Raw genomic sequence first — 72089 nt, forward strand, 5'->3', positions numbered from 1 at the left:
ATCCATGGGGATAGCGCCTTTCTGGGAGCAGCTCCTCTACATTCTTTTAGGCAATTAGGAGGAAGGTCAAAGTTTCTGTCTGAATCCTTTGGGACTTGATTGTTTTCAGCTCAAAATAATCTGCAGACCAAAGAGACACTCTGGGGAGGCAAGTTTTGCTCTCCTACAGTGTCAAGAGTAACATTACCTTTCTTCTGTGGTTTACCTTGGGCAACTCATTCAGTAGAAACCATCATCATGGCAAATGCTGTGGACACCACTTCATAGAACGATCACGTTTCTACAGCAATGAGATTTTAAAACTAGGTGACTGGCTGACTTAAATCTCACCAACACACAAGATGGCTTAGAAGAGAGAAGTAATAGAAAACAAATTTCTTGTAATTGCATCAATTACATCAAATCTTACAGAATGCTTTCCCCTGGGCTGTGGGAAGCACTGTTCAGAATGAAGCAAACTCTAACTTTGTTAACAGATAGAGGTCAAGTCTTAATTCCAGCCCCTCCACTTACCAGTTGAGTGACCTTAAAATAATGTCTTAACTGTTTTGATCGTCAGTGTCCTTATTAAAATGAGATGTTCATACTGCCTGCCCCATGACTGGTTTGGAGGAAATGCTCAACCCCAAACAAGCAGTGTGTGTAGTCATCTGATTTATTCTCACACCACTCTAGAGAGTAGGCAAGATCAGGTGTTATATTCAATCGATAGAGACATAGTACGTTGCAGAGGTGCCCACAGCTGAAGAGCATAGTAGCAAACCTCATACTCAATACCCTGCTCCAGTGCTGCTCTTCCCTAAAACATAATTCTATATGACCCTTTCCTTTTTTTTTTTTATTTGTTTGCATATGCATGTGAGCAAGTGTTTTTTTTTTTTTGTTTTTTTTTTGTTTTTTTTTTTTGCAGTACGCGGGCCTCTCACTGTTGTGGCCTCTCCTGTTGCGGAGCACAGCCTCCTGATGCACAGGCTCAGCAGCCATGGCTCACGGGCCTAGCTGCTCTACGGCATGTGGGATCTTCCCGGACCGGGGCACGAACCCGTGTCCCCTGCATCGGCAGGCGGACTCCCAACCACTGCGCCACCAGGGAAGCCCGCAAGTGTGTGTTTTTTGTAATATTTTTCACATAAAAGGAATTGTGTAAATGTACCCATGAGGTCCAGAGAATAATGACAAAGAGAACAAATAAGTGTGTACCCATTAAAGAGATTGTAACCGTTACCAACTGTTCCCCACAATCCCCCTCCCTAACTATGATCCACCTCTCTCCCTCCATTCTCCCAAGAAGAACCACCACTCTGAAATTTGTGTTTATAATGAACTGGATTTTGAATATAGTTTTCTTACATATGTATTTAACTTCAAAGTTGTATCATTTCATTATGTCATTTTTTTTTTACTTTAAATAAATGGTAGTATACTTTATACATTTTTCCTTGAGTTGCTTTATCCCACTCAGTACTGGATTCCTGAGATCCTAGCATGTTATTGAAAATGGTAGTTCATTCTTTTTTTTTATTCTTTTGTTATTTTATTGTGAGAAAATAACACAGTAGATTTATCCATTCTACAAATGATAGATTTTGTAGTTGTTTTCAGTTCTTGTATGTATTTCCTTGTATAGCTGTGCAAAAGTTTCTTTGGGATATAAAACTTGTAGGCCAAAGGACATTTGTTCAATTTTCACTCAACTATTTTGTTTTAAAAATTGTTTCTAAGACTAAAGTTAGGGCAGTGAAGAAAACATACAAAAATTCCTTCCCTTATGGTGATTATATACCTGTGGGAAAGGCAAAGAGTAAACAAGACAAAAAAATAAAACATTATATTTGTCAGGATAGTCCTGGTTATGCTACTGTAGAAAATAATCCTCAAATCTTAGAGGTTTAAAAAATTAAAAATATTATTTCTTGATTTGTTACATGTTCTTCAAGGGGTAGCAGGGACCTCTCTCTACCTTGTCATCTTTCTCATTTGGGGACCCAGGGTGGCCAAAGTGCCACACTCTGGGTACATGTCAGGCACAGAGGAGGAGGGTGAAGAGAATGTGGCAAAAGCCACTGATGCACATCAAGCTTCTTCCCAGAACAGACACCTGTCCTTGTACCTGTGCCTCAAGCCTCAGGAAAGGCTCCTGGCCCTGCACTGAGTGCGGCTGTGAACTCCAAACACCCTGCACCTGGGAGAAAGGAGGTGATCAAACATTTGCAAGAAGTCCCAGTGACTAGCACAAATAGGGTTTATTAGATAGTTATAATCATAAGGGGAAAATGCAACAGGAATAGGACTAGCACAAAAGTACAGGACTGGAAACCTTGTTGGGGAGAGTAATTAGTTAATTACTCTCCCCTTGTTGGGGAGAGTAATCCTGATTAGAGAAGGTCTCACCAGGAAGATGACCTTGGGATAAACGACCAAAGCAGACAAGAGATTGACTCATTGTGGGGGCATTTCCAGGGACGACCCCACTAAGGGAATCAGGGAAAGGCCTGGGCAGAAGCTAAGTGGAGTGTGCTAGGAGAGGCACAAGAAGGAGCCAGAAGTAGAAGCTGAGTGAAGCTGGGGGCAGATTGGGAAAAGACATGTGGAATTTGGCATTTACTCTAAGTTACAAAAGATTTAAATAGAGGTATTTGAGCAGAAGAGTGACACCATCTGACATATTTTAGTAGGATGGTTGCTATGGTAAAAATAAGCTGAATAAATATTAGGGTGCATGTGTCTTTTTGAATTACGGTTTTCTCTGGATAAATGCCCAGAGTAGGATTGCAAGATCATATGTAGCTCTATTTTTAATTTTTTAAGGAACCTCCATATTGTTCTCCACAGTGGCTGTATCAATTTACATTCCCACCAACAGTGCATGAGGGTTCCCTTTTCTCCACATCCTCTCCAGTATTTATTGTTTGTAGATTTTTTGATGATGGCCATTCTGAGTGGTGTGAGGTGATACCTCGTTGTAGTTTTGATTTGCATTTCTCTAATAATTAATGCTGTTGAGCATCTTTTCATGTGCTTTTTGGCCATCTTATGTCTTCTTTGGAGAAAGGTCTATTTAGATCTTTGGCCCATTTTCTGATTGGGTTGTCATTGCAGCACTATCTACAATAGCCAAGACATGGAAGCAACCTAAATGTCCATCGACAGAGGAATGGATAAAGAAGATGTAGTACATATATATAACTGAATATTTCTCAGCCATAAAAAAGAATTAAATAATGCTATTTGCAGCAACATGTATGGACCTAGAGATTGTCAAACCAAGTGAAGTAAGTCAGACAGAGAAAGACAAATATCATATGATATCACTTATACGTGGAATCTAAAAAAAATGGTACAAATAAACTTATTTACAAAACAGAAATAGAGTCACAGATGTAGAAAACAAACTTATGGTTATTGGGGGGGGGTAGGGAGGGCAGGGATAAACTGGGAGATTGGGGTTGACATATACACATTACTATATATAAAATAGATAATTAATAAGGACGAAATGTAGAGCACAGGGAACTCTACTCAATACTCTGTAATGACCTATATGGGAAAAGAATCTAAAAAAGAGTAGATATATGTGTATGTATAAATGATTCACTTTGCTGTACACCTGAAACTAACAACACTGGAAATCAACTCTACTCCAATAAATTTTTAGAAAAGAAGGTACTGAATGTTAGGGGGAGAGGTGACAAAGCCAGAAACAGGGGACTAGTTAGGAGGATATTTTAATAATTTAGACAAGAGATGAGGGTAACATGAACTGTGATGGTGGAAGTTAGTGTTGTGAAAAGTGGTCAGAATTAGAGGTCTGAGAGAAAGAGAGCAGTCAAGGTGCTTCAAGACATAGGCATGAGCAAGGGAGGGACGGAAGGACCTCACCAGGATGGACCTCTACTTTCAACTCTGCAAGGACAGTGATGCAGTGCTGCCCAGCAGTTATTATACATCTATCCCCTAACACCTGAAGGGTGTAATTATCTCTTTTTCTCCTTATCTTAGCTAACAATGTTGTTTGACTTTTTAACTTATTTTCTAAATTGGTGGGTATGAAATGTTACCATGTTTTTTTTTGTTTGTTTTTTTTTTTAACATCTTTATTGGAGTATAATTGCTTTACAATGGTGTCTTAGTTTCTGCTGTATAACAAAGTGAATCAGCTATACATATACATATATCCCGATATCCCCTCCCTCTTGTGTCTCCCTCCCACCCTCCCTATCCCACCCCTCTAGGTGGTCAAAAAGCACTGAGCTCATCTCCCTGTGCTATGCGGCTGCTTCCCACTAGCTATCTATTTTACATTTGGTAATGTATATATGTCCATGCCACTCTCTCACTTCGTCCCAGCTTACCCTTCCCCGTCCCTATGTCCTCAAGTCCATTCTCTACGTCTGCATCTTTATTCCTATCCTGCCCCTAGGTTCTTCAGAACTATTTTTATTATTTAGATTCCATGTTTTATTTTTAATTCATAATTCCTTGATTTTTCATGAGCTTGAGTATTTTTCATATATTCATTTGATGATTGTGATTCTTTTCATCCAAAACACTGATTACTGATTCAATGCTTTTCCCTATTTTTTTCTGATTGGGTTGTCCATTTTTATTCTTCTTCTTCTTTTTTTTTTGTCAAAATTGTTTATATATTCAAGTGGAATTGAAAACATCTTCTAGTTTATAGCTTATGTATTCTAATTTTTCTTTTAAATTATCTAACTCTTTGTTACTGGTATATAGAAATCAATTGATTTTTTTAAAATAGTTATATCTGGTCTACCAGCAAAGCAATAGTACTAATTTAATGTTCTTTTATAAATTTTAGGAGTTTCCTATATGTATTAATCAGAGTTCTCTAGATAAAGAGAAGCAATTGCAGGTAGTTCAATTGATTGATCTATTGACTGTCAATAGATAAGTATAAGAGGAGATTTCTTATTGGGATTGGAGCATCTGGTTATGGAGTCTGAGAAGTCCCATAATCTGCCTTCTGCAAGCTGGAAACCAGGAAATCTGGTGATGTAATTTAGTCCAAGTCTAAAGGCCAGAAAATTGGGAGGCTGATAGTGTAAGCCCTGAGTTAAAAACTCTGAGAAGAAGGAGCACTGATGTCCAAGGGCAGGAGAAGATGGATGTCTCAGCTCAAGTAGAGAGAATATGTTAGCCTTTTCTTTGTCTTTTTGATTTATACAGGCCCTCAATGGATCAGATGATGCTCATTCACAATGGTGAGGATCATCTTCTTTACTCAATCCACCAATTTAAATGCTAATCTCTCTGGAGATACCATCACAGACACACTGAGAAATAATGCTTTACCAGCTATCTAGGCATCCCTTAGACCAGTCAAGTTGACACATAAAATTAACCCTCACATTATATTTATAAAATGTCATGTTAACATCAGAGTTTGCTTCCTTTTTCCAATTCTCACAACTTTTATTTATATATTTTTTACTTTTAATACATTGCATAGACTTCAAGTTTGGCAATACTGCTTGCTCAAGAATACTTAGTAACATCAACTGTACCATCATTTCTGCTTTACTCCATCCCCAGAAAGATGTCATAAGATTTGAAAATAAAGAATTACAGTTAAACCTAATTTAGCTACAAAAGGTGAGATTACAGTCTACACCCAATTGTTTTCATAAGAATATAAAAAGTTACATTCAGTGGTCAGGATACTATAGAGGTACAGACATCATGCTTTACACCTTGATAATGCCCTTCATTGGCACACACAGGAATAGCCCCAATCTGAGAATGGAACAAACAAAAAGAACGCTTCCATGAGGTGGAAAGATAAAATGTTGAATACTTGTTTCAATCTGAGCACACATTTTTTAGTTGATTTATTAATCTCTCCAATCCCCAATCATTTGTTTAAACCTCTATTCCAATTTTATAAAACCATGAAAAGACAATGAAAGGATAATAACTAATGTGGTATGTCCATTATGCTTCCTTGCCCACTATTATACACCAGTAGCAGTGAAGTATTGGGTTGGCCAAAAAGTTCATTTTGTTTTTAAGTAAAAATAAAGACACATTTCTCATTTTCACCAAGAACTTTATTGAACAACGTATTCATCAACCGAGCCAACTTTTTGGCCAAACTAATACTACGTTGATCATAGAAATATAATCAGGTGGGTCCAAGGTAACTTCCGCAAATACTATTTATTATATTTTCTTATTCTCATATTTTCTATGGTTGCTTCTGTTTCTGATAAGCACAGTCTAGATTAGAATAGTGTCAATTACTGCCAACATACATTTGTAGTATCCTCACCTTATGTACACACACACACTCACAAACACACACACATACACCCCTCTGTTCAGTTTAATTCTCTGGCCAGCTCTGCACAGTCTTTTGCCCTTGGGGAGTTCTATCTACCTAAAGTCAGGCTCAGGTAATTCATTTTCTATTGATGCGGAGTTCAGTTTCTCACTACCTTGGTTGTTTCAGTACATGCAAGAGGACTGTGCCATCATTTATTCCATCTTCATACTATTTGATCACATACATGCATAGTCTTTTAATAAACCTAGTTGTAAGATTTGATCAAGATGTCTGCTGTATTCTCCCAATCCCCGTTTGAATAGATATATTTATGACTTATCTTAATTTTTCTTCTAAATCCCTGTAGAAATTTACTTAGGACATATTTTATCAGACAGTCTTCTAGTAGTATATAGACCACTGGCTTTAGCATCCATCCATAAACACCCAAACACTCCCCGGAGGATGTAAATCCCTTATCCTCTATCACTAAATACATGGCTCTCAGCCCCACTCAATGTGCAGAGTTACCATCACCTTCCTCCACTAGCATGTTAATGCATGTGAAGCATATCTACGTTGGCTGATTTCCAAAGAGCAGCACTATCGTCAATCCGGAAACTTTCATGTGTGAAACAAGCAAGATGTTTTGTCTCAGCTGGAAAAAATTATAGTTCAGACCATATGTTAGTAGGGGCAGGGAGATCTTGGAAGACCCCACCATTACTTCCACAAGCAATACTCCACGTTAATGAAAGAAGTGGTCTCTTCACAAAATTTCCCTTGTCTTGAGCTTTGTAATAAACCATTTATCTTTTTTCAGTGAGTTCCACTCTCTCTATGCAAATGTTTATCTGACCTAATGGGTATTTCTGGTCTCATGTTTATCTGATGTCTTCTCCTGGCACCTAGGACCAAGATGTAGACTGTCTTCCACCAAGGCTGTATAAAGTAAATGCATCAGGCTACACCAGTAGATTTGCTGAATAACAGTACTGAATCTCTGCCAGAGCCCCCATCCACGTGCATTCTTGTTGAACACACTTCACAAGGCATTTGAGTCATTGAATATTTGCATTCCAGCTACACTGCCTCCCCACAGCCTTTGTAAACACTGACTGTTATTTCTGCTTAGGGTACAACGTAAATTTAGATTTCTTCCTCATGACTTTCTGAGTAGGGTTCAGTAGGATTCCTAGGGTGGGATGTGTTTTCGTCCAAAGCCAAACAAGCCTCAACCTCTATTCTTGCTCTTCAGAGGCAGGTCAATGAGAGAGAATAATTTATTTCTTAAAATTTGAAAGATGTCCCTAGTTGCTTTGTCCCAAATCCTCTCCAAAATTTCTCAGACTAGACCAGGCACTGAGTTTTGGCTGGGTTTATCCTCCAGCCTGTGTTTGTCATGTAGTTGACTAGAGTCTTTAAATTCCCCTGCTCTTATTTTTCTAAAAAGACAATTATAATAGCAAATCAGGGGGTTTTAAACATCTTTATTGGAGTATAATTGCTCTACATTGTTGTGTTAGTTTCTGCTTTATAACAAAGTGAATCAGCTATATATATATATATATATATATATATATATATATATGGTCAGTTTTTTGAACACCTACTTCTACACATTATAAGTTAGTTGCCACAGCATTTGGAAGAGTCTGTACCTTCTTGGGACTATGTTATGAATTCCAGTTTTTCCTTTCACTCACTAGTTTGTACAATTGGTCATAAGCTCCCTCCCCCTGTTATTATTCTGAGAATCCATGATGGCATAAATGTACCTACTTTTTGCTGATATTTCTCAAAAAATGCTCCAACTCCTTAAAGGAATGACCTCTGCATCTTGTGGTAATCTGGCCATGGCTCCAGGTATTTCCATGGTCTTGTGTGGGATACCAGCCTGTAAGCTATTTTGTGAGTGAATATGTTCTGTCTGCTGGGATGACCAAGCAAGGTCATGCCTTCCAAAACCAGAAGAACTGGTCTTTTTAAAAAATTTTCTAAGAGCATTTCTCACCCACTTTATTATTATTTTTTAAATTTTTATTGGAGTATACTTAATTTACAATATTGTATTAGTTTCAGGTGTACAGCAAAGTGAATCAGTTATACATATACATATACCCACTCTTTTTTGGATTGTTTTCTCATATAGCCCATTACAGTATATTGAGTAGAGTTCCCTGTGCTATACAGTAGGTCCTTATTAGTTATCTACTTTATATATAGTAGTGTGTCTATGTCAACCCCAATCTCCCAATTTATCCCTCTCCCCCTACCCACCCTTGTAACCATAAGCTTGTTTTCTACATCTGGGACTCTATTTTGTAAACAAGTTCATTTCTACTATATTTTTAGATTCCACATATAAGTGATATCATATGATATTTGTCTTTCTCTGTGTGACTTAATTTGAATCTTTTTCATCTAATTTTCTCCCGTAGATTTAGTTTTTGGCAATGTCAATAACATTTAGCAAATAGTATTTACTAACTCATCCACTCCTTGAAATTCTTTCTATGTTCACTTAGCCAGACCTCTCGGTCTCCATTTCTCCCAAATTTCCTTGGTAAGGGATTGTCCCCCATAATCAGTCACAAATCTTTCAACACTTCATATCAAGGATGTGTAGGGAATATTCGTAGCCTTGGATTCGCCTCATGCTTTTCTCTCCTTCCCATATTTTTAACCAGAAAGTGCCTTCACTGTTATGATTTGTGGACTAGAATTACAATTCCCACTGCAGACAACAGTCTGTGCTACTACAGATAGCCGACATGTCCAAGGAAACTCGCAGGCCTTATAGATCAACCTCCAATTTCATTAATGATTCAAAGAGCACAAGGAAAAATGCAGTTAGAGCATTCTGCTTTGGGCAAACAAAAAATAGGCAGAAACAGCTCCCAAGGTGCTCCCTTTCCTGCACGGGGACGCGTTCTGGGTTCAGAAAAATGGAAAAGAGCTAAGAGTCTGCAGTGCTGTCAGTGTGGTTGAAGTATTTTATAAATGACTAGTCAGACAGGGTTAAAGAGATTATATGACTAATATTTATCCATAAAAACTATGTTTACTGTATATGCCCCAAATTTATGTTCCAGGTTTACTTAAAAATCAGCAATCTTGACTTACCAGGTATATGCTAATAAAAGTATTTGAAAAGATCTTGGTCTGTAATATTTCTGTTAACCAAATGCCACTATCATATGCACAAGGAAATTTGTCTTAAGTCATCATGTCCTTAGTTGATCCAAGAAGAAAGTAGGTGAATTATAGACCTGCTGTGAACTCTTCTATATGAAGATATGTACCATAACTACTGGTGCCTTAGCTACATTGTGTGGTACATGTATGTTCTCTTTGGTACATAATTCCCAATTTTTCCAAATTGGTTAGTACTAACACCAGCAAATTATGACATCTCCTTTTTTTCCATACCCTCAGCAACAAATTGGTGTTCATTCATTCTAATACTCACCATATTCTGATGATGTGTCATAGTATCTTATTCTTGTTTTACTTTAATTTCCCCAATGATTAAAGAGATGCTGATTTTTATTTGCTCTTTTGGTATTCCCCAAAATACCAAAAGTAAAGATACTTTTGGTATCTTTATTTGGTATTCCCTCACCACTCTTTTTTGAAATTCTTGTTTAAGTCTCTTGCTTATTTTTCTATTAGATGTATGTCATTTAATTATTGCCATGAGGTATTTCATTTTATATTCTTGATAAAGCTCTTTGCCATTATATATATGGAAAGATCATCCGATAATCAATGGCTTTTCTGTTAATTTCAGTGGTGAGGATTGATGAACAGAAATCCCTGATTTTAATAATTTTAATATTAATTTATCAATAATTTCCTGTACAGTAATGAGTTTTGGTATTTTTCCTGTTGTAAAAAGATTTTTCTATCCCAGAATCAGAATAATATTCTGCTGAGTTACATTCTAAAAACTTTATTGTTGAGAAAATAAACATTTAGATGTACTGTCCATACGTAATTGATTTGTGCATATCCTATAATGTGGGATCAAAGCTAAATAACTATTTCGTATTGTTTTCCACTTGATCCACCACCATATGTTAAACAGACTCTCCCCACTTCTGCTCTGATGCCTCAAGTTTGTCATTAATACAGATATCATTTGACAGTTGTGTTTCTGGAATCTTATGGATCTACTGGTCTATTTGCTATCTGCCGTCTCTTTGCTTTAATTAATATCACTTTGAAAAATGCGTTAACATTAGGGAATGTAGGCACCCTAGTATTATTTTTCTTCAATATGGATTTAGCTATTTTTGGTTTTTTGCATTTTCATATGATTTTAAGGATCAGCTTCTCAATTTCCACACAAAAAAATCTGCTTGGTTTTTCATTGGGATTTGATTTAATCATATATTGATAGAAGAATATTAATAACTTTATGATTTTCAATTTATGAAGATGATATATCCTTCACTTTATTTAGACCTTTAAATGTTTCTTAATGATATTCTATATATTTCTGTGTAAAGATCTTGCATCTTTTCTTTAGATTTATTCTTAGGAATGTGATGTTTCTTGATGCAATTACAAGTGGTAGCATGTAAAAAGTTAATTTGTAATTGCTGATATCTAATAACATTGCTGAATCTAGTGACACTGCTGATTTCATATATTGATCCACATTTTTTATCCATAACCATTTAAGAGGGTTGCTTCATGTTGTTTGGCTATAAATACAGTAACATTTTCATTTTTTCATCTAAAATCTTTATAAAGCTAATTTCTGTTTCTTATCATATAACACTGACTAGGATCTCTAATAAAATCCTTAAATTAGGTGGCTATTCTTATTCTATGGGCATTCTTGGTTTATTCCTGATTTCAAGGCACAAGATGTGCATATTTTACCATTAAGTATGGGTACTCTAAATTTTATAGGTAGTTATCCTTGGGCAGGCAGATTTCTGAGATGACCCTCAAATTTCCACCCCCGGGATACACACCTGTACAGTCTCTTTCCCTTGAGTGTAGTCGGGACCTGTGATATGACGGATTTTCTGTACCTCTTGTGTACTAACCCTCACATGCACACTTGTCTATGGTCACTCCAATTACTATCTCTTTCTATACCTTCACACTAATTCTTTTGATTCCAACCCCACACCACAGGGTTAATTTGACCCTTCTGTCTTGCCTATTCTCAATTTCTTTTTCTGAAAGTAAAAAACCTGACCCTCATCATCTCCAATATATTTACTTATTTGTTCAATCCTTACATGCACATGGTTTCAGGATTACTAACCTAAGCCCTTTTAAGAAATAAAGTTACTAACTAGAGTACAGTATTTCTATACAGTTCTTTTTGTCTTTAGACTCAAAATATCCAAGTCAAAATCCTGATTTGCAAAGTTATGTAGGCTGGTTCCTCTTTCCCCAGTCCCTTCAGTTTAGTTATACATTCATTTTTAATACAGTTATGTTAATTTATTTGACTGTCCTTTTTAGTTTTATTTGACATGTATGATTCATCATGACTTGAGGTGTTTTTTTTTGTTTTTTTTTTTTGCGGTATGCGGGACTCTCACTGTTGTGGCCTCTCCCATTGCGGAGCACAGCCTCCGGACGTGCAGACTCAGCGATCATGGCTCACGGGCCTAGCCGCTCCGCGGCATGTGGGATCTTCCCGGACCGGGGCACAAACCCGTGTCCCCTGCATCAGCAGGCAGACTCTCAACCACTGCACCACCAGGGAAGCCCTGAGTTTTGTTTTGAAACCATAATTGAGGGTCAAGTGTTAAAGCCAGCAAGTGTTATTTTTGGAGATACACTCTCTAAGGAAGCAATGAACCATCAACTGTGAGCAACATTTACAAGAAGAGCATAAAAAAATAGCTTCAAAACTAATGATTTAGTTGAAAGAAAGAGCATTACATTAAAGAGTTAACAGAGCAGTTGTTCATATTTCCCAGATAACATTGGTGCTTTAAAGGGTCTTATACATAGGCATGATTTTTTTTCTGTCGTGTGGTTGCTAAGAATTGTACAGTTGCCAAAATATTAGTGAAAGACTACATCAAAGATGCTTCCTTGGGAAAGCTGTGGTAGGGGGTGGGGGCGTCTGCTCATTGAGTGCAGCACAGATACATTTAACATGGTAGTTCTTTTTGTATATGTGCTATTTGAACATGATGGTAAAATAAAGGAAATTTTTATTTAACTTTTACCATTAATTCTGACAAACCCAGAACTACATAAAACTATAAAGGATTACATTTTCATCAACAGTGGTTTGAAGGGAAAAGTATTGTGCATGTATTCAAATGACTTGGCTATATTGACAAGAAACAATCTGGATGGTCACCAGATTATTGCAGCTGGTTGGTGTCAAAATGTAAATCAACATAATAATACCTTCACTGAGAAAGTCTTGCCTCTCCACCCCAAAGTAAGATGAGCTAAAGTGTGCAATAGTAAAAACTGTGAATGGCACAACATCTAATGCTTTGAATTTTAGATTATTCTCATCAGCATCTGATGATACAGAAGCTGATTGTGAACAATTGTTAAGAATGCTGAGGCATGATAGTTAAAATTGGGAAAATTTCTCTCAAGCGTATTTGAACTACAGAAAAGACCATTAGCGTTCCTCATTCCTCAAGATAAGAAACAAGAGTAACCATACATTGGTCAGCAGCACATGCATATTGAGTGATATTCTCAGCAATTTTAATCATGTGAATATATCCAGGCCAGGAAGAATTTAAATAGATTTGTCAGTGGCAGATACAATCAAAGAGCAAAATTTAAAACCTTTAAGAATAGAATTTCTGCAGATTGTTCTGTAATTAAACAATTTTATTTATTTTTTAATTAAAAATTAAATATTTATTGAAGTATAATTGCTTTACATCGTTGTGTTAGTTTATGCTGTATAACAAAGTGAATCAGCTATAAGTATACATGTATCCCCATAACCCCTCCCTCTTGCATCTCCCTCCCGTTCTCCCTATCCCACTCCTCTAGGTGGTGACAAAGCACCAAGCTGATCTCCCTGTGCTACGTGGCTGCTTCTCACTAGCTATCTATTTTAAATTTGGTAGTGTATATATGTCAATGCTACTCTCTCACTTCTTCCCAGCTTACCCTTTGGCCTCCCTGTGTCCTCAGGTCCATTCCTAACATCTGCGTCTTTACTCCTGTCCTGCCTCCTGCCCCTAGTTTCTTCAGGACCTTTTTTTTTTTTTATTCCCTATATATGTGTTAGCATATGGTATTTGTTTTTCTTTTTCTGACTTATTCACTCTGTATGAGACTCTAGGTCCATCCACCTCACTACAAGTAACTCAATTTCGTTTCTTTTTTGTGGCTGAGTGATATTCCATTGTATATATGTGCCACAACTTTTTTATCCATTCTTCTGTCGATGGACACTTAGGTTGCTTCCATGTCCTGGCTATTGTAAATAGTGCTGCAATGAACATTGTAGTACATGACTCTTATTGAATTATGGTGTTCTTGGGGTATATGCCCAGTAGTGGGATTGCTGAGTCATATGGTACTTCTATTTTTAGTTTTTTAAGGAACCTCCATACTGTACTCTATAGGGGCTATATAAATCTACCTCACCAAGAGAGCAAGAGGGTTCCCTTTAATCCACACCCTCTCCAGCATTTATTGTTTGTAGATTTTTTGATGATGGCCATTCAGATTACTGTGAGGTTATACCTCATTGTAGTTTTAATTTGCATTTCTCTAATGATTAGCTATTTGGAGCATACTTTCATGTGTTTGTTGACAATCAGTACATTTTCTTTGGAGAAATGTCTATTTAGGTCTCCTGACTATTTTTGAATTGGGTTATTTGTTTTCTTTTGATATTGAGCTGCATGAGCTGCTTCTATATATTGGAGATTAATCTTTTGTCAGTTGCTACATTTGCAAATATTTTCTCCCATTCTGAGAGTTGTTTTTTGGTCTTGTTTATGGCTTCTTTGCTGTGCAAAAGCTTTTCAGTTTCATTAGGTTCCATTTGTTTATTTTTGTTTTTATTTCCATTTCTCTAGGAGGTGGGTCAAAAAGGATCTTGCTGTGATTTATGAGTGTTCTGCCTATGTTTTCCTCTAAGAGTTTTCTAGAGTCTGGCCTTACATTTAAGTCTTTAATCCATTTTGAGTTTATTTTTGTGTATGGTGTTAGGGAGTGTTCTAATTTCATTCTTTTACATGTAGCTGTCCCATTTTCCCAACACCACTTATTGAAGAGGCTGTCTTTTCTCCATTGTATACTCTTTTCTCCTTTATCAAAGATAAGGTAACCATATGTGCATGGGTTTATCTCTGGGTTTTCTATCCTGTTCCATTGATCTAGAGTTCTGTTTCTGTGCCAATACCATACTGTCTTGATTACTGTAGCTTTGTAGTATAGTCTGAAGTCAGGGAACCAGATTCCTCCAGCTCAGTTTTTCTTTCACAAGATTGCTTTGGCTATTCATGGTCTTTTGCATTTCTATACAAATTGTGAAATTCTTTGTTCTAGTTCTGTGAAAAATGCCATTGGTAGTTTGATAGGGATTGTGTTGAATCTATAGATTGCTTTGGGTAGTATAGTCATTTTCACAGTGTTGATTCTTCCAAGCCAAGAACATGGTATATCTCTCCATCTGTTTGAATCATCTTTAATTACTTTCATCAGTGTCTTATAGTTTTCTGTATACAGGTCTCTTGTCTCCCTAGTTAGGCTTATTCCTAGGTATTTTATTCTTTTCTTGCAATGGTAAATGGGAGTGTTTTCTTAATTTCTATTTCAAATTTTTCATCATTAGTGTATTGAAATGCAGGAGATTTCTGTGCATTAATTTTGTATCCTGGTACTTTACCAAATTCATTGATTAGCTCCACTAGCTATCGGTAGTATTTTTAGGATTCTCTATGTGTGGTATCATGTCATCTGCAAACAGTGACAGTTTTAATCTTCTGGTATGATTTGGATTGCTTTTATTTCTTTTTCTTCTCTGATTGCTGTGACTAAAACTTCCAAAACTATGTTGAGTAATAGTGGAGAAAGAGGGCTACTTTGTGTTGTTCTTGATCTTAGTGGAAATGGTTTCAATTTTTCACCATTGAGAATGATATTGGCTGTGGAGTTGTCATATATGGTCTTTATTATATTGAGGTAAGTTCTCCCTATGCCTACTTTTTGGAGGGTTTTTATCATAAATGGATATTAAATTTTGTCTAAAGCGTTTTCTGCATCTCTTGAGTTGATCGTATGATTTTTAACCTTCAGTTTGTTAATATGGTGTATCACATTGATTTATTGTTTATATTGAAGAATCCTTGCATTCCTGGGATAAACCCGACTTGATCATGGTGTATCATCCTTTTAATTTGCTGTTCGATTCTCTTTGGTACTATTTTGTTGAGGATTTTTGCATCTATTTTCATCAGTGCTATTGGCCTGTAGTTTTCTTTCTTTGTGACATCTTTGCTGGGTTTTGGTATCAGGGTGATGGTGGCCTCGTAGAATGCATTTGGGAGTGTTCCTCCCTCTGCCATATTTTGGAAGAGTTTGAGAAGAATAGGTGTTAGCTCTTCTATAAATGTTTGATAGAATTCGCTAGTGAAGCCCTCTGGTCCTGGGCTTCTGTTTGTGGGAAGATTTTTAATCACAGTTTTAATTTCAGTGCTTGTGATTGGTCTGTTCATATTTTCTATTTCTTCCTGCTTCAGTCTCAGAAAATTGTGAATTTCTAAGAATTTGTTCATTTCTTCCAGGTTGTCCATTTTATTGGCGTATAGTTGCTTGCAGTAATCTCTCATCCTTTGTATTTCTGCAGTGTCAGTTGTTACTTCTCCTTTTTCATTTCTAATTTTATTGATTTGAGTCTTGTTCCTTTTTTTCTTGATGAGTCTGGCTAATGGTTTATCAATTTTGTTTATCTTCTCAAAGAACCACTTTTTAGTTTTATTGATCTCTGCTATTGTTTCCTTCATTTCTTTTTCATTTATTTCTGATGTGATCTTTATGATTTCTTTCCTTCTGCTAACTTTGGTGTTTTTTTGTTCTTCTCTCTCTAATTGTTTTACCTGTAAGGTTAGGTTGTTTCTTTGAGATTTTTTCTGTTTCTTAAGGTAGGATTGTATTGCTATAAAATTCCCTCTTAGAACTCTTTTTACTGCATCCCATATGTTTTAGGTCATCGTGTTTTCATTGTCATTGGTTTCTAGGTATTTTTTGATTTCATCACTGATCTCTTGGTTATTAATTAGTATATTGTTTATCCTCCATGTGTTTTAATTTTTTATACATTGTCTTATAGTGTTGTGGTCAGAAAAGATACTTGATAGAATTTCAATTTTCTTAAATTTACCAAGGCTTGAATTGTGACCCAAGATATGATCTATCCTGGAGAATACTCCATGAGCTCTTGAGAAGAAAGTGTACTCTGTTGTTTCTGGATGGAATGTCCTATAAATATCAGTTAAGTCCATCTTGTTTAATGTATAATTTAAGGCTTGTGTTTCCTTATTTATTTTCATTTTGGATGATCTGCCCATTGGTGAAAGTGGGGTGTTAAAAAAGTCCCCTATTATGTTTGTGCTACTGTCAATTTCCCCTTTTTTGGCTGTTAGTATTTGCCTTATGTATTGGGGTGCTCCTATGTTGGGTGCATAAATATTTACAATTGTTATATTTTCTTCTTGGACTGATCCCTTGATCACTATGTAGTGTCCTTCTTTGTCTCTTGTAATAGTCTTTGTTTTAAAGCTTTTTTTGTCTGATATGAGAATTGCCACTCCAGCATTCTTTTGATTTCCATTTGAATGGAATATCTTTTTCCATCCCCTCACTTACAGTCTGTATGTGTTCCTAGGTCTGAAGTGAATCTCTTATAGACAGCAGATATACGGGTCTTGTTTTCATATCCATTCAGCCAGTCTATGTCTTTGGTTGGAGCATTTAATCCATTTACATTTAAGGTAATTATCGATATGTATGTTCCTATTACCATTTTCTTAATTGTTTTGTGTTTGTTATTGTAGGTCTTTTCCTTCTCTTGTGTTTCCTGGCTAGAGAAGTTCCTTTAGCATTTGTTGTAAAGCTGGTTTAGTGGTGCTCAATTCTCTTAGCTTTTGTTTGTCTGTAAAGGTTTTAATTTCTCCATCAAAACTGAATGAGAACCTTGTTGGGTAGAGTAAATCTTGTTTGTAGGTTTTCCCCTTCATCACTTTAAATGTGTCCTCCCACTCCCTTCTTGCTTGCAGATTTTCTGCTGAAAGTTCAGCTGTTAATGTTATGGGGATTCCCTTTTATGTTATTTATTGTTTTTCCCTTGTTGCTTTAATATTTTTTCTGTGTATTTAATTTTTGATAGTTTGATTAATATGTGTCTTGGCATGTTTCTCCTTAGATTTATCCTGTATGGAACTCTCTGTGCTTCCTGAATTTGACTAACTATTTCCTTTCCCATATTAGGGAAGTTTTCAACTATAATCTCTTAAAATATTTTCTCAGTTCCTTTCTTTTTCTCTTCTTCTTCTTGGATCCCTATAATTCAAATGTTGGTGCATTTAATGTTGTCCCTGACATCTCTGAGACTGTCCTCAATTCTTTTCCTTCTTATTTTTTCTTTATTCTTCTCTGCGGTAGTTATTTCCACTACTTTATCTTCCAGGTCACTTATCCGTTCTTCTGCCTCTGTTATTCTGCTATTGATGCCTTCTAGAGTATTTTTAATTTCATTTATTGTGTTGTTCATCACTGTTAGTTTGCCGTTTAGTTCTTCTAGATCCTTGTTTAATGTTTCTTGTATTTTCTCCATTCTATTTCCAAGATTTTAGATCACGTTTACTATCATTATTCTGAATTCTTTTTCAGGTAAACTGCCGATTTCCTCTTCATTTTTTAGATCTGCTGGGTTTTTACCTTGCTCCTTCATCTGCTTTGTGTTTCTCTGTCTTCTCATTTTGCTTAATTTACTGTATTTGGGGTCTCCTTTTCACAGGCTGCAGGTTCATGGTTCCCATTGTTTTTGATGTCTGCCCCCAGTGGCTAAGGTTGTTTCAGTGAGTTTTGTAGATTTCCTGGTGGAGTGGACTAGTGCTTTTGTTCTGGTGGATGAGGCTAGATCTTGTCTTTCTGGTAGGCGTGTCCACATCTGGCTGTTTATTTTGGGTTGCCTGTGGCCTTATTATGGTTTTAGGCAGCCTCTCTGCTAATGGATGGGGTTGTGTTCCTGTCTTGCTAGTTGTGTGGCATAGGGTGTCCAGCACTGTAGCTTGCTGGTCGTTGAGTGGAGGTGGGTGTTGGTCTTGAGATTCAGATCTCTGGGAGATTTTTGCCATTTGATATTAGGTGGATCTGGGAGGTCTCTGTGGACCAGTGTCCTGAACTTGGCTCTCCCATTTCAGAGGTGCAGCCATGACGCCTGGCTGGAGAACCAAGAGGCTCTTATCCACACAGCTCAGAGTAAAAGCGAGTAAAAAAAGAAAGAAAGAAAGAAAGAAGAAGATAAATTTTTTTAAAAGTTATTAAAATAAAATGTAAGTATTAAAAAATGTTTTAAAGTAATAAAAAAAGAAAGAAAGAAAGAAGAGAGCAACCAAACCAAAAAACAAATCCACCGATGATATCAAGCGCTAAAAACTATACTAAAAAAAAATAAAATAAATTAAAAAAAATAAACAGGCAGACAGAACCCTAGGACAAATGGTAAAAAACAAGCTATACAGACAAAATCACACAGAGAAGCATACACATACACACTCACAAAAAGAGAAAAAGGAAAAAAAAATATATATATATATATTTATATATATTATTACTCCCAAAGTCCACCTCCTCAATTTGGAGTGATTCATTGTCTATTCAGTTATTCCACAGATGCAGCATACATCAAGTTGATTGTGGAGGTTTAATCCACTAGTCCTGAAGTTGCTGGGAGGAATTTCCCTTTCTCTTCTTTGTTCGCACAGCTCCTGTGGTTCAGCTTTGGATTTCGCCCCACCTCTGTGTGTAGGTCACTTGAGGGCGTCTGTTCTTTGCTCAGACAGGACGGCATTAAAGGATCAGCAGATTCGGGGGCTCTGGTGTACTCAGGCCAGCGGGAGGGAGGGGTACAGAATGTGGGGCAAGCCTGCAGTGGCAGAGCCCAGTGTGACATTGCACCAGCCTGAGCTGCACAGTGTGTTCTCCCTGAGACCCTGTCCCTGGATCACGGGACCCTGTCAATGGCAGGTTGCACAGTCTCCTGGGAGTGGAGGTGTGGATAGTGACCTGTGCTTGCACACAGGCTTCTTGGTGGCTGCAGCAGAAGCCTTAGCATCTCATGCCCATCTCTGGGGTCTGTGCTGTTAGCTACAGCTTCCTCACCTCTTGAGCTCATTTAAGTGGCGCTCTTGATTCCCTCTCCACATGCACCAGAAAACAGAAAGGCAAGAAAATGTCTCTTGCCCCTTTCTCAGCTCCATACTTTTTCCCAGACTCCGTCCTGGCTACCTGTGGCACACTAACCCTTTCAGGCTGTGTTCACGCCACCAACCCCAGTCCTCTCCCTGAGATCTAAGCACTGAAGCCTGAGCCTCAGCTCCTAGCACCCTCCCGTCCCGGCGGGTGAGCAAACAAACGTCTCGGGCTGGTGAGTGCTGGTCTGTACAGATCCTCTGAGAGGGAATCTCTCCACTTTGCCCTCCTCACCCCTGTTGCTGCGCTCTCCTCCGTGGCTCCGAAGCTCCCCCTCCTCCGCCACCCACAGTCTCTGCCCATGAAGGGGCTTCTTAGTGTATGGAAACCTTTCCTCCTTCACAGCTCTCCCACACTGGTACAGATCCTGTCCCTATTCTTTTGTCTCTGTTTTTTCTTCTTTCTTTTGCCCTACCCAGGTACATGGGGAGTTTCTTGCCTTTTGGGAGGTCTGAGGTCTTTTGTCAGCATTCTGTAGGTGTTCTGTAGGAGTTGTTCCACATGTAGATGTATTTCTGATGTATTTGTTGGGAGGAAGGTTAGCTCCACATCTTACTCTTCAACGATTTTGAAGCTCCCTCCCTTGGTGCTTTTAATATTTTTTCTTTATATTTAATTTTTTATAGTTTGACTAATATGTGTCTTGGCATGTTTCCCCTTGGATTTATCCTATATGGGACTTTCTGTGCTTCCTGGACTTGATTATTTCCTTTGCCATGTTAGGGAATTTTTCAACTATAATCTCTTCAAATATATTTTCAGACCCTTTCTTTTTCTCTTCTTCTGGGGCCCCTATAACTTGAATATTGGTGCATTTAATGTTGTCCCAGAGGTCTCTGAGACTGTCCTCAATTCTTTTCATTCTCTTTTCTTTATTCTGCTCTGTGGTAGTTATTTCTATTATTTTATCTTCCAGGTCACTTAACTGTTCTTATGCCTCAGTTATTCTGCTATTGATTCCTTCTAGAGAATTTTAAATTTCATTTATTGTGTTGTTCATCATTGTTTGTTTGCTCTTTTGTTCTTCTAGGTCCTTGTTAAACCATTTTTGTATTTTCTCCATTCTATTTCCAGGATTTTGGATCTTCTTTACTATCATTACTCTGAATTCTTTTCAGGTAGACTGCCTATTTCTTCTTCATTTGTTTGGTGTGGTGGGTTTTTATCTTGCTCCTTCATCTGCTGTGTGTTTTTCTGTCTTCTCATTTTGCTTAACTTACAGTGTTTGGGGTCTCCTTTCTGCAGGCTACAGGTTCATAGTTCCCATTGTTTTTGGTGTCTGCCCCTAGTGGGTAAGGTTGGTTCAGTGAGTTGTGTAGGGTTTCTGGTGGAGGGGACTGGTGCCTGTGTTCTGGTGAATGAGGCTGGATCTTGTCTTTCTGGTGGGCAGGAACACATCTGGTGCTGTGATTTGGCTTGTCTGTGACCTTATTATGATTTTTGGCAGCCTCTTTGCTAATAGCTGTGGTTGTGTTACTGTCTTACTAGTTGTTTGGCATGAGGTGTCCAACACTGGAGCTTGTTGGTCCTTGAGTGGAGCTAGGTCTTAGCATTGAGACAGAGATCTCTAGGAGAGCACTCACCAATAGATATTATGTGGGGCTGGGAGGTCTCTGGTGGTCTAATGTCCTGAACTCTGCTGTCCCACCTCAGAGGCTCAGGCCTGACACCCGGCCAGAGCACCAAGACCCTGCCAGTCACAGTTTTGGGAAGTCTGAGGTCTTCTGCTAGCGTTCAGGTGGTGTTCTGTAGGTTTTGTTCCACATATAGATGTATTTCCAATGTATTTGTGGGGAGGAAGGTGATCTCCACGTCTGAGTCCTCTGCCCTCTTGAAGATCCTCCTGGTAATTAAACAATTTTAGATCAACTAAATGATGACCTTGATGGTGCATATCTATGAAAAATTATCAATAGACACTTTATGAAGTTGATAAAATATTTTGAAAATTGTTTTCCATCAAAAGAAGATCTATCAAAAGGATATTATAATTTTATAGTTAATTTATAAATTAAAAATTATAGTTGAATTTAAATGATCTTTCCATGATACAGAATCCACCTCTTTTGTTGAAAAATCATTTTAATTTAACTGCAATTTACATGATAATTTGCTTGAACTAGCTACTAATGTGTTTAAAATAATTATGGAAATATTTTTGTTTCCTTTTGAAGCATCCCATGCTTCATTTTTATAAAAGTTAAAGTCCTGGGCTTGCAGAAATATCTTTAAATTTCATTTCTTTTAATATTCTTATCAACATACTTCTGAAAGACTAGTTTCTGTACTAAAATTTTTGTTCAAATAAAACATAAACAACTTAGGGATTTATTACCTGTGTTAATAGTTGTCAATTCCTTAACAATAAAGAAGTTCATTGGTCACATTAAAATACTTCAAATATTGATATTTTAGTGTTTATTAAAACTTCATGTACATACATTAATATGGGAGGTCAAATTTTTAACTGTATATTTTGTTTAGGTACAATTGAACAGTGATAGGAAGCTAGTGATTACTTTTAAGCATATTTTCAAGGAATCAGATGTGTACTTTTTGTAATTCTTTTATTTCCCTATATCATATTTGGTTGAATTATATTTAATAAAAGGTAAATTTGTTTTTGTTGAATGAAGTCATAAAACTATTGAGACATTTTCTGCATGTATGTCTTTCGGTTGTTAAAAAAATGCTCATTATATTATACTAGTAATTCATTTTTTGTTTGTTTTTATTTAAATTTTTAAAAATTGAGGTACAATTGATGTATAACATTATATTAGTTTCAGATGTACAACATAATGATTCAACTGTTTGTATATATTGTGAAATTATCATCATAGTAAATCTAGTCACCACCCATCACCACACGTATTTACAATTTTTTTCTTGTAATGACAACTTTTAAGATCTACTTTCTTAGCAACTTTGCAATATGTCATTTCCAAAAACATGAATAATAATTCATTTTTATTGTATTTCACAAAATATCAGTCCAGTATAGTGTGATATAGAAACAGGCAGACAAAATTGAAAACAACAACAAAAAGACAGAAAAAAGAAAAGAAGAGAAAAGATAACCTGTCCTTCAACACAGATAGTCTGAGAATATAAGGAAGGCCTTTCCTGCATGGCCTGGTATTTAATTTGGGGGCTAACATCAGGTTTCATCACTGGACTTTCCACACAGTAGGTAAAGGTCCTGAGCAGCCCCTCACCAATAGGCCTCATGAGAGGCCTATATGACCTGCTCCTAGCAACCACAATGGCCTAGTGTCTACATACAAGTTCTGCCTTGGTCCCTGGTCTTGCACGGTCATCACTGAACGGCCCAGGAAAGAGAAAGAGAATGATCTGCAAGGGGGTGGTCATCCCCCAGGACATCTGGACTCTGGCCAGGGTCCTTAGCCCACTATAGTCATTGATTATCCCCAGGGTCCATGGTGCATCAGCACCCTCTGTGCTCTGTGTCTGTCAGCATGGATGGTTCCACTTTCTGTCTGCTGAACTAGTTAGTGCTCAGAGCTTATCAAGGACAGGGTTTGTTCTGAAAATGGAGGGGGTGGAAGTGAGTGACAGAATCCAGCCAAGTAGGACATAAGGATTTACTATCAGGAATTGAGAGTCAGATTATATCCCTGCCTTAAAAAAACAAACAAACAAACAAAAAACTTAGCTTCTTTGGAAATAAACTGATTAAAGGAGTCTTGTACCCTCTCATTCTATAACATTGGCTTCATCTTCCAAATAGTAATACCAGAGTCAGTGGCATAGGGAAGTTACGTAACAAATATCTTAGAGAGAAGAGACTGGCCTTTAACACTGTTTTTCCCCCTTTGCTCAATTCACTAGTTTATTCAGTCATTTGACAATGTTGTATTGTTGTTTTGATATTAATGACAGAGATGAGCAGACCATGTCACACATAATATGTGAAGTTAATTTAGTTAAAAACCATAGAATGCACATATCCCTATACTATTATCTGCTTCTGGTGAGGGAGCTACACTTCATTTTAATTTCTGTCTTCAAAAATGCTTTTAAGCTTGGTGGTGATTCACTTTATTGTGCCCTTTATATACTTCCAGGAATTGCTTCTTTCATCTACTACTTGAAATGGTGACTGATAGAGGAAATCATTCACAATAATATGCTCCAGAAGGAAAATATAACCATCCAGCTATTGTTCCAGATCCTTAAATCATGTTTTACCTCATCTAATAAAAAGCTTAATTTACGTTGGAAAGAGCAAATGTGTTTGCTACAAAGTGGGTTTCCTGTTGCCAAGTAAGATAAATGCCAGGGCAAGGAACAGAGGTATAGCTTTCTTATGTATTAATATCTAAATAGGGAGATTTGAAACATTATAAAATGGCATTCCTCTAGGAAGAGGGGGAAGGATTGTCATTGACTCATCAAATATTTATTGAAAACCTAGTATATGTCAGAAACTGATCTTGGACTTGGGGCTACAAGTATGAACAAACAAAAATTCCCACCCCTGGCTCACATTGAACCTAAATAACCATGTCTTTGTCATAAAGAGCTGAGTGGTCATTTCCACTGTCTACCTCAGTCATTGTAGACGCACCACAAAGTAGAGTGAATGTCGCTCACGCTCTTGAATTCAACACCATCTGGAAATGTGACTATGAGATACTGAGCATCAAATATGAGTCAGATGATTTACTTACATTGCTTCTCAGTCTCATAAATAAAAGCTCCAGGTAGGAGCTGCTGTTTCCTTATGATACATCCTTCTAACCCACGATGGATAAAATAATTTCATCAAATCAAATGCTGTGCAGAGTTGAGTTTTCATTTGGTTGTTGGGCCTATTTGGGAAAAGTCTATCAGGGAAACATCACTGTTTAAAGTTTGGGATGGAATAAGTGTTGTTGGTTTGTACCAGTAGCTCTGGAAAGTTCAAGGGCTTCTGGGAATCTTTTGTAAATTGGTGGCTTAAGACCTTCTGAGACACCATCTGATGCAGTTCGCTGTCTGAAGCTGATTCTCTTCTAGGTTGGAGAGAGTATGTCTGACCCTGGAGAGTATTTTGACAGAAATCTTGTTTCTGTTTTTTCCTTGTTGAGTTTCCCTCTGGGTCTTTTCTTTAAGGATACAGATGCTTGTTGTTTTTCATGACTTACTAAATAAATAGAACACAAGAGGAGGTTTGATTTCTTAATTAAGGAAAGCTTCATTAAAGTTTGTGTGTTTCAACATTTTCTTATGTTAAGAAGTCTTTCAATTCAATTCCTCATCTTTTGGTAGAGTTTAAATATATAAGATTAAACATTTGATTGACTAAATCAATAAAAATTCATGCATTTTTGTACTGAAAAATAGATTCCAAATGTAGATTCTTTTCCAAATTCCATGTTTCTTCTAAAGGTTGTAAGACTAAGAAAGTGGAAGCCAAGGTTTTTTGTCTTAATTCTCTTATCATCTACTTGTGAGATCTTTGCCAAGACACTTGTCATCCTGAGAAAATTAACATTCTAAAATGTCATCCTGTTGAAGGACTATATAATAACTAATTGTGGCTATCAATTAGTGTAATAGAAAGTTTTACTAAAAATAACCATAGTAAAACCAATGTTTTAATATTATAGTGATTTCATAATTAGCCACTGAACAAAATCTTTTACATTAATATACAGCAATATGTGATTGAACCAGTAGTAATAGTAATGCTGATTACAATCACAATACAGAGAAAAACTAGATAAAAAAGAATGGAAAAGGAAGGTGTGAAATATGTCATTTTTTGTCTATGCATTGGAAATGGAAGTGTATGGAAAGAAATTAAATAATTATGGTGAATGAAGGATTGTTTAATGGATTGTTTATGTGAGGATGTATGGGGAGTTGTGTAGAGCTTCTTTGGAATGAACCATCTGAGGTATGACAACGCAGCCTAGGATGAAATGGTAATGACAGCTGTGACATGCTCGTTGTCCACTGATTTAATAAGCCGATGCTGAAGAAAAGCCGTTCAAAGGTTTATACAGTGTGAGCTCCAAAATGTGCAACCTTCTTAAGTTTTCAAACTATTGCCCTTTAAACTATTCAGGAAACTGCTATTGAAAGCACTGCCGAAGCTGCATCTGTTCTACTTTGTGTCCTTGCCAACCTTGTAAATAAAAATTATGTATGGAGTCCGCCTGCCGATGCAGGGGACACAGGTTCGTGCCCCGGTCCGGGAAGATCCCACATGCCGCTGAGCGGCTTGGCCCGTGAGCCATGGCCGCTGAGCCTGCGCATCTGGAGCCTGTGCTCCGCAACGGGAGAGGCCACAGCAGTGAGAGGCCTGCGTACCGCAAAAAAAAAAAAAATTATGTATGAACAACAGGTGTGTGTGCAGGTATCCGTGTGCATACAAGCATCTACATATGAATACACTTTGTGAGTACAGCATGTATTATCAATCAGAAATTGAATACTGCTGACTTTAATATTTTTTCCTGAGTTCTCATGTTATAAAAGATTCTCAATGGCTTGTTTGACAATTTTTGTGATAGATTATAATGAACTAATTGTGATGGGAAAGACAAGAGAACCCATAGTCTTTGGACACCTCTCTTGTTCCATGCACTTTGTGAAGTCCTTTATAATCAGTTATTAATATAAATTCATATCACAGTTATTAATATTCAAATATTATGGATGAGAAAACTAAGCTCAGAAAGGTGAAATAACTTATGTAAGACGACCCACAGGTGACTACTGTTCTGAGGTTCAAAAATATTTTTGATAAAAACCTCAAGCTTGTATCACGTATCCTCATTAGCCTCAATATATCACGAAGCCTCAAAGCAGTCGCTGTCTCTGTGGCAATCTGTTACCAAATGAATCAAGCCCTGCTGCTTGTCACTTATACAATCAATTACATACTCACAAATGGTAGAAAAAAAGGTGCCTTTAATCAGAATTCTGGCAATCTGGGGAGATGGGGGACTCAGGGTCCCCCAAAACCACCTCTCAAGATTCTGCTCCGCCACGAAATTTTTTAAAGGGAAACAGAGTAGTAATCTCGGTTAAACATTGCAGTAGGGGGTCAGAGCCCTCACCATCCTCCACTGTGTGCAGGCATGTCATCTCCTCGGGATCTTCCTCTAGATGTTATCTTGTTCACACAGTTTGGTCATGCAGTCTTGTCAGGAGATTACTGAATGGGAAGCTAGGGAAGTGTTCTGATCACCTGTAATTACTTCTTCTTCATTTCTGCTTCTTTGATCTATGGAGAGAACTGACAAGTTAGGCAAGGTATTGTGTGATTAAAAGATGTGAAAGTTGTGCTAGGGCCAAAGATGAGTAGAGCACGGGGGTGACTGGTTTAAGGTTAGTTACAATATAGCTTTGCTAAAGTGACAGGAGAGGGGGTTTCCTGCTGAGGGTGGTTTCCTGTCAAGAGCTGCTTACAAATCCTCCATAATTTAATTGTGATTTAACTATTAATATACAGTAAGGGGATTACTATACAACTAAGTGCATCATTTAGGAATGAGCCCACGTTCAAAAACAAAGCAAACATCAAAGCAAAACAAAACAAATATCTGACTAATGAAGGCTAAATACAAAGGTGGATCATCTCCAGCTGCCAGAAGTCACTGTGTTAGGAGTGAAGACAGAGGACCAATGATGTCATCAAGGTCCCAGGCATGTCCTATCTCCCTGCTCTGCCAAGATATGTGTATGGCTTTTCTTCTTCTGGACTCAGGAGGACGCTGACTGCCTTCGGGTATGTGTCTCTGTTCTAGACATTAGAAGGCAGAAAGGGAAAGAAAGGTACTGACAGTCCATGCCGTCTGAGTCTGTGTCTATATAATTGACCATAACTTACATCACACAACCTCAATGAGTGGCAAGAGCATCTGAATATGTGAATATATTTAATGCAACACATTGATATCCTAAAGCAAAGAAGAATTCAATTTTCAGGAAAAAAAAGAAGGATTTTGGTGGAAATGAATAATGTCTACCTCACTGAAAATTTCAACTCTGATCGATGACCTAAAACATCTACAGCCAAAGAAACTATTATTTAATCATGTGCCCCCAAATATCACAGACTTTTAGATACTCATCTGAGAGAACTTAAACTCTAACTACAAGGGAAGCTAATCACTTGCCCTAAATCACATGCAAGTTATTTTTAGGAGACAAAAAAGGGATGTTGATGTAAACATGCTAGGCATTAGATTTTAACTCCCAATTCATTTCTTTAAGTATTTTTGATTTTTATTAATTTCCAAACACTCATATTTTATGTTGCATCAAATCGTCAGTCTATTTCCAATCTTTCCATCTGTGGACATATTTTTCAGTGTTCTAAGATTTGGACAAAGAAGGTCACCTGTCATTTCAGTAAACAAATGATGTTGCAGCCTTAAAGACAGCAACCACTCTGGAAGGTGCACCTTGAGGAGAATTCAGGATGGACAAAAATAGGACACTGGCTCTTGTTAGTTAAGATGCATATCTAAGGAATAATTTCAATGAGGTCCGAGTCTTGCATCTTCCCATATACAGAAAGCACTGAAGTCTTTATCTTGAGATGTCTGTTTTGTGATTAGCAGTGATCTTTTGATGTTTGACTATATTTTCTTCCAGTAAAGACTCCTATATCTCCTGGCTCCTCTCTTTACCTCTTTGGAGCAGGCCCTCAGCACTGAGAAGCTGTATCTCTGGCTATAGTCCCCAGTAAGTCTGTCAAAAGAAAACCATAATTCTCAACTTTTAGGTTGTGCATGTTTTTCAGTTGACAAAGGGAACCAATAAATATAACCAGTGTTTTGTCAGAAACAGCAAGACCTTGGGAGGCTACATCAGCTGCAATCGTGTTGTGGCTTTCCCTCTTTAGAAGTCCAGTAAAGCTCACCCCACTTCCTCTTCTCTTCATGTAACACCTTCTCTAATTCTCAGCCACTCGATAAACAGTTTTCTACAAACAAGATGACTGATATGAAAGATAATCTCGAAATTTAGTCCAGAAAGACCTGGATAAGAGATCTGTTATCCTTTTCAGTGGTGAAAACTGCATCTTGCTGTGGGTTTACAACAATTAGAGCTGATGTGCTGACGTATCCAATCGTAGGAGCTTTCAAACAAGATCATGCAATTGGACACTATCTGGCCAATTTGTAGGTACCAGAACTACTGGCCAGACTGAGTGCACATTTAATAAAATCTATTATCCCGGACTTAAAATCATGACTTGTATCTTACCTATTTCACTCAAAACCAAGTGAGTTTGGCTTTTAATGTTAACACAGTCATTGGCAGATGATTCTTCCTTCTAGATTTTGAGATAACTATATCCTACTTTTGTGCTTCTGTCTTATTTTTATACACCATCCTATAAACAAATATTCTCAAGATCTTTATATTGTGAAATGAAACTTTTCTCTGCCCTTTGGCCTCTTCTCCGCCCTTACTGTGCATTGTGTATCTGTATTAGGCATTGACCAAACCTCCCCCATCGGCAGAAATACCTGCTCAACCGTAAAGAAAAACATTATCCCAGCATCAACAAGGCAACTCCTTTAAAAATAACACTCCTTTGGATCTTGTAAGCGGCCACGATGATGCTTAGATCTGGACTGTGTATGCTGTCAATAATACACCATTTAATGTACAGCCCTTTGTCTCAAAAAGCTTATATAACTGTGCCTTGACTTCTAATTGGGCCGAACAGTTTTCAGAGCTTTCTGATATGTTCTTCCTGGGTTATAATCCTCAAATTTGGCTGAAATAAAATTTTCCATTTCTTTCCTAGATGGACTGGTTAATTTTTCATTGAATATGAATACTTAGATCATTCAGATTCCATCTGAATAGCTAATTCTTCAGTCGGTAAAAGGATCAGCCTGTAAGGTTTACTCCTTCCCCCCCCCCCGCCATATTATTAATTGAGAGTCAAGTGAATGAATCTAGACATTGGGTAAGATGTCTCTTCTCTCCAAGTTTGGGAACGGCTTTAATATGTAGTCCTTAAAGAGCTCTTGGACATGCACTTATTGAGTTAGTATTGGCTTGAAAACCAGTCTTCTTTATGTTCTACTCAGATAACATTGAATTCACAAGTGTAACTGGGCAGAACATTTCACCATCTTTCGAGTCATGGTACATATTACAGTTTTCCTGTCTTTGTCTGCTTGCACTTGTGATATGGAGCTTTTTCCTACTGCATTTTTGTAAAAGTATTATCTTAACTGGAAGTAAGTCTGCCCATTTTTGTGTCCAATTTCATAATCTCTTTTGAATTTGGTCCCAATCTATTAATGGTTGATCCAAAGGCGACACTTCATGTCAATGTTGTTCTTCCAAGAGAAGAAAGGAATACACACCCTGGATCCTGAATTGTGTCTTTCATCTTGTTTGTTAACAAATGATGTTTTGTTTCTATCTGCATCACATTGTGGTTAAAAAGTTTAAGTCCTTTTTCAGGATTTGTCTTTATTTTTTGAATCTCGGCTGCCTGTTATTTCTGATCGTGACTGATCCCAGCTGACCATGTTATTCTTCAACAGGATGCAGAGGGACGGTCCACAAACCTACCCACCCGAGACTCCTACAAGCCTGAAGGACGCCACTTCCCCTCTCCAGTACCATATGGGTCACTGTCAAGGTTTGCCTTGAGGTGGCAGCAGGGAGGTATAACCCAGAGAGTTCTGAGAAGATCCTGCCCATCCTCCTATTTCCTGGCCCATGAAGGTACAATCTTAGGCTTGTCTAGGGACAAATATATGATTTGATATGAGTATATATATTTGTTGCTTTATTCTGCTTATGAAGCTGATGCAGAACTGCATTTTGTAAGCTTGGTGTTAACACTTGTCCTTCTATTCATAGGTCAACAGGCCTGTCTTCAGTTTTAATAAGGAAGGAGAAATGGAGAACGAGGCCAAATCATGCCAGGCTTGGGAAGAACAAAGGGTTGTAGAGAATTTTTGATTGTGGAGAACAGATGGTCTGATCTAGACACAGAAAAGAGAAAGCTCTGTTATCTCCACATGATCACCCTCCCAGGCAGTGAAGAGTACCTGAAAGATTTCCAGATTTTATAGTGTTTTCACAATTAAAGACAGTTACAGTTGAGTGCACAGCATGTTGCCATGAGCCAGATAAAAGTACATCATCAAGAGGTCTGGGTAGATTGGGTACTTGCCTGTTTGAATAAGTTATAAATTTCTGAGGGGGCTACTTGGGAACAAATACTTCACTTCAGGCTGCATATTCTAATGTCTTGCTCTGAATTGAGACTGAGTGCTTTCTAAGGTTTTAGCAGAGCAATCAGAATTTGAACTGTGGCTTCCAGATGCATTGTTTTCCCTGGTACCTGTGAGCGGGGAGCCTCATTTATGCTGGATATACTGACTAGTGAGCTTGGGAAGTAGTGGGTGTCTGTATTGCCCCAACAGGCTTCTTTAACTTTACAAAGTAGTTTAATAAGCAAAAGCTCATTTGTTTTCCCCTTCTGCAATTGAGTCTTTTGAAATAAACTTGGAACTAGCACCCTCAGACTTTCTCTGTTGTGTTCAAAAATTCATTTCCATTTCAACTATATTGAAAAAGACCTAAAAGCAAAATGTTTCCTCTCTTTTGGTGTGCATGTAGGGGGTGGTTCTGCCGAGGAGAACTGCAGTTGACCAAACTGTATCATAAATTCTGGCTACCAAAACGAAGAGTCCTCTACGGTGGGCTTCTCTGCCCAGCTCCCCTTAGATGGAGAAAGCCCCATGGTCCTGACCACGTGACTGTCACTGGATCCGCTGTGCAATGCAGCGACCCTCCTGCATTACCAGCTTCTGCTCCCATCCTCTTAGTTGGGTCAGTGTTGGGTCATTTATGTAAGAGAGAGCAGGAAGCTTCCCTTGCTTTCACTTTCACTTGTTTGTTTTAGTGCTTTGTTTTGTCTTAATTAGAAACCTGGGAAGTCAAAGCCTGCTCTCTGCAAGTGGAAAATCTGTGCAGATCTGGCCACACCGGGAGCTCCTGCACAAGGAACAGGCGGGTCTGGGGCAGGAAGAGCCCAGGTGCAGAAGAAACAGGTGAGGCAACTACCTAGAATAAAACATAGAAATAACATAAAATATAAACAGAACAAACCTTTAGAGTCTTCCTCTGCCTCATATTATGCCTCGGTTACAAAAATAAGAATATTTAGAAGACAAGAACAAGCAGAGAGAAAATAGGAGAAAATCAGTGACAGAGAACCCGAGGGACCAAGGATGGGGTCTGTGGACAGAAGGATGCGCAGCAGCATTGCCCCACAAACAGAGAGGTACTTCCCATAGGGCCTCTCCAGGGGCGGTGGTCCTGCTGGGGTACAGGCAGGGCATGGGGCAGCCCGGGGGGGGGGGTGCCTGCAGATGTCAAAGGTGAGGTGGGAGAGTGCCTCTTCATTACCTGCCAATCCTCCAACACTGGACTGGGTCGGTTGTGTCCCAGGGACCAGCCCTCCAAGTGCCAGATGTTCCTGGCAGCCCTGGGGCCTGAATAGGAGCCGAGGTACTCGGGGAAGCAAGGCTTCAGGGAAATCACAGGGCATCATGGAGTCTTTACCTTGAAGGGTAGACACAGTCAGGAGATGCTGCACCAGCCTGTGGGGCAAACATCAGACTTTGACAACCACGGTTTGAGACCCCAGGACTTCCACTTGAGCAGAAGGGGTTTTGGGGAGTCCGGGGATTCACTGGGGAAAGGTTGGCGGGATTTTTCTCTGTTGTGTCTATTGTAATTTTAATGCACAGATTTGTATTTTTACTCCCTTTGGCTGGTGAATTCTGTGGGTAAAATCGCAACGCATCTCTTTTAAGATTTCTATTTTCTCTGCCCTATGATTGCTTCTTTTTTCTTGATTCTATTGAAGAACTAACTTATTATTAACTCTGAGCAAAAACAAAACAAAAAAAAGCTGTTTTCTGAATGTGTTATAGATACAATTGCAATTTCTATTAGTGTTATATTCGGTGATAGGGATAAAATGATGGGGAAGAAATTAAGATTTTTTTTCCTGGAAGCAAAACCCCAAAACAAATGGATGGCATTCTGATTCCAGTAGAGATATCTCATTACATCTTATATACAGCTTAATATATAATTAGGCAATTTATTCTTTATTTTATTCATCAAAAATTTAATAATTTAATGGTCTGTTTTTTAGCAGGTGATGTGTTGCCTAATTACGCACTGCTCTGCTTTATTTTGCCAATCTGATCCATCTCGAGGAATATTTATGACTGGCTTTAATAGAATGCAGTGGTCCTGATGTTTCAAATACCTTTGGTTTTTCCATTCAGATCTACACTCCAGTTTCCACTTTGCCCTCTGCGCAGAGAGGCTGAGCTCAAGTGTATCATTTTTCATCTCAGCTGGTGAGAGTCCTGACATGTGACCAGAGGGAGAGAGAAGAGTAAATCCAGGTTGTTATTCTTGCAGCTTCTTCCTTGTGGGTTGGCCTCAGGTTCTGGTAACCGTTGCTTACTTCTCTCCTGTGGATAGCTGTATGAAATTCAGATGAACCTGATTATTAACTTATACAAAGACAGAAAACAATTCTAGGTGGATTGTAAAGCCAAAGTGAAAAATAAAAAGGCTTTGCAAGATAAAATAGACAAGTATCTTCATGAACCTTGGGAAGGCAAAGATTTCTTTAGTAAGATACAAACGTGTAGCCTAAAAAGAAAGAGATTGAAGAATATGACTACATTAAAATGATGCTCCTTCTTTGAGAGCAGACACAGATAAGAGAGAGAAAAATCAAGTCATAGTCAGGTAAAAGGTATTTACAATACATACAGCAGAGGACTGGGATCCAGAATACATAAATAATCTATAATCACAACAACAATAAAACACACAATGCAATGAAAAGCTATGCAGGAGAAGTGGTGCTTTGTAAAATAAGGCATCCATATAAACAATAAAAAATATTTTTTAAATGTCTGATTCACCTCTTTAGTAATAAAGCAAATTAAAGTTAAGTTTACAATATGATTACACTCACCAAGATGATTAAGAAAAAAAATTGACAATACTAAATGTTTGGTAAGTAGGTAGATCAGTGGGAATCCAGAGTCCTATTGGTAGGACTGTAACTTACACAATGATTTTGGATAGCAGTCAGTCATTATTTATTCACTTTGAACATACACATATCCTATGACCCAGTAATTTCAGTCCTAAGTGTTTTCAGAACAGAATATGTGAATATGTGCACCGAGGGAAATAAATAATGTTCATAGGAGCATTATTCAAGTTAACCCCCCAAAACTTGGAAACAACCCAAATATACATCAGTGGTAGATTGGACATACAGATTGGTGCATTTATTAACAGAATGTTACATAGCAATGGAAACCAATGAACTGGAGACCCGTACGATGTAGAAGAATCTTACAGTTTTGAAGGGAGATACAAAACAATGCATGAAGAGCTGTTCCAATTATGTGAATTTCAAAGCAGGCCAAGCTGTTAGATACCAGGTAGTAGTTTTATATGAGTGTTGTTCTTTAAAAAGTAAAAGGTTAAAAATAATCACACTGCTTATATGGAGGTTTTCAGTTGGAGGAGATTTGGGAAGCTGATAGGGGTTCCACTTGGTTTTCAGTTACAAACCCAGTGCAAAGTGACAGAGACCACAGTACCCTGGGATTTCACAAAGGAAGACATACCCTGGGAGCCTCTATACCAGCACTAACAGATCCTCCTTGTTCACCCAGGCCTCTGAATTCAGAGCCACTAGTGGGATTGGGAACAGTAGGACTACTTTTCTCTTTAAGACCCAGCAAAACATGCACCCCTGCCAGTAGTAGTCATGTTGTAAGTATTTAGTCTGGGGGCCTGGAAGTGATACTTCCTAAGGTGATTTCTCTCCTGTGAAATAGTCTCTTTCTTTCACTTCCTCATATTTCTCAGCAAGTGCCACCCCCAGTTACCTCGGTGGAGTGTCACTTGTCTACTCCAGTGCAGTGGAACTCTCACCTCTCAAGTTCTGTAACACTGATTATGGATGATTTTACACGGTTGACTTTTGAACATCGATGTTCATCTCCTCAAAGGACCAAAGGCTGTACTAAGATGGGAGCCTTGCCTTGTGTTTCTTCTTTATCCCCTGTTTCACTTAGCATGATGCTGAGTATACAGTAGTTCTTCTATAATAATGTGCTGAAAGAGTTATTGATGGGGAAATGTCCATGGATCCTGACAATTTACTAAAATTAAACCTGAGACTGAATCTCCCCTATAGTGGAAAAAATATAATCATGTTCAATGAGGTTTTTTTTTCTCCAATAATGTATTACTAAGTCTGATCAGGCTATTTGGAAATGAAGGCTTATATGGGTTTAACAAATAATTTTAGAAAGGGGTTTCATACTGTCATTACAGAGTACTTTTTACAGTTGTCATTATATGGCTTTAAAAGTCTTCATAAGTACTTCCTATTTCCAGTGTTGTTAAAGAAAAAAACTCAGTAAGCATATTTCAAGTAACATATTCTCTCCTTTGCTCCTGCCAAGCCTCCTATAAATAGAAAACTCAGAATATTTCTGCCAATTTCCTGTATCTGAGCTTTCCACTAGCAAACTTCTCCTGCAAGAGTAGATTAAACTACTTGTCTTGAGTGTTGGCAGTTAAGGTTGAGTCAGCATAATTATTCTGAATTTCCCTCCAAATAACCTTCCCTTTAGGAAATAAATTTAAAGTGTGTAATCTGCTAAGGGCAGTGGGGACTATATTCACTACTATACTTGCTCCCAGGCCTGGGGAGGATGAGACAGCACAGCCTGACCCCTTCTGAGGTCAGCCCACCATGGCCAGGAGCATTAAGACCCCAGAGGTTCCATCCTGCAGGTAGATGATGAATCAGAGTTGAGGTTGCCTCATTCACGAGATAGCACATGATAATACCAGGAAGGCAGGGTTGGCCAAAAACCCATCCTCCATGGAGACTCCTGGACCACTAAGGAAACTTCTAGACCTGCTTTCTGTGCACTGGTTCCTCAAAAGAACAATGAACTCTTGGGTTTCCATTGTTTGTTACGTGATTCCTCCCAGAGCAACCCACCTAATATTTGGTTAAAAGAATACCATTTCAGTGATACTTTTCTGAAGAGCAGACCTATTTCAAAGAAGGACTAACCTATGAATTTATTTTTTTTTATTAAAATGTTTATATTTTGCCTCCTTGTTCATTCTTCTGTAATACCCCTCAGAGAGAGATTGAAAGAAGAAAAAATGTAAACTGGAAATAACCATGTAAGTTCTTGAACATAATCCTCACAATCACCTATCTTTATAACTAATGAGTAAAAGAAGACTCACAGAGATACATCATCTTTAAGAGAAGCTACATGATGATTTGTGTAATTTAGGTCCAAATCTATGTTGTCTGATGTGAAATCTCAGGATTCTCCACATGCCCTCTTCTTAGGAAACAGAGCAGGTGACATGTTGCATGTTAGGACATGTGATGAAGAGCTCAGAGAAGGGGAGTGGAAACAGTGGATCCAAAGAAAGGATTGTAGTGAGTAGAGATGTTAGGATCGAGAGCTTAACTTGTGATCACTCTCATAATAATTATAAGCTATTTACTTTGTTGCTGTGACTGCTCCACTTTTTAAATTGCTTCTTTCTCAAGACACGGTGAAGAGACTTCCCTGGTGGTCCTGTGGTTAAGAATCCACCTTCCAATGCAGGGCATGTGGGTTCAATTCCTGGTCGGGGAATTAAGATCCTACATGCCGTGGGGCAACTAAGCCCATGCGCCACAACTAGATAGGATCCCACATGCCACACGAAGATCCTTTGTGCTGCAACGAAGACCCAACACTGCCAAAAATAAAATAAATACTAAAAAAACAAGACACAATGAAGAGATGGGAGCTGGCAGGTGAGGTGATGGCCCTAAATCTCCAGGAGAGACAGCCCCTCTCCTTTGATGGTCTTTGATGTCATCTTTGCTCATCTCTTCCCTCCATCTAAGAGAGAATATTCTCTGAGACTGGGGGAATAAAATCAGAATTCCAATAGGCCATTGTGCTGAGAATCAGAACTCTGGTGGTTGCACATGGTGTGTAAGGCTTCCCCACCCCCTGTTGTTTGTTACTGGGCTGTTTGCCCTTTTGAACCACACTTTGCTCTGTGCTCCCGACCTCCTTGGGCTGCATCAGCTGAGCTTCCCTGAACCATGGGCTCCAACAGGAGACTGGCATGGGAGGAAAGCATGGGATGTTTACTCCCCTGGCAGCCTGCCTTCCAAGGGGAGATTAACAGGGTCTTTCCTCACCCAAAGGCCACAGCTCCATGAGGTAGCTCTTGCTTCCAGTTACAGCTCTTCTTTATCCTAGTAGCCCCGCTCCCCTTGTCCCATCAGCCCTGTGGGGTATAACAATTTCTTCTGTAGTGTGTCTCTGGGTACTTGGTCATCTCCTGAGGGTTTCCCATGACTCTGTCCTTACCTGGTAAATAGTCCCTTAGTTAAAGCCCTTTCCAGTGATGTCTGCTAGTGTGTTTCACCTTCCCTGTCAGGACCCTACGTCTGTAATGATGAGATTAATTGCTGATCCCGCATTAGTTCATTAATTGACACAACCTATTTATCAACAAAGGACTGTATATCAGACTCTTTACTAAAAATAATAGTCCCAGAGATAAACCCATGCACCTATGGTCACCTAATCTATGACAAAAGAGGCAAGTATATACAATAGAGAAAAGACAGTCTCTTCAGTAAGTAGTACTGGGAAAACTGGACAGCTACATGTAAAAGAATGAAATTAGAATACTCCCTAACATCATACAAAAAAGTAAACTCAAAATGGATTAAAGACCTAAATGTAAGGCCAGACACTATAAAACTCTTAGAGGAAGACATAGGCAGAACACTCTGACATAAATCACAGAAAGATCTTTTTTGACCCACCTCCTAGAGCAATGAGAATAAAAATAAACAAATGGGACCTAATTAAACTTAAAAACTTTTGCACAGCAAAGGAAACCATAAACAAAATGAAAAGACAACCCTCAGAATGGGAGAAATGTTTGCAAACGAAGCAACTGACAAAGGATTAATCTCCAAAATATACAAGCAGCTCATGCAGCTCAATATCAAAAAAAAAAAACAACCCAATCAAAAATAGTAGTAACAAGAGTTGACATTTACTGAGCATGTCCCCTGGGCCAGACCCTTCTCTCAGTAAGTATTCTCTGTTTAATGTGATGAATAATGTCAATGACCCTATGTGGCATGTGTATTAGTCAGGATACACTAGCGTATGTTGCATTAAAAAAAAAAAATCCCAAACCTCAGAGACTTGATCTCACAGAGATTTATTTCTTGGTAACATCATAATTCTCTTTGAAAACAAAAGTTCTTAATACAGAGGTGCTTGCCATTTGTGAATGCTTGCGCACGCACACATACACACGAGTTATGCCACGATCATGATCTGTACTCGTAGTCAAATTTTGAGTATCTTAGTCATTTCAGGACAAACTGTAATGAAGTATCATAGACTAGGTGGGTTGTAAACAACAGAAATTTATTTCTCACAGTTCTGGAGGTGGGGAAGTCCAAGTCCAAGAACAAGCAGATTCAGTGTCAGGCGAGAACCTGCTTCTGTCGGTAGGTGACTGTTTTCTCACTCTGTCCTCATGTGGCAGAGGGAGCAAGGGAGCTCCCTGGGGTCTCTTTTCTGAGGACACTAATCTCATCATGAGGGCTCCACCCTCATGACTTTATCACCTCCCAAAGGCCCACCTCCTTGTACTATCACATTGTGGTTTTGGGTGTCAACTTATGAATTTGGGGGTTGGGTACACAAGCTTTCAGTCCATAATGAGTTGAAGGTGAAGAAGAAGAGTAAAACATGGCCAGTGTAAAGAATCTCTAAATATTAAAATAATATGGGTTTTCTTTTATACTCACTGAGAGAATAGACTCGTATCTGTGATTTACACCGTGTGCTTCCAAGACTGTCTTGCATTGAGCCAGTGTTGAAATATGTCTATTAAAATCTCTGTGATAATTATGGCTGACCTTAAGGCAATCCTTCAAAATAAAAGTGTAGCTGTACCTCCCTGAAGCGTAGGCATTAATTTAATGATATCCTTTCTTCACCACATTAGGTTGATTTACGGTAGGAAATAAAACATTGCTGAAGGCAAATATCCAAAGTCAATCTTGTGAATGGTCCACCCTCAATGGTCATAAGACACAGGAGACTGAACAAAGAACAAATCTGGAGATGGACACTTAATAAAAAGTTTTAAAAAGGAACTGTGGCTTAGGTCGACTAAAATAAAGTCATAGAATAATTTTAAATTTTCACATGAAAAACATAAAAATGGGGGGAACAACTCATCTGAAACTTCTAGATCTAGTGAATGTGATTATTGCCAGATTTGAAATAAGGAAATAAAATGACAGTAATTCTGAGAAAAAGCAACCTGATCTCATAATATTTCTGGAATCTTTTGAGTTGCTAAAGGAATTTTACATTGTTTTGAAATGTCCACTAATTTACCAGTTTTATACTTCATAAAAAGAGACTTTAGAAAGCAGCCAATACTGTCAATTAGAGAGAATTTTGATGTATGTTGTCAAATTCCACTGTTTGGGAAACTGGTGGGGAGGTGGGAACCTGGCAAAGAAATTTTAACTGAAAAATAATAACCTGCATTTTATTTATCAGAGTGGAGTCAGCAGTAGCTAAATCATCTTTGTGATAAGAAATCATTCAATGCGTGCTTTTATTTTCAGGCTTGGATGAGAGTTTAAGAACAGTGACTTTTACGCAGAGACACCCAATAAGGGTTAATTTTTATTACTACCCCCACTGTGGAGAATCACAACCATCATCTTCCTAGTCACCCTTACCATCATCTTCACCATCATGTCCATCCTCATGCCAGCAAAACACGCTGCTATAAAAGAAACAAAGCACCCGTGGTATCCTACTTTGTATCTAGAACTAGTGCTGAGAGGGCTGCTGAAAATCATCTCTACTAATAATACCAAAAAGTTACCTCACCTTGTTGAGTTCCTCCGCTGTTAATGACCAGTGGAGTCTTTTTTAGAATTTAGTTGGAAGGTAATAATTTTGGGAATGTCTCTGGTTCTAAGTCCCTCCGACTTTATCCCTCGCACTCCATCCACCTGGTCTCACCTCCCCACTCAGTTTTGCCTCCTAGGCCCATTCCTTTTCAGGATGCAGGTTAGATGTGATCTCCAGGTAACCCTCTCACACTGCCCTGTACATATGCACCACTTAGCACACTTCCCTCTGGTCCAGCGCCTAGCAGTGCACATATAAAATGCTCCTATGCACGTGTGTGTGTCCGCCAATATCCTTACACATACTTTAAAAATTGGAGGGGAGTGTGTTTTTGCCTCTCTATCCCCAGGACTAAGCACAGAACTGAATACGCTAAATATTCATTGTGTAAATTTACTAAGCACTTAGCTATTAACATAAAGTAAAGATCATTCTCCTATGTTCTAGTTGAAGATATAATTTTATTTCCTCAGACACCACACTTGCATTTCTTTTTCATCTAAAAATGCTCTATAACCTTAAAAATATAAAGCCGATCTTGTTCCCAGCTGCCACTCCTGCACCTGGAATTATTTGTCTTATGATTACACTTCTGAAATAGCTCACATCTCTACCCTGCTCTCCATTTCCCCTGCACTGACTTGGTTAAAGAACTTATAGGCAGTTTCCTTATTTTCGTAAAATCCTCTCGATTACCCTTCCTTAAGCCTGGATTTTCCTTTTTCAATTCTGCTGCCAGAGTTATTTTTCAAAGTAATGAAGTGATTCTGTCATGCCCAGAATCAAAGTCATTCAATGGAACGTCATTCACTTTGGGGCAAAGTGCAGTCCTCAGAGCCTCAGTCACTTTCTACCTGAAACATCAACAGTTCTTTTCAACACCCAGTGCCCTGGGCACTGGACAGGCACCAGGCAAGACGTCCGTCATGCACCTTCTCACTAGTTGTTGCAACCACCATACCAAGGGGTGTAATTGTTGTCTTGGAATTGCCTCTCTGCACTAAATGTTTCATAGAAAAAGTCTAATTACTTTTCCTTTTGATTTGTTTCCCAAATGGGTTATGGAATTTGAAAACACTTTCTTCAAAATAATTAATTTCACCCAGTAATCTCTCAACTTTTTTGATCTAAAGATTCAAGAATTTCTCTTTAATATTTCCCTCCTGTCATGTATTTAAGCATTATATTTCTTCCTTCTGCTCTTTCTTGCTTCCAGAATTATGTATATATACATATATATGTCTATATATCCTCTATGTTTGGTTTATCTCCTATTTTTATACTTTCGTAATTGTCTTTAATGTCCCCTGACAAGCTCTAGGGCCATCAATTTTAACAAACTGGCTATACTTTCTTCAACCTCTAATTTGACCACCATGGCCACCATTACTTGCATTCATTTGGTGACCATGTTTGTTTGTTTTTACTGAGAATATTTTCCTAAGTTGTTTCTTACCTCTTGACATCCTCTTCAGATTTCACTGCTCTGTTTTTTTAAACGAGTGCAGCATACTCTTTAATCTTTCTGATAATGCAAATTTGTAGTAAATTTTCATTTATAAACTCATTTGTTCTTAATCTACCCCATTTCTAAGAGGGATCTTGGCTCTGATATTTGCATTTGATGTTTGTTGGAGGGAAACCACATGATCCCACCTGTCCCTGTGGAGGAATTCTGTAGAATAGGGTGTCTCAATCTGGACACCCCTGACACCTTGGACTGGGTAGTAATTCACCATGGAGGTGAATTACTGTATACCATGAGGGTGTACAGTAATTCACTTGTACGTCCTAGGACGATTAGCAGCATCCCTGGCCTCTACCCACTAGATGCCAGTAGTGATCCCACAGTTGTGACAACCAGAAATGTTTCCAGCTGTTACTCCCTGTCCTCTGGCGGGGCATGGAGGGGAGCAAAATCACCCCTGTTAAGGACCAGTGCTCTAGAGTGACTCTCCCCAGCCCTTAACCAAGTATGTATTAAGTTACATTTTTTCTCAATTTGGAAGAATAACCTGAATTAGGTGTTGAAACACCTACTGTTGGAGAATCCCTGAAAGCAGAAACTCTTTCTTAGCCATGCAGACCAGGCTCCCAGCCAGGAGGCCTGCAATTTGGGGGCCCTTTGGCCATTTTCAAACAAACCCTTCACTAAAGCTATTGTTGATAAGAAGACATTTCATTCTTCTTATATCTCATATCATCAGTTATGAAATTGACCCATGGACCCCCAGCAATCTCTTTCCTTTGATTTGCTGTATTTTCCCTATTACTGGTCTTTGTTTTTCCATCCTTAATGAAGTACTTTTAGTTTTGGCCAATATCATAGTTGAGACAGTGTGTATTAGAGATTATTGTGGTTCTTAACAGAGGCATTTTGGTCCATTTCAAAGGCAGGAAGTCGAGGCTTAGATTGACTATAGCGCTCATCACTTCTGGAAGCAGAGAAGAAGACATCATGGGGAGAAGCCATGGAGCTGGCCAAACTTTTTCTATTCTCAATTCCAGTGGTATTTCATATTTTCATTCATGATAATTCATCTAGAATTATTTTTTTCTAAAATTGAATCTATCTAAATATCTAGTTGCCTGATGATTAATCATTCTAAAATCTAACACTTCAAAACATTTGTGTACCCGTTGTGAAAGATGCTTGTTTTATATTTTGTGGGTCTGGTTTTAACATTGTACCTACTTTTGAACATTTTAAGGAATTTTTCGACAGTTGATTTAAGAATCTTTTTTTCTCACAATGCCACGTGCTTGCTTTATATTTATCTGGCGATGATGTTTTAAGGTATAATTTTGTGTGTATGATCTAGTATTTACCTTCAAAATAGAAATACTAAAAATAAAAGCAATGAAGGTTAATTAAAATTATGGCCCAGACAGCTCACTCATTAATTTTTGCTGTCAGTGTATTAGTGCCTCACTAAATAAAAGACTGATAAATGAAGTAATAAGTATATGTATTGGAAATAGTTATGGAAGAAAAAATAGCAAAAAAAAGAGGCTTGTACATGCACAGAAGACATATTATAAACCCAGATTTAAATGACCAGATGGATTATCTTCCATACATTTAATATTTAATAGAAGGAAAATACAGAAAATTATTATTTTATAGCCAACAAGAGAACAGTGAAATAATTTATTGTCTTCCACATGAGGTGTTATTATGAAGTGATTAGGTTATCTATTTAATGGCTACAAATACCATGAACATTGTATTTAAATCTCTTATTACCATCTGTATGCCATGGTCCATAATCAAGTGGTGCCCAAGGCATGAGAACATTATAATTTGCCCTCAGAGAGCACAATCATGACCTGGCATTGTGTTGAGCTATAATATCATCTTTAAATGGCAAGAAAGTCACAATAATGCAGGACAGTGAAATAAAGTTTTGGAAAATGTGAGGAAAGACGCATGAAAATTGACTCAAAAGAGCCAATAACATTTAATAGAAATATCAAAGCACAGTTAAACCACTTGTAAAACAAAGTAAGGAAGAGGGATTTGGCTGCAAGAGAGAGAAGGATTTCAGGATTGACAGTGAAGCTATGGTAATTTAAACCACGTGGAACAGTTACAGCAATGGCCAGGTGGATGGCAGAACAAAATCGGGGCTGCAGAAACACGCACACACACACACACACAAGCATGCACAAACATAAGTGTCACGGATGGTTTTCCTCCCACCTGACAGCCAGCTTCCCATCTTCTTGAATTCTTCTTGATCTCTAAATATTAGATTTTCTAGTCCTCAGGAAACTGAACATCTTTTGTCCCTTATCTGGAATTTCTCTCTAGACCATTCCGTTATTTAAATTCCTTTTCTCTGTCAATTCCTTTCTTCCTTTTAACACCAATCCCGCTGCTCTCGGACTTCCAGATGCCCAGATCCAGCTGCCTCCTCCATCTGTGTGTCTAATAAGGATATAAAACATATCCAATAATCTCCTGATCTCTACCTCCATAGTTTCCTTCTCTCCTCCATAGTTTTACTTCACAATAAACGGCCACATTATTCATCCATGTACACAAGACAAAAATTTCTTGGAATGTTCTCAGTTTTCAGATTACGGAATTGTAAGCAGTAGCTAAGCTGAATGAATTAAATCAAGATGCATCAACATGTACAACACATAAATAAATGATTTGGGTTTTAAAAATACAGAACAATTTGTACAATATGCTACCATGTACATAATTATAAAAACACACTTTTAATAGTATATGGTGTTTCAAGAGTATAAATATGCTGTTTACCAATTTTTGACTTTGTGATTTCTTCCCCAGAGAGAGAAAATTGAGGTTGGGTTTGAATGAAACTTCACATGTATCTATGGTTTTGCTCCTTAAGGATAATCTAAATCAAATATGGCAAAATATGACTACATATTCAGCTGGCATGTTTGTAATGCACTTTTATTTAGCTTTCAATACCAGCTTGCATGATGTAAATAAAGAATGAGCAGCAAAGAAAGGGCATTGCCAAAGGCGGCCCATTCTCTGGGTGCTGTGAGGTCTTCCAGGGAATGAACTTTGCTGAAATAAAAGGTTTGCAGAGGGCAGACAAACCCAGAATGGGATTTCTTGTTTATTTAATGGTCTGCAATGTTATAAATATTTCATTGAACAACATTCAGAGAGGAAGCGTTCTGAATGCATAATAAAAACCAAATGAGAAATACTATGCAGTAAAATATTGCACAGGATAAACCAACTTTGGCTGCAAAAGAGTAATACATCAAGGCAGAGATGGTGGTGGACAGTGTGCTCTAGAGCAGAAAGTGTCAGCTCTCAGTTAGATGAAGGTGCATCTTTATCCTTTAGTTTGCCTACAGGTAAATCATGTTATTCTTTTAACCCTCAGGGTTTACAATTTGCAAGCACTTTTAAATTTTATGTAAGTGTGAAATCTGGATAATAGCAGATGGTCAAAAAGGGCTGGGATTTTTTTAAATTTGGGTAATTTTCTTTATAAATGCAGTCCCACCCACACTTTTCATTCATTAAATGACATCGGGATAGTTTAATTTTGAACAGTCTAAAATTATGGCAGGCGATAAGTAGTAGATTACTGTATCTTTCTACTAACTATAACTAGTTAGGAGAAATATCTGATAGTAAGCCTTCTATCCAGCATTGTTTTGACGAAATCTGCATTCATTCTTTCAAAATTGCACTTGTAGCACGTAAAACATCTAGGCAGAAATATGTCTGGCTAAGGTAACATTCTCGAAAGGATATCGTTTCATTGGTTTTCCCACTTTGGGCATCACAGTTTTGATGGGTGTGTATTAGGCAGGTGTTTATCACAACTCTCAGAGGCCTTAGGAAGATGACAAAAGAAGTCATGTGATATGAACAAACCTATACAACTGAATTAAATTAGTACACAGATTAGTATAGATCTGATTAAGAAATACATATATATGGTAATTGCAAAGGCTGTTTGTCAAGGATCCACTACCAACTTCTTGATTAGTGTGTGTGTGTGTGTGTGTGTGTGTGTGTGTGTGTGTGTGTGTGTATATATATATATATATATATATGTATAATTTTTTTTTTTTCTTGCGGTACGCAGGGCTCTCACTGTTGTGGCCTCTCCCGTTGCGGAGCACAGGCTCCGGACGCGCAGACTCAGCAGCCATGGCTCACGGGACCAGCCGCTCCGAGGCATGTGGGATCTTCCCGGACCGGGGCACGAACCTGTGTCCCCTGCATCGGCAGGCGGACTCTCAACCACTGAACCACCAGGGAAGCCCCTTGATTAGTATACTCACCAAGGCAATTAACATGAGCTGATGTAAAAGTAAAGACTCAGGAGCTTATTACAGCAAAGTTTATCTCTCATTTGGCTCACATCGACATGGGTTGCAGTTCCAGTGGGTGATGATCAGAACGGTCCCTTCCACTCTGTGCTGCTGCCATCTTGAAAACAATGCCATGCAAGGATGGAAAGAAGGTTATGAAAGATCACGGGAGGAAGAGGGGTGGAAGTCGCCTTCCACCCAGAGCTCCGGTGTGGTCCCCATTCACCTCTGGCTTCCAGCTGGGTTCAGCCAGTGGGAGGCACTGATGGAATGTCAGAGGGCAGGAGAGAAAGAGGTTGGGTTACATGTGCATGTATTCCTAACAGCCACCTCTAAGCAGCGGCGTGACCTGTAAGTGGCGGCTCTGGTCCCATGGCTATGTTTACACCAGGTTCCAATATCGCTGCTCCCTTCCCTCCTCAGAGCTGGGTGATAACCTCTCCCTGGTCATCTATCCCTCGGATGCTTCCCCATCACCTGTTGCTGTCTTACCCTTGCCCATGTCTCTATAAGTGTTCCCTCCATTCGATTCTCTTCAATTGAACATCTGAGATGCATTAATGTCCTGCTGGATACATAGGGCTACCTCACTCTTACTCACATGCCATCATCCAGAGTGTATTCCAATGGCTCAACCTAATTAAGAGCCTAGAATTGTAATCCCTCCATGGCCTCAGGAAGGGAAATCTGGACTCCTGAACATCTCACCTGTCCTTGCAACAATTTGATTTTCAAAAGGGGACTCCTGGGGACATTGGTGTCGTGGTATATTAACATAGCTTAACTCTTTAATAAAGTGTTAGTAGCCAAACTGTTTTGAGAAATGCCAAGCTAAAGAAGCTCAAGGTGCTTCTAATGTTTTATTCAGAGTCTAGGAGAAATGGGATGTGCTGATGTGCAAAAGCCAACCTCCAAGACTGAAATATTGTCTGCAGAATTTGCACCTTGGAAACCTGTATTTTTCATGAAGCAGCTGATATGATTGAAGTTCTTTCCTGAGAAGTCAGTTTAGGAAATGCTGTCGTAGTTCCTTCTCAGTAAGCAGCTGGTGTGGTTCCTTCTCAGTAAGCAGCTGGTGGGTCCATCAGAACTTTCTCTAGGGGAATACTTTCTGGTTTTTTCACATCAAATTTCTCTTTTTCCAATACCTGCTTGATTTCTCATGTGAATCCCATACTACTCTTCCCTCATCACCTTCACGGGATTCTCACATTGCTTCATTATTTAGCACATGAAGAAAGTTCTTAACTCTTAGTTCCTGCATTTACAATTTCTGTGGCCCCTTTTGCCTGGCAAAGCAATAAAGCAATTCTTTTCTACTTCACCCAAAACTCTGTCTCCAAGAGTTAATTCAGTGTTGGGGCCCAGAGGCTGAATTTAGCTTCAGTTTCGAAATCTTAAACAAGTCATTGAAATAGATTTCTTTAGCCTCATTATATTTATTTATTTATGTCATCTGTTGTTTTTTTTTTTTTTCACTTTGTTCAAATATTTTAAAACAAATCCCAGACATCCTGTCATCACACAACTTCCTATTTCACTGTTATGGACAGCAGGGTTATCTTACATGACCCCATAGCCATTATCACACCCAATGAAATGAACGATTCCTTGGTATATAGACCATAATCAAAGTTCCTTAATTGTCTCAAAAATATCTTTTTCACTGGTTTATTTGAACCAACATCTAAACTGGGTCTGCACATTATGTTTAGTTGGTCTCCCATGTCTTTCTGAAGCTAGTATTCTCAATGGGAGCATATTTTGATCAAGGCATGAAGAAATACACTAGGAATTGCAAACTCCAGCTGTGTGAGGGGTAAACACCCTATCATTGGAGGTACTTCTAGACACATCAACAAGATGTGGACCTTTGTTGGATACAGCTTTTATTTTTTGAATTTTATTTAATTTATTTTTTTATACAGCAGATTCTTATTATTTATTTTAAACACATTAGTGTATATATGTCAATCCCAATTTTGCAATTAATCCCACCACCACGACCCAGCACACTCTTCCCCCCTTGGTGTCCATACATTTATTCTCTTCATCTGTGTCTCTATTTCTGTCTTGCACACCAGTTCCTCTGTATCATTTTTCTAGATTCCATATATATGTGTTAATACACAATATTTGTTTTTCTCTTTCTGACTTACTACACTCTGTATGACAGTCTCTAGGTCCATCCACGTCTCTGCAAATGACCCAATTTCATTCCTTTTTATGGCTGAATAATATTCCATTGTATATATGTACCACACCTTCTTTCTCCATTCATCTGTCAATGAGCATTTAGGCTGCTTCCATGACCTGGCTATTGTAAATAGTGCTGCAGTGAACATTGTGCTACATGACTCTTTTTGAATTATGGCTTTCTCAGGGTATATGCCCAAAAGTGAGAATGCTGGGTCATATGGTAAATCCATTTTCAGTTTCTTAAGGAACCTCCATACTGTTCTCCATAGTGGCTGTATCAATTTACATTCCTACTGACAGTGCAAGAGTGTTCCCTGTTCTCCACATCCTGTCCAGCATTTTTTGTAAGTAGATTTTCTGATTATGCCCATTCTAACTGGTGTGAGGTGATACCTCTTTGAAGTTTTGATTTGCATTTGTCAAATAATTAGTGATACTGAGCAGCCTCCCTCTTGGATCTCCCTCCAACACTGCCTATCCCACCCCTCTAGGTGGACAAAAAGCGCAGAGCTGATTTCCCTGTACTATGAGGCTGCTTGCCACTAGCTATCTATTTTATATTTGGTAGTGTATATATGTCCAAGCCACTCTCCCACTTAATCCCAGATTATCTTTCCCCCTCCCCATGTCCTCAAGTCCATTCTCTACGTCTGTGTTTTTATTCCTGTCCTGCCCCTAGGTTCTACAGAACATTGTTTTTTTTTTTTAGATTCCGTATATATGTGTTAGCATACCATATTTGTTTTTCTCTTTCTGACTTACTTCATTCTGTATGACAGACTCTAGGTCCATCCACCTCACTGCAAATAACTCCATTTCATTTCTTTTTTATGGCTGAGTAATATTCCATTGTATATATGTGTCACATCTTCTTTATCCATTCATCTGTCAGTGGACACTTAGGATGCTTCCATGTCCTGGCTATTGTAAATAGTGCTGCAATGAACATTGTGGTACATGACTCTTTTTGAATTATGGTTTTCTCAGGGTATATGCCCAGTAGTGGGATTGCTGGGTCATATGGTAGTTCTATTTTTAGTTTTTGGAGGAAGCTCCATATCGTTCTCCATAGTGGCTGTATCAAGTTACATTCTCATCAACAGTGCAAGAGGGTTACCTTTTCTCTACACCCTCTCCAGCATTTATTGTTTGCAGATTTTTTAATGATGGCCATTCTGACTGGTATGAGATGGTACCTCATTGTAGTTTTGATTTGCATTTCTCTAATGATTAATGATATTGAGCATACTTTCATTTGCTTGTTGGCAATCTGTATATCTTCTTTGGAGAAATGTCTATTTAGGTCTTCTGCCCAGTTTTGCATTGGGTTTTTTGTTTTTCTGATACTGAGCTGCATGAGTTACTTGTAAATTTTTGAGATGAATCCTTTGTCAGTTGCTTCATATGCAAGTACTTTCTCCTATTCTGAGGGTTGTCATTTCATCTTGTTTACAGTTTCCTTTGCTGTGTAAAAGCATTTAAGTTTCATTAGATCCAATTTGTTTATTTTTGTTTTTATTTCCGTTTCTCTAGGAGGTGGATCAAAAAGGATATTGCTGTGATTAATGTCATGGAGTGTTCTGCCTATGTTTTCCTCTAAGAGTTTTCTAGTGTCTGGTCTTGCATTTAGGTCTTTAATCCATTTGGAGTTTATTTTTGTGTATAGTGTTAGGGAATGTTCTAATGTCATTCTTTTACATGTAGCTGTCCAATTTCCCAGCACCACTTATTGAAGAGGCTGTCGTTTCTCCATTGTTATTCTTGCCTCCTTTATCAAAAATAAGGTGACCATAGGTGCGAGGGTTTATCTCTGGGCTTTCTATCCTGTTCCATTTATCTAGATTTCTGTTTTTGTGCCAGTAGCATACTGTCTTGATTACTGTAGCTTTGTACTATAGTCTGAAGTCAGAGAGCCTGATTCCTCCAGCTCCATTTTCCTTTCTCAAGATTGCTCTGGCTATTTGGGCTCTTTTGTGTTTCCATAAAAATTGTGAATTTTTTTGTTCTAGTTCTGTGAAAAATGCCATTAATAGTTTGATAGTGATTGCATTGAATCTGTAGATTGCTTTGGGTAGTATAGTCATTTTCACAATGTTGATTCTTCCAATCCAAGAACATGGTACATCTCTCCATCTGTTTGTGTCATCTTTAATTTCATTCATCAGGTTTTTGGTCTCCCTAGGTTGGTTTATTCCTAGCTATTTTATTGTTTTGGTTGCAATGTAAATGGGAGTGTTTCTTTAATTTCTCTTCCAGATTTTTTGTAATTAGTGTACAGGAATGCAAGAGATTTCTGTGCATTAGTTTTGTATCCTGCTACTTTACCAAATTCATTGAGTAACTCTAGTAGTTGTCTGATAGCATCTTTAGGCTTTTATACGTATAGTATCATGTCATCTGCAAACCGTGACGGTTTTACTTCTTCTTTTCCAATTTTGATTCCTTTTTTTCTCTGATTGCCATGGCTAGGACTTCCAAAACTATGTTGAATAATAATGGTGATAGAGGGCAACCTTGCTTGTTCCTGATATTAGTGGAAATAGTTTCAGTTTTTCACCATTGAGTACTATGTTGGCTCTGGGTGTGTCTTATATGGCCTTTATTATGTTGAGGTAAGTTCCCTCTATGCCTACTTTCTGGATAGTTTTTGCCATGAATGGGTGTTGAATTTTGTTGAAAGTTTTCTCTGCATCTATTGAGCTGATCATATGGGTTTTCTCCTTCAATTTGTTAATATGGTGTATCACATTGATTGATTTGCATATATTGAAGAATCCTTACATTCCTGGGATAAACCCCACTTGATCATGGAGTATGAACCTTTTAATGTGCTGCTGAATTCTGTTTGCTAGTATTATGTTGAAGATTTTTGCATCTATGTTCATCAGTGATATTGGCCTGTAGTTTCCTTTTTTTGTGGCATTTTTGTCTGGTTCTGATATAAGGGTAATTGTGGCCTCATCAAATGAGCTTGGGAGTGTTCCTCCCTCTGCTACAGTGTGGAAGAGTTTGAGAAAGACAGGTGTTAGCTCTTCTCTAAATGTTTGATAGAATTTGCCTGTGAAGCCATCTGGTACTGGGATTTTGTTTGTTGGAAAATTTCGAATCACAGTTTCAATGTCATTACTTGTGATTGGTCTGCTTATATTTTCTATTTCTTCCAGGTTCAGTCTTGGAACATTGTGCATTTTTAAGAATTTGTCCATTTCTTCCAGGTTGTCCATTTTATTGACATATAGTTGCTTGCAGTAATCTCTCATGATCCTTTGTATTTCTGCAGTGTCAGTTGTTACTTCTCCTTTTTCATTTCTAATTCTATTGATTTGAGTCTTCTCCCTTTTTTTCTTCATGAGTCTGGCTAATGGTTTATCAATTTTCTTTATCTTCTCAAAGAACCAGCTTTTAGTTTTATTGATCTTTGCTATTGTTTCCTTCATTTCTTTTTCATTTATTTCTGATCTGATTTTTATGATTTCACTCCTTCTGCTAACTTTGGGGTTTTTTTGTTCTTCTTTCTCTAATTGCTTTAGGTGTAAGATTAGGTGGTTTATTTGAGATGTTTCTTGTTTCTTGAGGTGGGATTGTATTGCTATAAACTTCCGTCTTAGAACCGCTTTTGCTGCATCCCATAGGTTTTGGGTCGTTGTGTTTTCATTGTCATTTGTTTCTAGATATTTTTTGATTTCCTCTTTGTTTTCTTCAGTGATATCTTCAGTTTTTAGTGGTGTATTGTTTAGCCTCCACGTCTTTGTATTTTTTACAGATTTTTTCCTGTATTTGATATCCGGTCTCATAGCGTTGTGGTCGGGAAAGATACTTAATACAATTTCAATTTTCTTAAATTTACCAAGGCTTGATTTGTGAGCCAAGATATGTTCCATCCTGGAGAATGTTCAGTGAGCACTTGAGAAGAAAGTGTGTTCTGCTGTTTTTGGGCTGAATGTCCTATAAGTATCAATTAAGTCCATCTTGTTTAATGTATCATTAAAATTTTGTTTTTCCTTTTTTTATTTTCATTTTGGATGATCTGTCCTTTGGTGAAAGTGGTGTGTTAAAGTCCCCTACTATGATTGTGTTACTGTAAATGCTCCCTTTTATGGCTGTTAGCTGTTGCCTTATGTTTTGAGGTACAACTATGTTGGGTGCATAAATATTTACAATTGTTATATCTTCTTTTTGGATTGATCCCTTGATCATAATGTAGTGTCCTTCTTTGTCTCTTGCAATAATCTCTATGTTAAAGTCTCTTTTGTCTGATATGAGAATTGCTACTCCAGCTTTCTTTTGCTTTCCAATTACATTTTTCCATCCCCTCACTTTCAGTCTGTGTGTGTCCCTAGGTCTGAAGTCAGTCGCTTGTAGATAGCATATGTAGATGTCTTGTTTCTGTATCCATTCAGCCAGTCTATGTCTTTTGGCTGGTTCATTTAATCCTTATACATTTAAGGTAGTCATCAATATGTACGTTCAGATTACCATTCTCTGAATTGTTTTGGGTTTCTTATTGTAAGCCTTTTCCTTCTGTTGTGTTTCCTGCCTAGAGAAGTTCCTTTAGCATTTGTTGTAGAGCTGGTGTGGTGGTGCTGAATTTTCTTAGCTTTTGCTTATGTGTAAAGGTTTTAATTTCTCTGTCCAAATTGAATAAGATCTTTGCTGGTTAGAATAATCTTGGTTGTAGTTTTTTCCATTTCATCACTTTAATTATGTCCTGCCATTCCCTTCTTGTTTGCAGAGTTTCTGCTGAGAGATCAGCTGTTAACCTTACAGGGATCCCCTTGCAGGTTATTTGTTGCTTTTCCTTGCTGCTTTTAATATTTTTTCTTTGTATTTAACTTTTGATAGTTAGATTAATATGTGTCAGCATGTTTCTCGTTGGATTTATCCTGTATGGGACTCTCTGCACTTCATGAACTTGATTGACTGTTTCTTTTCCCATGTTAGGGAAGTTTTCAACTATAATCTCTTCAAATGTTTTCTCAGTCCCTTTCTTTCTCTCTTCTTTTTCTGGGACCCCTATAATTTGAATGTTGGTGCATTTAATATTGCCCCAGAGGTCTCTGAAGTTGTCATCAATTCATTTCATTTTTTAAAATTTATTCTGTTCTGCAGTACTTATTTCCACTATTTTATCTTCCAGATCACTTATCCGTTTTTCTGCCTCAGTTATTTTGCTATTGATTCCTTCTAGAGAATTTTTAATTTCATTTATTGTGTTGTTCATCATTGTTTGTTTGCTCTTAGGTTTTAGGTTCTTTTTAAACCATTCTTGTATCTTCTCCCTTATATTTCCAAGATTTTGGATAACTTTACTATCATTACTCTGAATTGTTTTTCAGGTGACTCCTTATTTACTCTTCATTTGTTTGGTTTGTCGGTTGTTTACTTTGCTCCTTCATCTGCTGTGTATTTCTCTGTATTTTCATTTTGCTTAATTTACTCTGTTTGGGACCTCCGCTTCACAGGCTGCAGGTTCGTAGTTCCCATTGTTTTTGGTGTCTGCTCCTAGTGGGTAAGGTTGGTTCAGTGGTTTGTATAGGCTTCCTGGTGAAGGGGACTAGTGCCTGTGTTCTGGTAGATGAGGCTGTATCTTGTCTTTCTGGTGGGCAGGACCAGGTCTGGTGGTGTATTTTGGAGTGAATTTAGGCAGACTCTCTGCTAATAGGTGGGTTTGTCTTCCTGTCTTGCTAGTTGTTTGACAGAGGGTGTGAAGCACTGTAGCTGGCTGGTCGTTGAGTGGAGCTGGGTATTAGCATTGAGATGGGGATCTCTGGGAGAACTTTTGCTGTTTAATATTATGTGGGGCTGGGAGGTCTCTGGTGGACCAAGGTCCTGAATTTGGCTCTCCCACCTCAGAGGCTTAGGCCTGACACCCAGACAGAGCACCAAGACCCTGTCAGCCACATGGCTCAGAAGAAAATGGAGAAAAAGAGATAAAGAAAGAAAATAAATGAATAAATAATATAATATAAACTTATTAAAATAGAATAAATATATTAAAAATATAAAAATGAAAATTATTTTTAAAAAAGGAAGAGAAAGAAGAGAACAACTAAACAAAAAATCAAATCCACCAATTATAACAAGTGCTAACAACTATACTAAAAAAAAACAGAACAAAAAAGATAAAAACGAAAAATGGACACTGAGAACTCAGGACAAATGGCAAAACCAGAGCTTACAGACAAAATCACAGAAAGAAGCATATACATACACACTCACAAAAAGTGCAGAAGAAAAAAAATACACATATATATAAATTAAAAAAGGAATAGAGAAACCAAATCAATAAACAAATATACCAATGATAATAAGCTCTAAGTACTAAACTAAGATAAACATAAAACCAGAAATAAATTAGATGCAGACAGCCAATCCCAAGTCTACCGTTGCTCCCACAGTCCAATTTTGGGATGACTTGTTATCTAGTCAGGTATTCCACAGATGCAGGTTTCATCAAATTGCTTGTGGAGATTTAATCTGCTGCTCCTGGGGCTGCTGAGAGAAATTTCTCTTTATCTTCTTTGTTCGCACAGCTCCTGGGGTTTAGCTCTGGATTTGGCCCTGTCTCTGCATGTAAGTCACCTGAGGGGGTCTTTTGGGAAGTCTGAGGTCTTCTGCCAGTGTTCAGTAGGTGTCCTGTAGGAGTTGTTCCATATGTAGATGTAGTTTTGATGTATTTGTGGGGAGGAAGTTGATCTCCACGTCTTACTCCTCCACCATTTTGAAGGCAACCCCTCAATAATTTAATTACATTTTAAATGTTTTTCTACTAACTGATTGACAGTTATATTCTGGAAAGGATGAGAAATTTCTGCTAAGCTTGCTGCTGAATAATATGACAGAAGTTTTCTATGGCATTTGAAGGCTTTAGATGCCTTCTCCCTCAACTTTGAAAATATAAAGTCAGCTGGAAGAAGACAAGGTGGCTATGAGCCATAGGAGCGGTGATGGGCAGGAGGAGAGATCTTGGTGCCAAAGCAGAAGCTTTAACAAAAGAGCTAGGGTGTTTGTTTTCTTAATATTGAGTTTCATGAGCTGCCTATATATTTTGGAGATTACTCTTTTGTCTGTTGATTTGTTTGCAAATGTTTTCTCCCATTCTGAGGGTTGTCTTTTCATCTTGTTTATGGTTTCCTTTGCTCTGCAAGAGCATTTAAGTTTCATAAGGTCCCATTTGTTTTTTTGTTTGTTTGTTTCTTTGTTTTGTTTTTATTTCCATTACTCTAGGAGGTGGGTCAAAAATGATCTTGCTGTGATTTATGTCAAAGAGTGTTCTTCCTATGTTTTCCTCTAAGAGTTTTGTGGTGTCCAGTCTTACATTTAGGTCTCTAATCTATTTTGAGTTTATTTTTGTATATGGTGTTCGGGAGTGTTCTAATTTCATTCTTTTACATGTAGCTGTCCAGTTTTCCCAGCATCACTTATTGAAGAGACTTTGTTTTTTTCCATTGCGTATTCTTGCCTCTTTTGTCATAGATTAGGTGATCATAGGTACATGGGTTTATTTCTGGGGTTTCTATCCTGTTCCATTCATCTATATTTCTGTTTTTGTGCCACTACCATATTGTCTTGATTACTGTCACTTCGTAGTATATTCTGATGTCAGGGAGTCTGATTCCTCCAGTTCCATTTTTTCCCCCTTAATACTGTTTTGGCTATTTGGAGTTTTTTGTGTCTCCATACAAATTTTAAGATTTTTAATTTTAGTTCTGTAAAAAATACCATTGGTAATTTGATAGAGGTTACATTGCATCTGTAGATTGCTTTGGGTAGTATAGTCATTTTCACAATATTGATTCTTCCAATCCAAGAACATGGTATATCTCTCCATCTGTTTGCGTCATCTTTGATTCCTTTCACAAGTGTCTTATAGTTTTTGGAGTATGGGTCTTTTGTCCCCTTAGGTAGGTTTAATCCTAGGTATTATATTATTTTTTTGCAATGATGAATGAGATTGTTTCCTTAATTTCTCTTTCTGATCGTTCAGTGTTAGTATATAGGAATGCAAGACATTTCTGTGCATTAATTTTATATCCTGCCACTTAACCAAACTCACTGATTAGCTCTAGTAGTTTTTAGGTGACATCTTTAGGATTATCTATGTACAGTGTTATGTCATCTGCAAACAGTGACCGTTTAACTTCTTCTTTTCCTATTTGTATTCCTTTAATTTGTTTTTCATCTATGATTGCTGTGGCTAGGACTTCCAAAACTATGTTGAATAATAGTGGTGAGAGTGGACATCCTTGTCTTCTTCCTTATCTTAGAGGAAATGTTTTCAATTTTTCACCATTGAAAATGGTGTTTGCTGTGGGTTTGTTTTATATGGCCTTTATTATATTGAGGTAGGTTCTCTGTGTGCCCAGTTTCTGGAGAGTTTTTATCATAAATTGGTGTTGAATTTTTTCAAAAGCTTTTTCTGCATCTATTGAGATGATCATATGCTTTTTATTCTTCAGTTTGTTAATATGGTGTGTCACATTGTTTCATTTATATATATTGAAGAACCCTTGCATCCCTGGGATAAATCCTACTTGATCATAGTGTATACTCCTTTTAATGTGCTGTTGGAATCTGTTTGCTAGCATTTTGTTGACAATTTTTGCATCTATATTCATCAGTGATATTGGTCTGTAATTTTCTTTTTTGTAGTACATTTGTCTGGATTTGGTATCACGGTGATGGTGGCCTTGTAGTATGAGTTTTGAAGCATTCCTCCCTCTGTTATATTTTGGAAGAGTTTGAGAAGGATGGATGTTAACTCTTCTCTAAATGTTTCATAGAATTCACTTTTGAAGCCATCTGGCCTTGTACTTTTGTTTGTTGGAAGATTTTGAATCACACTTTCAATTTCATTTCTTGTGATTGGTCTGTCCATATTTTCTATTTCTTCCTTGTTCAGTCTGTAAGATTATACCTTTCTAAGAATTTGTCCATTTCTTCCAGGTTGTCCCTTTTATTGGCCTAGAATTGCCTGTAGTAGTCTCATGATGTTTTGTATTTCTGCAGTGTCCGTTGTAAGTTCCCCTTTTTCATTTCTAATTTTATTGATTTGAGTCCTCTCCCCCTTTTTCTTGATTTGTCTGGCTAAACGTTTATCAATTTTTTTACCTTCTCAAAGAACCAGCTTTTAGTTTTATCGATCTTTGCTATTGTTTTCTTTGTTTCTATGTCTTTTATTTCTGCTCTGATCTTTATGATTTCTTTCCTTCTACTAACTTTGGGCTTTGTTTGTTCTTCTTTCTCTAGTTCCTTTAGGTGTAAGGTTAGATTGTTTATTTGAGATGTTTCTTGTTTGTTGAGGTAGGATTGTATTGCTATAAACTCCTCTCCTAGAACTGCTTTTGCTGGCTCCCATAGGTTTTGGATCATTGTGTTTTCCTTGTCATTTGTCTCTAGGTATTTTCTAATTTCCTCTTTGATTTCTTCAGTGATCTCTTGGTTATTTTGTAAAGTATTATTTAGCCTCCATGTGTTTGCGTTTTTCACGTTTTTTTCCCTGCAATTGACTTCTAATCTCACAGTGCTGGTTGGAAAAGATGCTTGATATGATTTCAATTTTCATAAATTTACTGAGGCTTGATTCGTGACACAAGATGCAATCTAACCTGGGAAATGTTCCTTGTGCAGTTGAGAAGAAAGTGTAATCTGCTGTTTTCAGATGGAATGTCCTATAAATATCAGTTAAATCTATCTGGTCTACTATGTCATTTAAAGCTTGTGTTTCCTTAATATTTTTCTGTCTGGATGATCTTTCCATTGGTGTAAGTGAGGTGTTAAAGTCCCCCATTCTTATTGTGTTACTGTCAATTCCCTCTTTTATAGCTGTTAGCATTTGCCTTATGTATTTATAATTGTTATATCTTCTTTTTGGATTGAACCCTTGATCATTAAGTTGTGTCCTTCATTGTCCCTTGTAACATTCTTTAGTTTAAAGTTGATTTTATCTGATATGAATATTGCTACTCCAGCTTTCTTTTGATTTCCATTTGCATCAAACATATTTTTCCATCCTCTCACTTTCAGTCTGTATGTGTCCCTAGATCTGAAGTGGGTATCTTATAGATAGCATATATATGGGTCTTGTTTTTGTGTCCATTCAGTAAGCCTGTGTCTTTTGGTTGGAACATTTAATCTATTCACATTTAAGGTGTGCATAGATATGTATGTTCGTATTACCATTTTCTTAATTGTTTTAAGTTTGTTTTTGTAGGTCCTTTTCTTCTCTTGTATTTCCCACTTACAGAAGTTCCTTTAGCATTTGTTGTAGAGCTGTTTTGGTGGTGCTGAATTCTCTTAGCTTTTGCTTACCTGTAAAGCTTTCGATTTCTCCTTCCAATTTGAATGAGATCCTTTCCGAGTAGCGTAATCTTAATTGTACGTTCTTCCCTTTCATCACTTGAAATATATCTTGCCACTCCCTTCTGGCTTGTAGAATTTCTGCTGGGAAATCAGCTGTTAACCTTTGGGAGTTCCCTTGTATGTTATTTGTTGTTTTTCCCTTGTTGCTTTTAATAATTTTTCTTTGTCTTTAACTTTTGTTAATTTGATTACTGTGTGACTCGCTGCATTTCTCCATGGGTTTATCCTGTCTGGTACTCTCTGTGCTTCCTGGACTTTGATGGCTATTTTCTTTCCCATGTTTGGGATGTTTTTGACTATAATCTCTTCAAATACTTTCTCAGATCCTTTCTCTCTCTCTTCTCCTACTGGGACTCCAATAATGCAAATGTTGGTGTGTTTACTGTTGTCCCAGAAGTCTCTTATTTTGCATCACTTTAAAAGTGAGTAAATGGGTGCTCAGACAGTTAAAGTGATTTTCCTTAGGAGTCCTGTCAAGTGACAGAATTGGAATTCTAATTCTGGTTTATTGAAACCTAAATCCAATTTTCTTTCCAGTACATGATTCCACTTTTTATTGTCAGGTCAGGCTGGTGTTAACATTCATGCCTTGCTTTGAATGTGCTGTTCAGAATATTTTACTATTCGACAAGTTTTTATTTTAATATCTAGTTTGGAGGGTATCCAGTTTGAGATGGAGAAAAAGGAAATAAAAATTCAGAATCAAGACAGCCAATTCTCTGTTCAAAATCAGGTATTGTGCCTTTTCCCAACAGGTTCAGCTATGACAGGTGACCCAGACCACTGTTTGGAGCACGCTCATATTTCACTCAGCTCGGCTGCTTTTAATATAGAGTTTACCTGGAGGGAACAGGAAAGGCATTCAGTGGACAACTGCCACCTCTCTCTTCCCAAGCCCCACTGACTCTGCTGCAGCCTGCACTTAATGACTTAGAAACCCAGGCAACTTAGCAAGTATCACATATCCCTGTGTTCATCCTTCAGAGTCAAATGAGACAACAAAAGACTGGATTTTGCTTCTGGTTGAATTCTTGTTGTTGTTGCTTTTTTTAATTTAGAAATCATGTATCAAGGCCAAACTCCAAAGTCTCTTTCATTTTGATGTCTTCCTTGATTCCCAAAAACTAGAATTAATTGATCCCTCTGTGTTTTTATAGTTCTTTGTTTATCTCTATAACAAAATCTTCAAAGGTAATCCCAAGCCTTTGAGTCAAAGCTGCTGACAGGAGTGTGGGAAAAGCAGATGGGTGAATGGGAGAGGATCCTGAGGAAGGAAGACCGCTTCTGAAAGGGAGCAGTTGTGGGGGGATCATAAGACTTCTGTTCACATGAAGCAAGGTGAGGAAAGGGGGAACAGTGACAATAAGAGAATATACGATGGAATACAGGTTGCTTTGTACCAGGTAAGCAGTTGGTGTCCCTGGGAGGGGTTCCTGGTATGTGGAGAACAACCTGCAGGGGATAAGGACAGCTGATGAGGTTCCAGAGAGATGGGAGTGAAGGTGTGGAACTTGTACCACCAGAGACAACAGATACACCTGTGGACACAGAAGGCTAAGTGCTCAGCAGGTTAGGGAGGCTCCAGGCGATGTCAGGGATAAAAACGTTCCTGCATCCTGGGAGCACAATGGGATTTTGCAGGAACCTGAGATGCAAAGACAAGGAGCCACTTTGTTTGTGCCTCTGGGGTAGCCACCCACATCTGCATCCGGAGATACAGAGTTGGATGGCACTAACTCTCCAGTGTGTTGGATCTGAGCTTTGCAGAGATGACTGGGATACATACTTGGAAAGTGAGTTGACAGCCGTTTGAAAATGTGTAAATAGTGAGTATGGGCTTTAGAGAAAGATATCAACTGTAGCCCTACTATTTCTAGCTGTTTAGGGCAAATACAGTTACTTTACTTCTCAGAGTCACTATTTTATCATCTGTAACGTTGGGACAAAAGTTTAAATCAACAATAATTTTGTGACCGTAAAATGAAAAATTATGTAAAACTGCTGCAGAGAGTATCTACAAAATGAGAGTCAATTAATAAATGTTAGTTTCATCCTTTTGCCCATCCCCCATGGTTTCCCCCAACTTCCTGCATCTTTTCTGCTTTTCTTCTGTCTAGAAGAAAACTACTTTATCTAGATTTTCATTTTTGAAAATTTGAAGTGTCTCCAACATACAGGAAAGAATATCAAACACTTTTTAAAATAGCACCTGTTTAATTTTAACATTTTGACACTTTTTCTAACTTTTTATTTTGGAGCCTTTTAAACATATACAGAGGTAGAGAAAATATTTTAACGGATATCCATAAACCCATCACCCATCCTCATGGCCAATCTTGTTTCTTCTTTATCCTTCAACTTGCTCCCACTCGTTTTCTTTCAGCTTTATTGAGATATGACTGACAAACTTTAAAATGTATATATTTAAGTATACAACATGGTGTTTTGATATAAGTACATCTTGTGAAATGATTCCCTACAATCAAGCTAATTAACAGATCCATCACTTCACAGTAAATTTATTTTGTTCTCTGAGAAGTTTTTAGTTTTATCACTTAAGTTTGGACTTATTTTGGTCTATTTTTTTTTTTTTTTGGTATGGTGGTATGGAGTGAAATAAAGGTTTAAGAATTTTGTTTGTTTCTGTGGGGTTTTTTGTTGTTGTTGTTCGTATGTTTTTGCCTGTAAATATCCAATGATCCTAGCACAGTTTTTTAAAAGGTAATATTTTATAAATATCAGATTGTTTTATCATTTTGGTCAAAAATCAATTGATCATAAATGCAAGGATTTATTTCTGAACATGCTTTTCTGTTCCATTGAGATATACATCTATACCTATGTCAACAACACCTTGTCTTGGTTACTGTCAACTTAAATTTTGAAATTGGGTAGTTTTTCAATATTAAAAATAGTAATTCCAAATTATTCTCAATTGTTTGGCTATTTTGGTTCTTTACATCCCCATATAAATTTAAAATCAGCTTTTAAATTTCTATTCTATTTTGATAAAGATTTCCTCATGTAAGTGTTCACAGAAAGGGACCATTCTCTGAAGAGACTAAATCTGCTCTTCAAGATGCACTGGACAGATCTCTGCCCTTACTGCCTGGACTCATTGGGTCGGACATGGCAACCCATGCACCATCACAGACCCGACACGCAGTTAAGGATTATACGACTCTGATGCAGAGTTTACACACTCATGCCAGACTGTGGCTCATGCAAACATTGACACTCATTTGCCCTGCAGTAAGGGAGACCCCATGGCACAGGACATGTCTTCATCTGCTCATGGCTAGCTGGCCACACAACTCTGATCCTACTCAGGGCTCTTGATGCCACCTCAGCACTGGACTATTTTTCAAGTTACTGTGTTATTGTTCCAGTCTGTAGGGGAGAAGTTGACACCCCAAATCTCTTTTTGTCATGTGGACTATTTCAAGCTGAAAATAATCAAAAGCCAAGACTCAGGAAGAAACTTTGACCTTCCTCCTAACTGCCTAAAAAAATGTAAATAGAGTACTTGTTCCAGACAGAGAACTTCACCATATAAAACTAGAGTATCAACTAGGTATAGTGGACAGGAAGGAACCCAGTACAGTCTGTTTGATAAAATTCCTCTGTGTCCCATTGTCTCTGCTTGGCCCAGGAAACATTTGTTTACCAAACTTTTGTTTTTCCATCTCCATGTGAATTGCCTTCCTCCTCTTTGAAGTCCCAAACCTCTACTCCCAACATTGTCTTTTGTCTTTAACCAAGGATGGTATTTAAGGTTAGGGCTTCAGCCATTTTGGTGAGTTACTGTTTTCCTGGGTCTCTCCCATGTATACCTGTGATTAAATTTTCCTTTGGTCTTCTCCTGTTAATTTGAGTCATATCAATTTAATTCTTAGACTTACCAGAAGAACCTAGAAGGGCAGAGGAAAATATCTTCCTTGCTGAGAAGTCTGATCAGCAAACTCCAGCCACACCATTGTGACTCTTGAAACTGATTCTTCATGTTTCCAGTTTTCCAGACCATCTGCAGAGTGTTGATAGTGTGATGCTTATAGGGAAAGCTACTTGCAAATGAGCTGATAGTCAGGTATCCAATGAGCTTTTTGTGTCCCTTGCCATTCACAGGCACCTGGTATCATTAAATGTTGGGAGGACCTGTTCCAAGATCAACTCAAAAAATTTACACTCACCATCCCCCACCCTTCTCCCAGTCCACACAACTCAGAGAAAGGCACTTTTGTCATTGGTCATTGACTGAGGGTGTCACCAAAAAGGGATACCTTCTTGACTGCTTCCTGAGTCATTGTCAGGAAGGAAGTGGAAGACTTACGTAGACTTATTTTGAAAATTTAGGATTCTACCCAAGCTATTCTCAGCTATGATGATATATCCTTCTTTCCCCCAATAGAAGCCCATAACAAGGTGGTTGTCACATCCTGTGGGTGATAACAGGACAAAAGGAGCTTAAAGATTTAAACTTAAACTCCAGATGAAAGGTCTAGGTGGAATTAGGGGTGATTGGGGAAAAAATGGTGAAATGCACATTTTGTGATAACAACCCCAGCATCTGAGGAAGACGCATACCTTAGACCCTAAGATGTACAAAGGACGGAGGGAAACAGCATTGCTCCTGCAGACTTTCTCACAAAAGAAAATGTCCTGTGCTTCTCTTGAGAATTTCTATAAATGTCCTAAATTTAGTTGACTGTTGAATGTGCTCTGCCAGACATCCTGACCACGATTTGATTCATATTCTCTTAACCTCTTTGAAAATTCTCTTGGAATTAGCAGGGGATTGTCTCAGCTCCCACACCTGTGAATACTTCACCTGCTGCTCCTGCCTCATTCCCTTCGTGGTTCCTCAGTCATTCTGTGAGGAGATGAAAGTCACCTGCCTGATGCATAGACATGGGGTAAACTGGGCTGATTGTCCTCTAGCAGGCACTTCAGAAATAAGAACTAATCTCAATTATTAAAAATAAACCATGAATCCTAAAGCCTACTAGCTTGCTAGGAGACCACAATGGGGGCTCTTTCAGGCTGTGTCCCCCAGAATGATGTAGGTCCTACTTGGGGAAACAATTGTAAATAATACTTCCTCCCCCCTTCCCCCCAGGAGCACCCTATGCTCCCTGTCACTTACCCCATGTGTGAAAGCCAGACTTTAACTTTCCTCCCTTCCAGAAACATGGTGACTTGCACCTTAGGGGTGGTCATAAGAGAAGATTTTTGTTTCATTTTGTTTTGTTTTGTTTTGTTTCATGGTACATGGGCCTCTCACTGTTGTGGCCTCTCCCTTTGTGGAGCACAGGCTCTGGACACGTAGGCTCAATGGCCATGGCTCACAGGCCCAGCCACTCCGTGGCATGTGGGATCTTCCCAGACCGGGGCACGAACCCATGTCCCTTGTATCGGCAGGTGGACTCTCAACCACTGCGCCACCAGGGAAGCCCAGGGTCTGTTTATTATTGTTAAGTTTTAGTGTTTTGTATACACTTGCATACTGACAGGTATGAGGTGGTATCTCATTGTGGTTTTGATTTGCATTTCCCTAATAATTAGTGATGTTGAACATCTTTTCATGTACCTATTAGCCATCTGTATGTCTTTAGAAAAATGTCTATTCAGATCCTCTGCTAATTTTTAATCAAGTTTTTGTCTTTTTTTGTCATTGAGTTGTATGAGATATTTACATATTTTGAATGTTAACCCCTTATTATATATATGATTTGCAAATGTCTTCTCCCATTCAGTAGGCCGCTTTTTCATTTTGATGTTGGTTTCCTTTGCTGTGCAGAAGTTTTTCAGTTTGATGTGGCCAAACTTGTTTATTTTTGCTTTTGTTGCTTTTGCTCTTGGTGTCAGATTAAAAAAAAAATCTTCACCAAGACCTATAAGTCAAGGATTTTACTGCCAATGTTTTCTTCTTGGAGTTTTATGGTTTCAGGTCTTATATTTAAGTCTTTAATTCATTTTGAGTCAATTTTTGTGTAAGGTACGAGATAGTGGTCCAGTCTCATTCTTTTGTTGTGGCTGTCCAAATGTCCTAACACCATTTATTGAAGAGACTGTCCTCTCCCCATTGTATATTCTTGGCTGCTTTGTTGTGAATTAATTGACTATATATGTGTGAGTTTTTTTACATTATTCTTGTTTTAATCATCATGTATTTATTTTTCTGTTGGAATTTTGTATGTGAAGGACGATCCTGGATCTTTGAAGTTTATGTTAGACTTTGAAATATGCCTGTCAATTCGAATATCTGTCACTAGAAAATCTCTTTTTACATTCAAAAGCTGTTCAATTGCCTTACCTTCTTTTTTTTTTTTTTTTTGATAGATTAGAGCTGACACTTTTTTGCAAAGGCGGAAGGTGATACTTAGAATTGCACTTTGTATAATTGAACTCACCCTTTTATAAAGCAAAGTTCTTACTTTTGTTGTATGTGAGAGAGGATAATTTATATTCTGTAAAAAAAAATTAATATTGAAAAAAAATCTCTTAAAAATAATTGAGTTTGCAAAGTCAACTGTCCAAAGCTTTCAGAATCTCCCATGTTGGAACTTGTTCAAATGGCCAAGCAGCTACTTGCCAGAACATTTTCTCTCTGCATGACTGGCAATATTTATTAAACATAATTCAGTTCAACAACCATGTGTTGTATGCTTTCTATGAATGAGTTATTCAGCTAGACACTGGGGAAATAATAAAAGAAAAAACATGGTCCTTTTGTTCAAATGAACATGCTGTCTGTAAAGTAGGTTATTTTATAAAATGATTCAACATAATAGAATTTCAGCTGCTGCAAGTGCTTAAAGAAGGCACAAAGAGCCCAGGGCAAGTGGAATTCAATGAAGATTACATTTTCTTTCATCATAGGATTGTTATAGTTTCCCTTTTTTGTGATTTAGATTTAATTAGTCAGATCTCAAATACATAGTGTTTATATAACATTGATATTTGCCAATTACTGGGGAGAATAGAATTGTAGCTTTACACAGAACTTTGCACCTAGATGTTGGTGTGCACTGTGAAGAAGAGTGTGCCCCAAATGGGCTGTAGCCAGCAAGATAGCTGGTATGGCTAGAGATAATGAAGGAAGAGAGAGAGAGAGAAAAGTGGTGAGGGGGTTTTAAGGTGTCTTGGATCAGATAAAAGTGTGGGTGATGTTAAATGGTTAGGTTCCCTACATCTTTGAAATTAGAACCAACTAGATTTCCTTACGGTCCATATATGATGTTAGAAAGACAAAGCAAAGTCAATATTTGTACTGAGTAACTGTAGAGGTGGACTTGCCATCAGTAAAGAAGGTTGTTTTAGGAGAGGTTTAAAGGTAACATCAGTAATTCATCTTCTGACATGTTAGATTTGAGACTCTGGTCAAACTCCACTGGAGCTATTGATCTAATGTAGGATTGGGGAAGGTGGAGTTCAAGGTAGAGTTCAGAGTGGAAAATGTAAATTGTAGATGCATTAGCATATAACTAGACATGATTATCAAAGGAATGAGTGTAGATGGAATCAAAGGGGAATTCAAGGACTGATCCCAGAGGCATTTACATTTTTAATGTCTGGAGCTAAAGGAAAAGTAAAAGAAAAAGGGGCTAAGATGGACCCCCTCCTCCCCAGAGGTGGAACAGGAAAGAAGACTATAGGATGTCTTCACTCAAAAATGAATAAAGTGTTTCCAGGAGAAAGGAGTGGCCATATCTGTACAATGCTGATGCCCAATAATCCACATTGTGTATAAAACTATGTATATTATTTGATGATGTGATAAAAACACAATCTGTGGAGTGATGGAGGCAAAACCTGATAGAGTCAGTGCAAGTAAAATTTCGAGGAGAAAAATTGAGGACATAAAGTACAGACAACTTTGTCTATGCATTTTGCTATAAAGCAAATGAGAAAAATGGAGCGACTGATGGAAATGGGATCAAGAAAGAGTCTTTTGACAAGAAAAATAAATGCATACTATAGGGGTAGGTTTCACTTGAAGATAGAAGGTGAAGGCAATGTTTAATGCAGAGTTTGAGGACGCAGGAAATTCCCTTGATTATTTGTTTAGAGTTTCAGCATGGCTAGTGGAAAGATTTTAGACGAGTAAGGATTGAAAAAATGTTATAGACACAGTACAATGGAGAGTAGATCCAAGGGATAAAGGATAACTCAGGAGTCCTGGGAATCTTTTGTTCATTGACATGGATTGAGATAAAGGGTGTGCTGGATTTGGGCTGAGTGCTATCATGTAGGTAGTAAAATGAAGGCTGTAAGAGTTGAGAAGAATTCCACTTGACTCAAGCTCAGGGGGGCATGGAGTCCTGCAGACAGGTGGCTTCCCCCAAGAATGATGGCTCCCTATTGACTTTTGTTACCTTCCTAGACTTCCAGAAAGAGAGAGATTAGGTGTTAGTTTGTGAAACAAGCAATGATTGACTGTCAACCATGATCTGCAAAAAGATGATTTCTATCCATGACCATAAACACTCACTTGAATACTGTAGGTAGATGAATGCAGAGGGACAGTCTTTCGCACGTTCCTATAGTAATGCATTTACTATATTTTTTTCTTTATGGATTATGCTTTTGGTGTTACATGTCAAATTCAAAGTAATTAAGTTTCTCTTTTATCACAGAAATTTTATAGTTCTAATCCATATGTTTATATCTATAAGCCATTTCAAGTTAATTTTTGCATATGTTGTGCAAGAAAGTTCAAAGTTTACTTTTAACCCATGTTTTCTCAACTGTTACAGGACCATTCATTGAAAACATTTTGTTTTATACTCATTAATTTGACATGGAGCCTTTCTTGAAAATCAATTGACCACATATGTGTGGGTATATTTTGGATCCTCTTCTCTGTTCCATTAAACTATTGCCACTCTTTATGTCAATGCCACACTCTGTTGATCACTCTAGTTTTATAATAAGTCTTAAAATCAAAAAAGTAACTTTTTCAACTTTGTTGTTATTTATCAAGTTAGGTTTAAATTTCCATATAATTTAAAAAATAATCTTGTCAGTTTGTACAAAGAAGACTGCTGGGGATTTTACTGTGATTACATTGAATTTACAGATCAATTTTCAGAGAACTGACATCATAACAGAAATGAATTTTCTGATCTATAACCACAGTATATCTTTCATTTTCTTTAGGACTTCTTTAATTTAGTTCAGCAATATTTTGCAATATTAAATTTCATAATACACAATTAGAACTTGTTAAAATGATATATTTGTTCTAGTAGCATTTTTGTAGATTCAGTTGGATCTTCTCCATAGATCATCATGTCTCTCTGAGTAAAGAGTTTCACTTTTCTGTTCCAATATAAGTTTGTTTTATTTAGTTTCATTATAGCACTGTGAAGAATCTACACTACAATGTTGAATAGTAGTCATGAGAACAGAGGAATATTCTCCAAGATAGATGACATGCTAAGCCACAAAACAATGTCTTAGTAAATTTAAGAAGAATGAAGTCATACCAAACATGTTTTCTAACCACAACACTATACTAGAAATCAACTACAAGGAAAAAAACTGCAAAAAAATACAAACACGTGGAAGGCAAACAATAAGCTACTGAACAGTAAATAGATCACTGAAGAAAAAAAAGAGGAAGTTAAGAAATACCTGGAAACAATTAAAAAAAGAAAAAACCCATAATGATCCAAAATCTTTGGGATACAGAAGAAGCAGTTCTGAGAGGGAGGTTTATACCAATAAAAGCCTACCTCAGGAAACAAGAAAAATCTCACATAAACCACCTAACCTTACACTTAATGGAACTAGAAAAAGAAGAATGAACAAAACCCAAAATTAGTAGTAGGAAAGAAATCATGAAGGTCAATGCAGAAATAAATGAAATAGAGATTGAAAAAATAATAGGAAGATCAATGAAAATAAAAGCTAGTTCATTGGAAAGCTAAACAAAATTGATAAAACTTTAGTCAGACTCATCAAGAAAAAGAGAGGGCCAAATCAACAAAATTGGAAATGAAAAAGTAAAAGCTACAACAGATGCCACAGAAACAAAAAGGAAAAAGAGCTCACTACAAACAATTATACACCAATAAAATTGATAATTTGGAAGAAATGGATAAATTCCTAGAAATGTACAATCTACCAAGACTGAATCAGGAAAAAAGAGAAAATATAAACAGATCAATTAACAGTAATAAAATTGAATCAGAAATTTTTTTACAACAAGGCAAGAGATTGGTTCAAGATGGTGGAGTAGAAGGATGTGTGCTCACTCCGTCTTGTGAGAGCACCAGAATCACAACTAACTGCTGAAAATCATCGATAGGAAGACACTGGAAGTCACCAAGAAAGATATCCCACATCCAAAGACAAAGGAGAAGCCACACTGAGATGGTAGGAGGAGCACAATCACAATAAAATCAAATCCCATAACTGCTGGGTGGGTGAATCACAGACTGGAGAACACTTATACCACAGAAGTCGACCCACTAGACTGAAGGTTCTAAGCCCCACATCAGGCTTCCCAACCTGGGTGTTCTGCAATGGAAGGAGGAATTCCTAGAGAATTAGACACTGAAGGTTAGTGGGATTTGACTGCAGGACTTTGACAGGACTGGGGCAAACAGAGACTCCACTCTTGGAGGGCATACACAAAGTAGTGTATGCATCAGGACCCAGGGGAAGGAGCAGTGACCAAATAGGAGACTGAACCAGACTTACCTGCTAGTGTTGAAGGGTCTCCTGCAGAGGTGGGAGGTAGATGTGTCTCAATGTGAGGACAAGGACACTGATAGCAGAAGTTCTGGGAAGTACTCCTTGTTGTGAGCCTTCCCAAAGTCCACCATTAGCCCCACCAAAGAGCCCTCGTAGGCTCCATTTTTGAGTCACTGCAGGCCAAACAACCAACAGGGAGAGAACCCAGCCCCACCCATTAGCAGACAAGCATATTAAAGTTTTACTGAGCTCTGCTCACCAGAGCAAGAGCCAGCTATACCCACCACAAGTCCCTCCCATCAGGAAACTTGCAGAGCCTCTTAGATAACCTCATCCACCAGAGGGCAGACAGCAGTAGCAAGAAGAACTACAATATTGCAACCTCTGCAACAAAAACCACATTCACAAAAAGACAGACAAGATGAAAAGGCAGAGAGCTATGTACCAGATGAAGGAACAAGATAAAACTCCAGAAAAACAACTAAATGAAGGGAGATTGGCAAAATTCCAGAAAAAGAATTTAGAACAATGATAGTGAAGATGATCCAGAACCTGGAAAAAGAATGGAGGCAAAGATTGAGAAGATGCAATAAATGTTTAATAGAGAACTAGAAGAATTAAAGAACAAACAAACAGAGAAGAACAGTACAATAACTGAAATGAAAAATACACTAGAAGGAATCAATAACAGAATAACTGAGACAGAAGAATGGATAAGTGACCTGGAAGACAGAATGGTGGAATTCACTGCTATGGAATAGAATAAAGAAAAAAGAATGAAAAGAAACAAAGACAGCCTTAGAGACAGCTGGGACAACAATAAATGCAACAACATTCCCATTATAGGGGTCCCAGAAGGAGGAGAGAGAGAAAGGACCAGAGAAAATATTTGAAGAGATAATAGTCAAAAACTTCCCTAACGTGGGAAAAGAAATAGCCACCCAAGTCCAGGAAGAACAGAGAGTCCCATACAGGATAAACCCAAGGAGAAACATACTGAGACACATAGTAATCAAACTGGCAAAAATTAAAGACAAAGAAAAATTATTGAAAGCAGCAAGGGAAAAATGACAAATAATATACAAGGGAACTCCCATAAGCTTAACAGTTGATTTCTCAAAGGAACACTACAAGTCAAAATGGAGTGGCATGACATATTTAAAGTGATGAAAGGGAAGAACCTACAACCAAGATTACTCTACCTGGCAAGGATCTCATTCAGATTCGATGGAGAAATCAAAACCTTTACAGACAAGTAAAAGGTAAGAGAATTCAGCACCACCAAGTTAGCTCTACAACAAATGCTAAACGAACTTCTCTAAGTGGGAAACATAAGAGAAGAAAAGGACCTATAAAAACAAACCCCCAATATTAAGAAAATGGTAATAGCAACATACATACCGATAATTACCTTAAACATTAATGGATTAAAAGCTCCAACCAAAACTCACAGGCTTGCTGAATGGATACAAAGACAAGACCCATATATATGCTGTCTACAAGAGACCCACTTCAGACCTAGGGATATATACAGACTGAAAGTGAAGGGATGCAAAAAGATATTCCATGCAAATGGAAATCAAAAGAAAGCTGGAGTAGCAATACTCATATCAGATAAAATAGACTTCAAAATAAAAAATGCTTCAAGAGACAAGGAAGAACACTACGTAATGATCAAGGGATCAATTCAAGAAGAAGATATAACAATTATAATTATACATGCACCCAACATAGGAGAACCTCAATACATAAGGCAACTGCTAACAGCTATAAAAGAGGGAATCGACAGTAACACAATAAGAGTGGAGAATATTTACACCTCACTTACACCAATGGACAGATCATCCAGACAGAAAATTAATGAACAAACACAAGGTTTAAATGATACAGTAGACCACATAGATTTAACTGATATTTATAGGGCATGCCATCCAAAAACAGCAGATTACACTTTCTTCTCAAGGGTGCATGGAACATTCTCCAGGATAGATCACATCTTGGGTCACAAATCAAGCCTCAGTAAATTTAAGAAAATTGAAATCCTATCAAGCATCTTTTCTGACCACAATGTTATGAGATTATAAATCAATTACAGGGAAAATAATGTAAAAAACACAAACAAATCGAGGCTCAACAATATGTTACTAAATAGCCAAGAGATCGCTGAAGAAATCAAAGAGGAAATCAAAAAATACCTAGAGACAAATGACAATGAAAACATGATGATCCAAAACATATGGGATGCAGCAAAAGCAGTTCTAAGAGGGAAGTTTATAGCAATACAATCCAACCTCAAGAAACAAGAAACATCTCAAATAAACAATCTAACTTTACAACTGAAGGAACTAGAGAAAGAAGAACAAACAAAACCCAAAGTTAATAGAAAGAAAGAAATCATAAAGATGAGAGAAGAAATAAATGAAATAGAACAGAGAAAACAATAGCAAAGATCAATAAAACTAAAAACTGGTTCTTTGAGAAGATAAACAAAATTGATAAACTATTAGTCAGACTTATCAAGAAAAAGAGGGAGAGAGACGAGGGGAAGATGGCAGAAGAGTAAGAACCGGAGATCACCTTCCTCCCCACAGATACACCAGAAATACATCTACACATGGAAAAGCTCCTACAGCACACCTACTGAATGCTGGCAGAACAACTCAGACCTCCCCAAAGGCAAGAAACTCCCCATGTAACTGGGTAGGGCAAAAGAAAAAAGAATAAACAGAGACAAACGGATAGGGAGGGGACATACACCAGTTGGAGGGAGCTGTGAAGGAGGAAAGGTTTACACACACTAGGAAGCCCCTTTGTGGGCACAGAATGTGGGTGGCAGGGGGGGAAAGCTTCAGAGCTGTGGAGGAGAGCAGAGAACCAAGGGTGTGGAGGGCAAAGCGGTGAGATTCTCGCACAGAGGATTGGTGCCAACAAGCAATCAACAGCACGAGAGGCTTGTCTGCTCACCCACTGGGGCGGCCGGGGCTGTGGGCTGAGGCTCAGGTTTCGGTTGGAGCACAGGGAGAGGATGGGAGTTGGTGGCGTGCACACAGCCTGCAGGGGTTACTGCACCACAGCTTGCCAGGAGGGAGTCCCGGGGAAAGTCTGGACCTGCCAAAGAGGCAAGAGACTTTTCCCTCCCTCTTTGTTTCCTGGTGCACAAGGAGAGGGGATTAAGAGCACTGCTTAGGGGAGCTCCAGACACAGGC

Source organism: Stenella coeruleoalba (genome assembly GCF_951394435.1).
Source record: "Stenella coeruleoalba genome assembly, chromosome: 9".
NCBI classification, from domain to species: Eukaryota; Metazoa; Chordata; class Mammalia; order Artiodactyla; family Delphinidae; genus Stenella; species Stenella coeruleoalba.